This window comes from Microtus oregoni, unplaced genomic scaffold, assembly GCF_018167655.1.
Source record: "Microtus oregoni isolate MIOR12 unplaced genomic scaffold, Mior012 000062F_ref0000492, whole genome shotgun sequence".
Classification (NCBI taxonomy): domain Eukaryota; kingdom Metazoa; phylum Chordata; class Mammalia; order Rodentia; family Cricetidae; genus Microtus; species Microtus oregoni.
Genome location: NW_024543872.1, coordinates 11119246 through 11191334, shown reverse-complemented (window position 1 = coordinate 11191334; position 72089 = coordinate 11119246). Strand labels below are relative to the sequence as shown.

The 72089-nt window shown below is 39.0% G+C and overlaps 1 protein-coding gene across 1 annotated transcript; it reads right to left on the bottom strand.

The window, feature by feature from the left end:
• Positions 1-13915: 13915 nt before the first annotated feature.
• On the bottom strand, positions 13916-67805 carry LOC121439746 (E3 ISG15--protein ligase Herc6-like). The gene is made up of 23 exons (XM_041640363.1): positions 67502-67805; positions 65499-65658; positions 64260-64336; positions 59410-59637; positions 58060-58154; positions 56036-56163; positions 51961-52097; positions 51427-51500; positions 47889-48007; positions 47008-47067; positions 43973-44066; positions 39338-39530; positions 35947-36110; positions 28112-28213; positions 27134-27241; positions 23538-23672; positions 22207-22350; positions 19769-19935; positions 18181-18244; positions 17285-17355; positions 15678-15861; positions 15441-15543; positions 13916-14429 (listed from the first exon to the last, which is right to left on the bottom strand). The coding sequence occupies exons 1-23, from the start codon at positions 67692-67694 to the stop codon at positions 14215-14217; spliced, it is 3015 nt and encodes a 1004-aa protein (XP_041496297.1). The 5' UTR covers positions 67695-67805; the 3' UTR covers positions 13916-14214.
• Positions 67806-72089: the final 4284 nt, after the last annotated feature.

The window sequence follows — 72089 nt, the reverse complement described above, 5'->3', positions numbered from 1 at the left end:
GAAGAATCCTCGTGTGGTGGTTGTTCTTTCTCGCTGGTCGAGAAGTTCGCCGCACTCAGTATTCAAATATGTGAGTCTGTGGGGGCTGTTCTCACTCAAACTACCATGCGAGTGGTTCCTAATACATTTGTTTTTAAATAATGACTCAGCAAGATATAACCTATTCCTGGCACTGGAGATTTTACTTGGTGCCGTAAGATGTTTAATTGTGGCATTGTCTTCCTATTATTTGGTGACTCCATTTATATTTATAATATGTATATATTTTACAATGCTTCTCTAGTAATAGGTTTCCATATGGTCTTTAAATTGGCCATTAGTGTTAGTTGTCCCTCCCCATATTCCCTCTTTTACGCATCTTTCTCATCTCCCTCCCAATTTAATTCTGCTATTCCAGTTTCCCTTTTGTCTCTCTCCATAACAGTATATTCTACTTACTCTCCTTTAGAAGATCCTCTCCTTCCCCCAATCCCTTACATGGTACCTAACCACTGTGGATATTATAATTGTAGCACACATATTGAAAGCTTAAAAGCTAACATCCACGTATAAGAGAAAACATACAACATTTGTGTTTTAGGATCTGAGTTATCTCACTAAGTATAATTTTTTTTCTAGCTCCATACATTTACCTAAAATTTTCAGGATTTTGTTGTTTCTTTTCTTTTCTTTTTTACATGACTTAAATTTTAAAAAATCCATTGTGTAAACATACCACATTTGCATTAATTATTCAACAGTTGATGACTATCTAGGCTGTTTTCAATTTCTGGCTTTTATGAATAGAGCAGCAATGAACATGGTTGAGCAAGTGTCTCTGTAGTAAGATATAGAGTCCTTTGGGTATATGCCTAAGAGTGGCATAACTGGATCTTTAGCCTGTTTCCTGAGGAACCACCACACTGACTTCCATAGTGGCCTTACAAGTCCACACTATCGCCAACAATTAATACGTGTTCCCCTTATCCAAAATTCTCACAAGTATGTGCTATCATTTGTCTTACTGATTTGGTCATCCTGACAGATAGAGATAATATTTCAAAGTAGTTTTAACTTTCATTTCCTGATGGATAAAAATTTTGAATGTTTCCTTAGGTGTTTTTCAGCCATCTGTGTTTCATATTTTATACTCGGCTTACTTCTGTACCATTTTTTTAATTTGATTTTTTTGATGTTCAGAATTGTTAGTTATTTACATATTTTATATATTTTAGAAACTAACCATCTGTTAGATAAACAATCTCTCCTCAGTCTGTAGGCTGCCACTTTGCCTGACTGATGGTGTTCTTTGCCATACAAGAGCTTGGCAGTTTTGTGAGGTCCCATTTATTAATTGTTGTTCTTGGTGGCTGTGCTATTGGTATTTTGTTCAGACTCCTTTCCTGTTCCAATGAGTTCAAGACTGTTTACCACTTGTCCTCTATCAGATTTAGGGTATCTGGTCTTATGCTGAGGTCATTGATCCATTTGGAGTTGAATTATGTGTGTGTGATAAATATGTATCTAAATTCTTCTATATACAGATATCCTGTTTGATAGCCCATTTGATTCTATATTTACTCAAGTGTGTATTTTTGACTTTGTTGTCAAAGTTTATGTGTCGATAGGTGTGTGGATTTATGTCTGGGTCTTCAAATAGATTCCATTGATCAATGTGTCTATTTTTATGCCAATACCATAGTGTTTTTATTATTCCAGTTCTTTAACAAAACTGAGTAATATTTCCATCAGTTCTTTCATTATTAAGGATTGTTTTGGCTATCGTGGAGTTTTTGTATTTATATATGAAATTGAAAATTGTGTTTCCAATTTCTGTGAAGAATTATTTTGGGATTTTTATGGGGATTACACTGAATCAGTCGATTGCTTCTGGTAGGATGTTGGTGGAGGCAGATGTTTTTTCCTGGCTGCTCAGATTCCTGAAATAACCACATAGAAACTATATTAATTAAATCACTGCTTGGCCCATTAGTTCTAGTTTCTATTGGCTAACTCTTACACCTTAATTTAACCCATTTCTATTAATCTGTGTATTGCTACGAGGCTGTGGTTTACAGAGTAATGTTCCAGCATCTGTCTCCAGTGGGGCTACAAGGCTTCTCTCTTACTACACCTTCCTTTTCCCAGCATTCATGTTTAGTTTCCTCCACCTAGCTCTACTCTACCCCATCACAGGCCAAGGCAGATTTCGTTATTAACCAATGGTATTCACAGCATACAGAGGGGAATCCCACATCACTTCCCCTTTTCTGTTTAAATAAAAAGGAAGGTTTTAATTTTAACATAGTAAATTACATATAACAAAATAGGTATCAAGCAATAATCACAGTTACAATATTTATATCTACTTTATCTTTTATCATATCTAAGGAAAACTATAACTATAACTGTATATTCTTCAACTCCATCAAAGAATCCCGAAGAATATAATAGTACGTAAGTAAACAGGAAGTGCATTGTAAGCCACTGCAAAAACTCTAGAAATTACTGAGATATCTCGCTACCTGAACAGTCGCCCAAAGTTCTTCTGTATCATTGGAACATTCATCTTCAGCATATAGGCACATAGAATCTAACAGACTTTTCCACAAAGCAAGAAATTTCAAAGACAGTTACAACTATATTGGCAGTTTGTCAATAACTTTTTTTTCTGTGTCCTGCAGAATGCCTGGCAGACTCTTTCATGAACTAGGAACCCTGAAAGACAATCTCACCTTTAGGCAAGTTCAGCTATCATTTCTCTGTGGGTTCTGTATGCCCAGTTCATACAGCATACCATCAAGCAGTACAGGCAAGGGCAGTTTCTTGCGAAAATGGTTAACAAACTCCATAAGGAGCCTCTTTTGGTGCCCATCTTCCTCTTGAAGTAATTGGTGCTGCCAGGAGCATATGTGTCTCATGTCATAAAAAGTCCTAAGTTCTTAAAACATTTTAAATGCCATATTCCGTAGGTCTTTGAAAGGTTTGAAATTATCTAACTGAAATATATCTCTATATATCTAGAAAACCTAGCTAACATGACTATAAGCTTGATTACTATAGATGACTGTAGTAATATGGGTGGCGGGGCTGCGTCCCCAGCACCCTGGCTGCCTGGCTAGCTTATGCCCGAAATAACAACCACAAACTGTATTCATTTAATCACTGCTTGGCCCATTTCTATCTAGCTTCTTCTAGGCTAATTCTCACATATTAATTTAGCCCATTTCTAATCATCTGTGTTGCACCCCAAGGTGCGCTTACCAGGAAGATTCTAGCCTATGCCCATCCTGGGTCAGAGCTTCATCGCGTGCATCTTCCCAGGAGCGGGGAGCATGGCGTCTCTCTGAGGAGTCTGCTCCCGAGAGGAGAGCTGTGGAGTCTGAGCTCACTTCCTCTTCCTCCCAGCATTCTTTTCTGTTTACTCCTCCCACCTATCTTCTAACCAATGAGGGCCAAGCAGTTTCTTTTTATTTAACCAATGACCTTCCTCCATCATTTCCCCTTTTTCGGTTTAAACAAAAAAAAAGGCTTTAACTTTAACATGGCAAAATTACATATAACGAAACAGTTATCAAGTAAAAGTTACAATAATCTTTATCATAACTAAGGAAAACTATAACTGTAACTAACTATTCTTAACTCCATCAAAGACTCCAGAAAGATACAATACTACCTAAGCAAACAAGAAAAAAGCAACTTTTAAAACTCTAGAAATGACAGAGACATCTTGCTGCCTGGACAGTCACCCAAAGTTCCTCTGTACCGTTGGGGCATCCATCTTCAGCCTTCAGGCCCATGGTATCCAGCAGACATTTCCATAAAGCAGGAAAATTCAAAGTCAGTTCAGTCACTATCTGTTGTGTCCCGCAGAATGTCTCGCAGACTCCATGAATCAGGAACCCTGAAAGATCATCTCACCTTAGGCAAGTTCAGTAGTCCTCTCTCTGTGGGTTCTCTGTGTCCAGTTTATGCAATAGTCCAAGCAAGAGCAGTTTCTTGCCCAAATGGCTATCAAACTCCATAAGGATCCTCTTCGATGCCCATCTTCCTCTTGAAGTAGATTGGTGCTGCCAGGAGCAGAGTGTCTCATTGTCATGAAAAGTTGTAAGTTATTAAAACATTTAAAATGCCGTATTTTATAATCTTTGAAAAATATGAAGAATGCCTATCTAAAATATATCTACGCACATCTAGAAAATATTAACTAACATGACTACAAACTTGACTATTATTTATGATTATCCATCAACAACCTATATTTCCTAATTATACATTACATTTTAATAATGAACTACACAATCACAATACCTTAATCAATATCAGAAATACATATACATATAACAAAATTGAATGTAAATCTCTATCAATAAAGCAAAATCTATACTAATGCAAATTATTCATAACTATATCATATCCCCCTTTAAATGTAAAAGAACATTTATAAACATTTTTTTGGGAATATGGGCACAGTTATTTCTCTCCAAACTGCTTCCTGCTGAATCGGGGCGTCGTTAATTAGGTCTTTCATGGTATAACTTGTGTGCTAGTTTCATCTCAGGTGGCAGTTGAGTGAAGCAATTTTCTGAAGATGTTCACACCAACCCTTCAGGAGGGCGTGGTCCATCATACCAAATCGGAATAGAAGAAATGAACAGGGTCTCATCCTCTGTGAAAACAAAATAAGAAACTCCTTTCCCAAGCATAATGTCCTTAGATCCAAATTTCAAAGTCAAGGCATCAAAATATCTATGTTGGATTAGTTCAGGAGCATTTATAAATAAATATCTTTTAGCAGCTGTTGCTCTTTCCTCAGCATTCAAATAATTCAAAGAGAGCATAATAGCATACAGTATCAAAATTCTCTGTATATTTTCCATCTTTGTACAATTTTGTTTTAACCTCTATTTCGTTTCTTTTTACTTCTATTTTATATTCTCTGTATATCTTTGACCTGGAATAACTCTGTGGACCAGGTTCTCCTCGAACTCTCAGAGATCCGCCTGTCTCTGCAGGCATTGGGATTAAAGGTGTATACTACTACACCTTGAACTCTCAGAGATCTGTTTGTCTCTGCTTTCTAGGCACTGGGATTAAAGGCATGTGCACACTTTGAAATCACAGAGGTCAATCTCCCTCTGCCTTTCAAGTGTTGGGATTAAAGGTGTGTACTACCACACACAACAACTCTCTTCCTTTTTTTTTATTTTAAGAATTTTAACTTTTAGTCTGCATATATTTTTAACACGCTGTAAATCATTTAAAAATTTTCTTTGTCTTTGACGCTCTCTTTACTGTATCTCTCTCTGTTTTTCTGACCACATGAGTCTTTAATTTACCAAGCAATCTCAGTAGGACTAAAGCCGTGGCTTTGCCAGCTAGATCCAGTCCATTCCTTAGCTTTCCAGCCTCATGGCTGAGGTACTGGCTGTAGCCATGTTTACTGCCACAACTCTATGGTATTTCAAGGTCCCTGCCAGCAAGCGAGCTTCAGCAGCCTGTACTTGCAAACCGCACAAACTGCCTGCGTAAAAGAGTCAGAGTTTGCCCTGGCAGGACAGCCCAGAAAGCCGGCATTTTTTTTCCTGCTACGGCTGAAAACCGAAAAGCATGCATTCAGCTTTTCGTCAACACCATTTAAGTGTTTGGTGGCAGGACTTCGTAATGAGCTGCAGGGTTTTGCAGCTAAAGCTGAGTCAGGAAGCTTTTCTTAGATGAGAGCGCTTGCTTGCCTCTAGCAAGCAGAGTGCCACAAATGCTTTAAAGCCAGAGTTCACGCTGGCAGCACAGCCCCAAGAAGCTGCGCTTTAAAATGACACAGCGTTTTTTCTGCTGCTGTTGCCGAATCAGGAAATCTCTCTACAGCACGCCACCAACAAACAGCAAAAATCTGTGTTAAACTCTCTCTCCCTTATTTTTAAGCCTTCTCAGGTTTTTTAAGTGGGTTTAGTCCATCACGTCGGGCTCCATTTGTAGTAATATGGGCAGCGGGGCTGCGTCCCCAGCACCCCGGCTGCCTGGCTAGCTTATGCCCGAAATAACAACCACAAACTGTATTCATTTAATCACTGCTTGGCCCATTTCTATCTTGCTTCTTCTAGGCTAATTCTCACATATTAATTTAGCCCATTTCTAATCATCTGTGTTGCACCCCAAGGTGCGCTTACCAGGAAGATTCTAGCCTATGTCCATCCTGGGCCGGAGCTTCATCGCGTGCATCTTCCCAGGAGCGGGGAGCATGGCGTCTCTCTGAGGAGTCTGCTCCCGAGAGGAGAGCTGTGGAGTCTGAGCTCACTTCCTCTTCCTCCCAGCATTCTGTTCTGTTTACTCCTCCCACCTATCTTCTAACCAATGAGGGCCAAGCAGTTTCTTTTTATTTAACCAATGACCTTCCTCCATCAGATGACTATCTATTAACCTATATTTCTTAATTATACATTGCATTTTTAAATGAGATATACAAACACAATACCTTAATCAAGAGCCAAAATTGACATATAACAAAAATTGACCTTAAATTTATATCAATAAACCAAGATCCATACAATACAAAGTATTCATCTCTATATCATATCCCCCTTTAAATATAAACAAACACTTATAGACAATATTTGGGAATTTGGCATAGTTCTTTCTAAAGTCTTCTTGCTGTATTTTGGGCGAAGTAATTCTTGGGGTGTTCACAGAGACCTTTCAAGGAGTCTTGGTCCTTCAAACCACATTATTCTGGAAGAAATCCATAGGTTCTCATCTTCTTTGGGAACAAAAGAACCTCTTTTCCAAAGCAACATATCCTTAGACTCAGGTTTTAAAGTCAAGAGACCCTTAGGTTGGTTTATCTTATCAGTGTGTACAATAAAATGTCTCTCTGTACTCAGCTCCTTCACAGTGAAAAAAATTCAAAGAAAACACAATAATATACATATCCAGACTCTCTGTGTAGTTTCCGTCTTTACAAGGCTTATTTTTCTTACTCTATTATTTTTCTACAAGTTTAATATTTATTTTATTATCTTTACTCCTTTAATCTGTGACTGTCTGTACTCTTTTATATTACATTTACTGTCTCTTTATTTTCTTCTCTCTCCCAAGCCTACATACATTTTTAAACACATTGTATCTCATTTAGAGGTCTTTTATGTCTGAATCTGTCCTTATTGTGAATTTGTAATTTTTTCTGACAAGGATGGCTTCTTAAAATGCTAAGAGACATTACTATGACTAAGGCTGCTTTGCCTTTTGACTCTTCTTAATCCAACATGTTGAAGGAGGTCCATGAGTTGCCTCTGAGAGCGATTCTATCCACCCCAGATCCAGAGATGGGTTGCAGTAGGTCTGTGTTGCCATTAACAAGTTTTAGCACTATGTTCATGAAACCCATTTAAATGCTCCATAGACAGGTCTCCGGAAAGAGTCAGAGTTTGTGCTAGCATCACGGCCCAGGAAGCTGCAGTTTCAAAAATGCACCTTTTTCCTGCTATCACTGAATCAGGAAGACCTCTCTTAAAGGAGGTGTGGCATGCCACCAGCAAACAGCAAAAAACTGTATTAAACTCTGTTTTTTTTGTGTGTGTGTCTAGAATTCCTTTTCAAATTCTCTCAGGTTTTAAGCTGATTTAGTTGGCCATGTTGGCACACTAATTCATTGCAATATTGCCTTCAATTTTTTTCTTTAGTGTCTTTTTTTTTCTTTTCTTTTCTTTGAGGCAAAGCCTCACTATGTAGCTCTGGTTGTTCTGGAACTTACCATATAGAGAAGGATGGCCTTAAGTTCACAGATACCCACTTGCCTCTGCCTCCAGAGTACTTACATTAAATGCCTGAGTCAATACACACAACTCTTTCTTCAGTGTCTTAATGTTTTTATTATACATGTCTTTTATTTTCTTTGTAAGAGTTACTCCAAGATATTTTATTTTATTTTGATGCTATAATGAAATGTGTTGTTTCCCTGATTTCTTTGTGAATTTGTTATTTGTTTATAGATAGGTTACTGATTTTTGTGTGTTGATATCCTACTACTTTGTTGAAAGTGTTTATCAACCATACAAGTTTTTTGGTGGAGGTTTTAGGGCCTTTTATATATAAAATTGTATCATTTGTAAATAAAGATACTTTGACTTCTTCCTTCTCTATTTGTATCTCCTCAATGTCATTCATTTGTCTTAGTGTTTTTCAGGTCCCATGGATGTGGATCTATTCCATCTTGACCAAAGGTTGGAGAATTCAGGCCTATTCTTGCTCTTTCAAGTGTTGACTAGAGGTTTGACCCAGGGTGTGGCTGATTACAAGATGCTCCACCAAATATGTGGTCACTGCATATCCTGACTAAACATCAGAATACTTAACGCAGGATATAGTTACTTGATGTTTCAGGTATTGAAGAGATAATTGTTCTGTATGTTCTTTGTATCATGGTAAATCAATCTTTTCCTTCTTTCCCCCTTTTGGATTGTGGTATATAAGCATATAAAACAATAAACTTGGGCAAATTCAGTATCCATTGGGTTGCCCTCCTGACTCTATTCTGAACCTCTGTTTATTTCCTTTGTATCTCTGTTCTGTCTAATCCCTAGTCTCTCCAGAACATTTATCATGAAAGGATAAAAGATAGAATTTCATCTAAGGTCTTTTTTCCATCTAACGAAATAACCATGTTGGTTTTTATCTTTCAGTCCTTATATGTGATGGGTTAGTTTATTTATTTGAGTTGTTGAACCATCCCTGGATCTCTTACATGAAGCCTACTTGATTGTGGTAGATGATCTTTTTGATGTGTTCTTGGATTTAGTTTACAAGTGTTTTATTAAGAAACTTTCCATATGTATTCAAAAGGATGGTGGCTATTACTGGTTGTAAACTTGACTACATCTGGTATTTACTAAAACCTGAATGACTGGGCATGCCTGTGGGAGATTTTCTATTTCTCTAGAGAACCAATATAGGCCCATAATTACTAGGGGATCTAGGGGATAATGCTTTTGTACACTGTAAATATTTGTCACTCATATTGGCCAGTAGCCAGGCAAGAAATAAAGACAGGAAAACCAGACTCAGAGAATTCTGGGAAGAAGAAAGGCAAAGAGTCAGTTACCAACCTGATGCCAAGGAAGCAAGATGAGAATATTTTACTGATAAAAGGTACCAAGCCATGTGGCTAAACATAGACAAGAATTATGGGTTAACTTAAGCTGTAAGATTTAGTTAATAATAAGCCTGAGCTAATAGACCAAGCAGTTTATAATTAATATAAGCCTCTGTGTGTTTCTTTGGCACTGAATGACTGTGCGACCAGGTGGGACAGAAACTTCTGTCTACATATAATTTCTTTTTTTGTGTGTGAGTTACTGTGGTTCTGGTGTCAGGATAATTGTAGCCTTGTAAAAAGAATTATGAAAATTATGAAATGTTACTTTAGTCTCATTTTGTAGGAGAATTTGAGGTGTTTTGGTATTAATTCTTCTTTGAAGGTCTGGAAGAATTCTGCATTGAATCTATTATTCCCTGTACTTTTTTTTGATTTGGAGACTTTTAATAACTGTTTCTATTCTACTAGTGGTTATGGTTCTCTTGAAATTGCTTATCTGATCTTGGTTTAATTTCAGTATCTCACATATATGAAGCTATCTAACCCCATCTTTCAGATTTTCTATTTTGGTGAAGTACAGGTTTTAAAAGTATGTCCTTAAGGTTCTCTGGATTTCCTTGGTACCTGTTGTAACCCCCCCCCTTCATTTCAAATTTTATTAATTTGCATAATCTCTCTCTGTATTTTAATCAGTTTGACTAGGGTTCATCAAACTTAATAATTTTCTCAAAGAACCAATTCTTTGTTTCACAGATTTGTCCCCCAACACTACCACCTCCTTCCATTTCATTGATCTCAGGCCTGAGTTTGATTATTTCTTCCCATCTAGTCATTTTGGGGCATTATCTCTTTTTGTTTTTATAGAGCTTTTAGGTATTACTAATATGAAATCTAGGTCACTAATATGAAATCTCTCCATTTTTTGATGTAGGTTCTTATCTATGTACTTGACTCTTAGAGCTGCCGTCATTGTATCCCATTCATTTCAGTATGTTACGTTTTCATTTTCACTCAGCTCTGAAAAGTTTTTCTATTTCTCCCTTAATTTGTGTCTTGACCCATTTTTCATTCAGTTGTGAGTTGCTCTCTGTTCATGAATTTGTAAGCTTTCTGTTGTTTTTTTTTTGCTGTTGTTGTTGTTGATATTTGATAGCTGATTCATTATGGTCAAATAGCATGTGAGGTATTATCTCAGTTTTCTCAAATCTGTTGAGTATTATTTCATGTCCATGTATATGGTCAGTTGTAGGGAAAGTCTCCTGAGCTGCTGTGATGAGTGTATCTTCTTTTGTGTTTAGCTGGAATGCTCTGTAGCCATCTGATAGGTTCATTTGTTTTATGATGTTATTTCATGCCAGGGTTTCTCTGTTTAGTTTTTGTCTGTAGGATCTGTCTATTGGTGGGTGTGGGATGATTAAAGCACCCAATATCACTGTGTGAGGGTCAATATGTGATTTTAGTTGTAGTAGTGTTTCTTTTATTAACTTGGGTAAATGTTTAGGATTGCAATATGTATGCTCTAAGTGGATTCATTCTTTGGTGACTATGTAGTGTCCTTTCCTATCCTTTTGATTCGTTTTGGTTTGAAGTTGTTTTGTTTTATCTTTGGTCATATGTTAAGCTAGCTATACCTGCTTGCTTCTTGGGTCCATTTGTTTGGAATATCCTTTTCCATTCTTTTATACTGAGGATGTCTATATTTGATGTTAGGGTGTTTCTTGAGTGGGACAAAAAGATGGATCCTGTTTTCTAACTTTATTTTTATTTGGGAATTGAGGGCATCAATGTTAAGAGATAACAATGATAACTGTTTATTGATTCCTGTTATGTTGTTGGTGGTGGTCTTCCTCCCCACTTTTGATTCAAATGCTTAGCATCTGGACAGCAAAATGTTTTCCTCATATTCTTTAAATCTTTCACTGTGACCTGTCAGTTCCTCTATGAAACACTAAAAAGAAAAATAAAACTGGATGATGTACTCCCATTTCCTTTTTAAAGTGTGAACATCTATTCACTGAAAATACTTTCTTGAGGGTTCACATGCAGAATCTATAATAAATATTACACTGGGACTATATTAAGATAAGACTCTGACACTGCCATTGCCTCCATGCGTTCAAGCAGCTTGAAGTCTGGCTTGGGATATTGTAGCTCCCTTCATCTATAGGGCATTATTTTCAAAGGCATGGAGGCACCAGAATGTAGTAGTCTGGAACTGTATATAGGTTGTTTTATGTTTTCCTAAGCATGCACACATTTTTTTTTAAAGATTTATTTATTTATTATGTACACGGTGTTCAGCCTCCATGTATGCCCTCAGGCCAGAAGAGGGCACCAGATCTCATTACAGATGGTTGTCAGCCACCATGTGGTTGCTGGGAATCGAACTCAGGACCTCAGGAATAGCAGTCAGTGCTCTTAACCTCTGAGCCATCTCGCCAGCCCAACATGCACACATTTTTATAAACACATTTTATACAATTTTATAGAAGTTTAAATTTTTACTTCAAGGAAGTGCTTTATGACTTAGGTATATTAAAAGTTCCCATATCATTACTCATATTGTGGCAGTTACTTCAACACAAGCACTATGGTACCTCCCTGCCAATGTGAAAAACTGAAAGATGGCTTATATCTTGGTGAAACAGGTTAATATGGCACATGATTTCATCATATTACTTAGAATGTTAAAATGTATGAGATGTTTACTTCTGTTTAATATTTATTGGATTATGGGTAGGCAATACATTAAGTGAAACTGTGGAAGGTGAAAGAATGCTTCTATGCTTAACTCTTGAGTAGAAAAAGAAAGATAGAAAAGATGTAAGGTTTAAGACAGGCATGGAAGAAATAAATGTATAAATGTGCTATAGAATAGAGAGAATACAACACTTCAGGAAGTCTGACCAGATGTCTAAGAGTTCAGAAATAGGCCGGACCCTCAAGGAGGGTTCCATATAAGTCTGAGTGTCTTCCAACATACATGTGATTCATAAAAATAAGAAAATGAAAATAACTGCTTCTCAAAGGTAAGGACTCAGAGAAAGAAGCTGAGAAAAATCATTGGGTCGGACCCAGGAAAGCCGCAGGTGAGATGTGAGATGCACTGGAATGAACTTAGCCTTAAAGACTACAACTCCCCTCAGTAGGTGGTACCAAATAACCCTCTTTCCTACTGTGACCTGGTGTCCTTCTTGCAGAAAGCATCTGATATGGGATTTCCCTATGTATGCTGTGAATACAGAATAAAGAAACTGCCTTGGCCTGTTCATAGGGCAGAACTTAGGTAGGTGGGGAAAACTAAACTGAATACTGGGGAAAAGGAGGCGGAGTCAGAAAGAAGCCCTGTACCTGCTGGAGATAGACATCGGAACTTTGGCCAGTAAGCCACAGCCATGTGGCAAGACACAGATTACTAAAAATGGGTTAAATTAAGATGTAAGAGCCAGCCAATAAGAAGCTAGAACTAATGGGTCAAGCAGTAATTTAAATAATATAGTTTCTGTGTGATTATTTTGGTTCTGGGCAGCCAGGACAAACAAGCAACCTCGTTCAACAAACATCATTCAAGACCTTCACAGATTTGTTTTAAAGACTCAGTATACTGTGTAAAGGAACAGAAAACAGCAGAGAAATGACAAGCGATGACCAAATCACATGATGATGCTAAATGAAATGAACCAGCCTTGCAAAAGCAAGTAGCACATTCCCTCTACCATGGAAATAAAATAGACAACTAAGTATAAAGAGGCGGGGAGTAGGAGGAAATTTAATTTTTTTAAGATTTATTATTTTATGTGAATGAATGTTTTGTCTGCATGTATGTGTCCCACATGTATGGTTGGTGCCCAGAGACATCAGAAAAATGCATCTTTGTCCAATGCTGGAGCGATGCTGTAGTAAGGGAAGTACCTGGAGTGTTCCTTCTCCTAGTGATTTGTTTGTTTCTGTTGTTGCTGTCAATAACAATCATTTTATAATCTTCTATGTTTATTAATTCACTTGGTTGCTTTGGAGTGCAGTGAACAACTCACATGTGAAGTCTGTTAAGTCTGATATCCATCCAGCATCCTTACACTAAAGGAGCTTTCATGGGAAGGACCTGTCACAGTAGCATGTATGCCACTCTCAGGACAAACCACAGGAGTCTGTGAAATCATTTCAAAGCTGTGTAATGCACTTTCCATTTTAACATTAAGTAAAACCAGTATGCAAGATGTGCTGGCCATTTCCCATAGTAGTGACATTGCTTTATTTATTTTATAACATCATCAAAAGACATATTTCAACTTCTTCACATTTTTCTAATGACATTAGATGAGTTTCTGATTGGGCTTAGTATTTTACCAGAATAACAGTACCCACATTTAAAATGACTTCAGGAATGCTGTAATGAGTATAAGTATAAATATGTTCAAATAAGCATAAACATCAACACTTAGATTTTGAAAATAAATTATTTGGCAATTACTAAGTTCAAAAACTCAAAATATATTCCTTAATACAAAATATACATCTATATATCTCAAAACCATGCTGAAAGCAGTGTATACTTTTCCTTAATCTTCAGAGTTACATATCATTTCAAATCAATAGTTTACTATTGGTACAACAACATTTAAAATAAATATTTTTTATTTTTAATTTACATGTATGAATTTTTTGTCTGCACGTATGTCTCTGTGCCACATCTAGGCAGTGCCCTGGAGGCCAGAAGAAAGTATTAGATCTGCTAGGACTGGAGTTACTGATGGGATGTGACCAGTCATGTAGGTGCTGGGATTTGAACCCTGGTCCTCTGGAAGAGCTGCCAGCACTTTAACCACTGAGTTCTCTCTCTAGCCCCAATACTGAATATTTTAAATATTTAGCATATTATTAAATAATAATTGTTGTTCAGAAAATATTTCATTCTAAACAAGCATTCTAATAGCAAGGTTAAAAATATACCAAAAGTTTTACAGAATTTTATTTCACTAAAAGTATTAATTTATAACTTCTTTATCTCAAAAAACTGTCCAACTAATTATAATTAAAATCCTTTAACTTTGTACCAATTAGATTAAGGAAAGACAGGAGAGCCCAGAAATCAAAGACCTAATTCCTAAAGCTGGTGATGAGAATGCTCAGAGTGGATTATTTCAGCATCAGGTCCATGAGGTAAAACCCTTGTTATTGTTGATTATCACTTGAAGTGCTTCTTTCATCCTTTCCATTGTAGAATATTTAGGCAAGTCTAGAATATTGTGACATGTCAATGATCTTGGGTTATCCTCTTCACTGAAAGTTTGAGGACAACGAAATATTATTCGATCAAACTGCAGGCCTTTTATGTGAAACCTATCACATCCTGTAAGAAACACTAGAAAGGGACAGTTTTGTTAAGGTATTGCATCTAAAAAAAAACCTAAAGATAAATAAGAAGAAATTAAGGATTATATTTAATAAATATTGAGGACACTTTTTGTACTGCACAGGGGCAGGTATAGCCTGGAAAAGTCATAACATTTGGGTTTTGTTCTCTACAAATTCATGCCAATAATATATGTTATCTCATCCCTACAGGGATGAGAACATGAGGGAATGGGATGGTTGAGTTGTGGGAGGGACGGAGTGGGAGTACAATGAAAGAAATATGTTGATAGAGGGTTAGGGAGAAACCTGGTGCTAGGGAAATTCCCAGGAATTCACAAGGATGATCCCAGTTAAGACTCCTAGCAATAGTGGAAAGGGTGCCTAAACTGGCCTTCCCCTGTAATCAGATTGATGAATACTCTAACTGTAATCATAGAACCTTTATCCAGTAACTGATGGAAGCAGATGCAGAGATCCACAGGCAAGCACTGGACTGAGCTCTGGGAGTTCAGTCGAGGAGAGCGAGGAGGGAGTATCTGAACAAGAGGGGTCAAGACCATGATGAGAAAGGCACCCAGACAGCTGACCCGAGCCCCTGGGAACTCATGGACTCCGGACAGTCAGTTGGGGAGCCTACATAAGACTGAAATAGACCCTTTAATTGTGAATAATAATTGTGTGGCTTGGTCTTTTTGTGGGGCCCCTGGCAGTGGGACCATGATCAATGCCTGGTTCAGGAGCTGGCTTTTTGGAGTGGGATGCCTTGCTCAGCCTTGATGCAGTGGGGAGGGATTCAGTCCTGCCTCAACTTAATGTGCTAAGTATTGTTGACTCCCTATGGAGGCCTTCCCTTTTCTGAGGAGTAGATGGAGGGGGAGAGGTGAAGAGAGGAGGTGGGGGGAGAAGGAGGAAGTGAGGGAGGGGGAACTGTAGTTGGTATGTAAAATTAACTTAAAAATTTAAAATTAAAAAAGAATGATCTGTTACATTAAAAATGAATACCTATTACAATACTTACAGAGGAATTTTTTCTTTTCATCTGAAGTTAATTCGTGGAAAGCCTTCCAAAAGAGTCGAATAGTTGGATGTGCTTTGTGATATTCTTTTTCATAGTGTGAATTCTTGAGAACACAAGAAAAAAAAAGAGAGTTTTAGGGGGGATATGTATTGGTAATTGGAAAAGTCAGAGGAGGTTTTAGGGGGCATATATATCAGTAAATTTAAAAAAAACTCAGGTTCTCAGGTTATCACTTACATTTTCAAATTGTTCCCAGTCACAATCAGGATTTCCAATTATTGCTTTCATTAGTTCTTCAGGATGGAACTGTCTAATTATATCCTGGTTACACACTGTGTAAAATCCTCTATGAAATTCCTCGTAAATGGTTTTTACAGAAGTATTAAAAATGTAATCAACATACTTAGAAACGTACATTTGCCTTGAGGGAAGAAAAATTAAAAATGGCATACTTTATCAGTGACTACAACATTATCTATTTTGCTTTTTTACTCTATTGGGAAATAAAAGTGTATTTCTTCCGTGTAGTGCTATAAAAGTCTATACGACACCAGAAGATGAAAACCTGGCCAGCTAGAAGAAAGGTCCTTAGAGACTATAAGAGAAGGGTTCAGACTTTGGTATGTTCTGATTTATAATTCCAATCTGAACATAAGCCCTCCTTGACTTTCAATAGGGATATATCCCAATGAGCTCGTTAAACACAGAAAACACATTTAATACAGCTAACCTACTAAACATTATAGCTAAGCCACTTTCCCTCACTGGCGGCTCTCCAGCATCACGAGGAAGCATTTCACTTCATGTAACTAGCTTAGAGAATCGTCAAGAATCCGAACTCTGTGGAGGATGCTAACTATGGGATGTCACGTGCTTTCACATGACAAGAAAATAGGGGTGGACATAAGTCCAACCATCTGACCCTTGCTTTTTCCCCTTTCTACGTTCCTCTCTGCCACTGTCATCTTGCTGCCTCTTGTCTGCAGGGAACCGTGCAGTGTAAACATTCTCTTTAGCATGGCATGCTTCCTCTTTACCTGGGAACTCCTATCCAGTCATCAGATTGCCATACAAAAGTAACGTTCTCAGGGCAGGCACTTTTTTCCTCCCCCAGTCTCTCTTCTAGCAACAGCTAATTTGTGGAAACAAGTTCTGCAAGGTCTGTCTTAGGCAGAATGCGCTTTTCACGGTGTGATAGATATCCTGGTGGCAAGTGACACAGTGTGAATGTGGTTTGACTCTGTCTCACAAAGATTTATATGTTGACATTTGTTTCTGCCATTGTTGGGTATTATGAAGATAGAAACTTGATCTGACTGTAGTGTTTATGGTGGGGCCTTGGAGAAAGATTCAAGTAACACAAAATTGCCACATAGAGCCCTGTGATTGAACTCTGGTCACCTTCTAAGGTGAGTGAGAAAGACCAAAAGGGACACATGTTCATGCTCCTTAGGTCTTGTCAGGTGCTGCCTGCTCACACTCAAGATGCTGCCAGCGAGAAAGCCACAACAGATGTACTTCTTGGATTTCCAGAACTATGGGACAAAAAAAAAATCTGTTCTTTATAAAGTTACCCAGTCTAATATAAGTTACACATTTTGTCTTTTTTTCACAACTCCATCACTAGTATCTGGAATATAGTTTAGCATAGAATAGGGCCTAAAAGTCTCTTAGATGACAGAAACATTTATTCCTGACCATTTCTTTTCTTCTCCTACTTGTTTATTATTTTAAAAGACAAGGAAATAAAATGAACATCTGAAAAGTTCAAATATATTTTAAATGGTATTGATACAAACATGTTATGCCTATTCAAAGTGGATAGTTTAGGTCTTAGCTCTTACCTGTTGGTTTGGTCCACAGGTACAGAGATCCCATTTGGAATTAAGTCAACATCTTTTTGATCCCAGTGTATCTGTAACCAAAATGCAATTGACTGATAAATACAAACCCAAGCCCACTGTTATTGTCAGTGCGTTTTCCCTATAAGATTTAAAATGACTCGAAATAGATAACCATTTTTCAGTTCAGTCTTTTGTTTGTTGTGACAGAGTCTGTATATGTAGCCCAAGCTGGCCTCAAGCTTGCTATTGTCTCCTGTACCTCCTAGGATGCACCACCATGTTCAACTCCAGACTTTTAAACACACACACACGCGTGCACGCACACACGCACACACACACACACACACACACACACACACACACACACACACATTTAGTTTCTTGCGATTTTTGAGACAGGGTCTCTCTATGTAATCCTGGCTAACCTGCAGCTTGCTATATAGACCAGGCTGGCCTTGAACACAAAGAGATCCCTTGCCTCTGCCTCTCAGCTGCTGGAAATAAAAGCAGGAGCTACCGTGCCCTGCCATATAAAAAAAATTTAAACCCTTCTTAATACATGTTATATTTGTATATTTCAAGCACAAATTACCCTGTTTAGTTGAGGACATTGTTTGAATCAAATGAATGTTTGCTATATTCATATATAAAAAGTCTGTAGATATAAGCTATACAAAATGAAAACCAGGTAAGAGAAAAATTGTTCAGAAATAAATTATCTTTTAAAATGTGGATATTCCATGTTGAAGGTTCTATAATAAAATGGCGGTGTGGCATACATTCCTTGGCATGGGTTCAATCTCCAGCAATTCCTCGCCAAAACAAAACAAACAAACAAACAAAACCCAAAAAACAGATTAAAGCTAACCTATAATCTAGGTTTTTCTGTTACTCACGGAAAAATACATGCCAAGATTTTCAACATCACCAGCCTCACAATTGAGAACTTCTTGCAAATTCCTATTGAAAAAATAGTTTAAAATTACATATTTGATATTGTAAAATTTTAAAGTAATAATCATTCAATGGGGAAAAATTAAGTAATATCGACATGTACAAAATTCAGTGTAAATTTTCTCTCCTGCTCTTTCCCACTCATCTTCCTAGGATTATCTTGATTTAAAATTTGTTAGTCTACCTTGTTGATACTGTTGCGTATTGTGAAATGATTACACAGAGAAGCCCTTACCTCTAACGTGGGGAGAATTTATTTTGCAAAGTCTGGAGATGTCTTTGGTTGTCATAGTTAAAGGCTGTCATCTAGTGAGTAGTGTTCTCAGACACTATTAAACCCATGACATTGCCCAGAACAATGTCCCACAAAGAGAATTCAAACAACCAGATGCCTGAGGTTATAGTGCAGTAGATGTTCTTGTCCGAGAGGGAGGAGGTCCAAAGTTTATACCCCAATCAAACACATTAATAGTAGAAAAGCTAAAAATCTCAAAATTGCCAATCTTGAGAAACTCTGCTTTAATAAAAATCTACAACTAATAGTCCATGAAAAAGAATCTTTTCTCTCAATCTTTAGTCAACACTTTAAGGAAAACTTGTTGGCAGGAAAAGGATATTTCACGTAAATTCACTCACTTACTAGTGACCCTAAGCATGCTTTCATTTTTTGATAAACCATATATATATATATACATACATACATATACATGTGTACTTATGAGACTATATCTATTTATAACATATATATTTGCCCTTACGGCACTATATCTATTTAAAAACCACATGTATATGCACTTATGGTAGGTTAATTCATAAACCACATATACATACACAAAGCACTATATTTGTAAACCACATCTATCTACATAAACTTATAGCGCTATATCTCCTTATAAATAATATCTCTGTATACACATACTAATAGCACTGTATATATTTATAAACCACATTTATTAATATAGTGCACTTTTCACATTCCATTTGTAAACCATATCTCTGTATACACACAAATTTATAGCATTGTATCTATAAACCACTTCTATGCATATGGACTCATACACCACTGCACCTATGTATAAAACAAATCTATACATCTATCCATTTATAGCACTATCTTTATTTATAAACTACATGTATATATGCATATACATACCTAGTACTGTATCTACTTATCAACCATATACATATGCTTGTATACACTGCATGTATTTATCAATCATATATACATGTATCTGCACTTATAGCACAATATGTATTTATAGGATACAAACAATAGCAGATGCGCATTCTGAGAACTGTCCTGTGCACTTTCCACCTTGAAAAACAGCCCAGGTCCAAACTCTTTTTATTGTGTTAGTAGTGATCAGAGGAACATCTGACTTTTCTTCACTTTGAAGGCTGACAAGTCATGCTAATGCTCATCTAAAGGGCACACAGCATTACAAGTGAAGACATTCCTTGTGTGTGATACGATTTATGCTTCAGCAGCTGGCCTTAATACTGTTCTTGACAAGCAACACATGTACTTACGTTCCCAAGGAAAAACTGAGTTCTTTTAAATCTTCCAAAGTTGTCTTTTTTTTCAGAAGTTTTTTATACAAAGCCAGTGGGAAAGGAAGTTTGACAACTTTTAAGTTGGATAGGGAGAGTCCACACAAGATCCCAAAGAGGAAATATCTCTTCTTTTCAAACTTAGGCTAGAAAATAAAATAGAAAAAAATCCTAATGTATTATACATAATTAGTTTTACAAAGACACAATTAGACTAATGAATAACAAATTTTACCTCCCTTTTCTAATTAACATCACAAGTTAGACACAAACTGGGTTTAAAAAGAATAAACATTTCATACTCTAAGTTATAATGAAATTTAAATATCTTCCATAACGTTCTTTCTGTTGTTTATGTTTGTTTGCTTGAGACATACAGGATGTTCTCAAAACTCACTGTATAGTTGAGGGTGACCTTGCCTGTGCCTCCCCAATGTGGGATTATGGCCATGTGCCAGCACGCCCAGCTTCTTGCACAATTTTTAATATAAATTAAAAATACAGAACATTAAGTAAATAGACTTTTGTTACTGATAGCGTATCTGAAATGTAGAAACAAACGCTCAGGAGCAATTATAGTTTTCCTTTGTAACTTTAAGGTCCTGGCCTTCCAATTCACGGAGAAAAACAACCGTGAGGAAGGAAGGTGGCTCTGCATTGACGCTTCAAGGTAGCAGAACAAATGCCAGATGAGTGTGATGTGAACGCACACTCAGCAATGCAGCCCCGCGTGGAGGTTGACCATTGGAGTAGCTCTCACGGGCCCCTTTCTCACTCTGGCATCCTGTCTTACCGTGGCTTCTCTTAGCCTGCAGAAGATCCTGTCATGATACCCTGTGCCCAGAGTACTCGCGAGAGCCAATGAATGTCAGCACTGTGTATGCCCTTGGACTTCTAGAGCTCTGAGCTACATAGGCTGCTTGACAAAGAACTCTGGTGGCTCATTAAAGTGACAACAAGAATAGCAGGCTAATACAGCTGCCTTTACTTTTCCTCTCTGCATTGTGTAGTCCTGGGTAGAAAACCAAACCAAAACTAAGCTTTCCAGGACCAAACTGCAGCCCAAGGGAGGAAGTATCACTAGAATGACATTCGAGGATCCTTACTCCAGTGCCATTCTTGCGGTTAGTGGTCTGTGGAGGTCAGTAACTCAAAGAGTGATAATTCTCCCCACTTTCCTTGACGTAGTAACTCCTCAGAGAGAATTTTGAAATCAGTAAAAAGTAGAGTACAATCTAGAAAGGCCTCTCCTAACCTAGTCTGTTTGCTATCCCTTGATTTGTAACACGTACTTTGGTGAAACTTTCCTCTTTTATCAAGCCATATGCTTTTTTTTTTTAAATTGGGGGTATGTGTGTGTCTTTTTTCTATTGAGCAAAACAATATGAATATGCTTAAAAGTGAGGGCTTTGCTGAATGTGGTGCATGCCTAATTCAAGTACTCAGAAGATAGAGGCAGGAAGATTGTGAGTTCAAGGCTAGCTTGGCATACATAGTTAGACACTGTATAATAAAATGTATAAAAAGACAAAAATGAAAAAAATTGTAGTCAAATTAACTAACTTTCAAACCCAAAAGTTACCTCTAGTATTCTATCAACAGTTTCTACTAATTTGAAACATTCTATACTATAACTCTCAAAATGAAGGAAAAACAACCACTCCTTAGATATTACATAATCAGTTTTAGGATATCCGTGCAATAGAATATCACTACACAGTTGAAAAAATAAGAAATGAACTATGAGCACATGCCATGGCATGGATGCATCTCAAAGTAATTATATTCACTTGAAAAAGACAGATACTAAATTTGACCATATTTAATTTCATTTATATAAAAATATGGCTCACTCTACAGTGACCGGAAGCAGAGCAGTGGTTGCTTAGGAAGGGTGGATGAGGAAGGAGTGTGAGAGAGTCTTTGGCAATGATGTACACGTTTGTTATTTCACTGGTGTGTAAGTATATCATGAAATTGAGTATTTTCTGTGTCCATTATATTTCAATGACACCTCATTAATACTAAAATCTAATATGTATAGGAATCACCGAGGGGATTTTATATGAGTCATGAGTTCTGATTCTGTAGATCTTGAGTAGGGCCAGAGTGGTGATGTCTTATTTGTTTGTTTTGTTTTGTTTTTTTCCTGAGCTCACCAGTAACAGTTCAAGCTGCCCTCAAGCTTTGCCCCTCTACATGTGCCTTGAACACGGGTTAAGTATGCAATACTACACCTAGAAAAGTCTGGTTTTCTACATGCTGCCGGATCATGCCATGGCACAGCTACTGCTTCGTGAGTAAGGTGGTACTACTCAACATGGGGAAGCCGGGTCGTACAGTCCTAATTTTACACTGTTATCTATGGTCTGTATATTGCAGCATTTACTATGTTTTATGAGAAAGACATCACTTACATTGACCGGAAACCACATGCTGGAGCTCGTTTCGGGATACACAAACATTCCATATTTGGGGTCTGTCATCTCTTCAAATATATAGTGGAAGAACTCTGAACTCACCCCTGCACTCTTAGCACTCATTTCTTTAATAAATTCAACCTATAGGAAGAAAATTTATTTCAAGGTTCTTAGTCAAAATATAGCTTTTTGCCCTTAATTGAAAAATCTCAGGCCTGTCCTGACCATTCCTCGAATTCTCTAGAACTGCCAGACCCTCACACTGCTTTACCTTCTCATACTCTATTTTCCTTCAGTGTTTGCTGCCAAGTTGTGAAAGCCAAGAGCCCACTGATTCTCAGGTTGATTAGACCATGAGTACATGGATCCTTTAGACTGACATACTCAACACTGGAAGAAGGAATAATATCTTGGTATAAATTTTGATATGCTTCAAACCCCTGAGCCATGACAATTTCCAGTTATTTAACCTTATTGTCTGTCTTCATATTAGCTTTCAGACTGTGCAGACTTGTCTCTAATGATCAACCTTTTGGTTTCTCCAGCCTCTACCTCTGGTAAGCAGCCCTCTCAGTGAGTGTGAGCTAATTTACCTTTGCAGTAAATTTGTTGTCATAGCACCCACTCCTGCATCTGGATTTCATGACCCAGTACGGACTTCATTTTACTCTGCCTGCTCTGACAATTCCTTTTTGGCTAATTCCATTTCTTTCATTCATTTATATATCGAATACATGGTGCTGGAGATTGAATTGGGCCCTCAGGCAGGCTAGGCAAGCACTCTGCCACTCCCCTGGCCCTGTCGTTTGAATATGAGCATGCTTAAGCTTCCAGTGTTCGTTCATCTTCTACTCTAGCTGAGAAAGCTTTTCTGCTGGTCTTTGATCAAGCTCTTTGGCCTGGTCAGGACTCATAGTGAGGGCAAGGATTAGGAAGGACAGTCTTGTCATGCTTGGTCTATTTTGTATCTGTATTGAAGCTAACATATTTCTTCTTAAGGACAGTCATTTTCCATAGAGAAAAGAATGTTCTATCGATATCCCCAGAAAGTATAAGAAATCTAGATATAAAGGGAGTCTGATTTCTAAAATCAAACTGTTTTGTTTTGTTTTCGACTTGAATTACACACTGAGAAATCATCCTCTCTGGTCTGAGCATTATCCTCCAGAATTTGTTTTCGTTGGAAGCTTACCACATTCCATTCCCTTAATAGAAAGGGGTAGCTTCTAGAAACCTTAAGACCTTAATCACCATAGTTGTGAATGCAACTTCTTAATTATGAATGTCCCCTCCCACAATAAAAAGTCCAGCAAGACCTTTTTCTTTACCGTTAGTGGTTTCCTAAGGTCAGAGTTTTCAGCTTGTCCTAACTGACGCAAGGCATCTTCAACCAGGTGACTTCGTCTGACTCTCAGTGTTAAGAGTTCTGGTCTCATGCTTCCTTGAGGTGCCATGGTGTCACACTTTTAGAAAAAAACAATTTTCAGTTGGTTCTCCTTTGGACCTTTAAGGCTATCATGGATAAAAGCGAATGGTGAAACAAGCCTACAGTCTCTGTGAGTAGAAACTGGAGGATCAAACATTCAAGATCTGGGGCCAGTGAGCTAGCTAAGAAGGCAAAGGAGCTTGCTGCCAGTCCTCCTAACCATAGCTTCCTCTCGGGAACCTATATGCTAGAAGGAGAGAATGGACCCAAGCAAGTTGTCCTCTGAACTCCATATGTGGATGGCAACATACACACAAACAGAACATAATTGTAAACATGTTTTAGAAAGAAATTAAAGACTGCCTTGATTAGATACCAGGTTCAAATTCAAGGCCAACCTGGTCTACCTGATTCCCCACTTTTTTACAAAAAAAATAACCCTAGCTTTTTTGTTTGTTTGTTTTTGGGTTTTTTTTTTTTTTTGGTTTGCTCTTTTTGTTTTTCTCTTGCTGAAGGTCTCACCAGGCAGCCAAACTTCCTTGAATTCATAATACACCCCTCCATAAACCTCCTGAGGGCACAAAACACCGGGCTTGATTTACATCTAATATTTCGAATAAAATATCTTTTATGTCTTACTGCCAACACTCTATACATTTATAATTTAAGGAGGGTGCTATTAAATCTTTACAGTGTAAGATAATGCAATTACAGGATCAAACAAGCTGTGACATCTCGTGTTTATGTGCAAAAATTAGTGACTGGGCATGAACAATCAAGTTATTAAAACTGTCTAAGATCCCTTACTGTAGCATCAAACATGCTAAGTGAACAATCTGCCATCAGTCTTTAGAAGTCCAGTGTTATCACCTGAACCTCAGAAATGACTCTAAGGGTTGTGGATGAGACAAAGGGAACTGTCAGTAATAGGAGGAAGACAAAGGGATGACGTTCTCTGAGAGGATACACTCTACAAATCATAACCGTCCATGTTGGAAGTCTCTAAAACTACGGCCAGGAGTCACACTGTTTTGGAGCACTGTTCTGACCATTCTAAACAGGAGTGCCTTGAGCCTCCTAAATCATCCATACTTCTTCCCTACCGTAGGCCTTGGTCTTGCTTCTGTTAAATTCCTTGGTATTGGAAGTTTAACAATGGCCTTGGCTAACCTTGATTTAACCTTCAACACACCTCAGAGCCTTCAGGTCTACCACATGGACAATAAAGCAATATTTAGAAATCATGATACAAGACAGTTCCCTTGGGGTCTGCCTTATAGTAGTGATAGCTTGATTAATGGATAACAAGTTTCTAGATTAGATGTGACTGCCCTTATAAGTTTTCTGTCATCTTAGGTAAGGATGTATGTGACTCTGGACTGGGGAACTCCTACTGCAGATCTCTGCAGCCACCACATACTGAGACATTTATACAGTTCTACTAGATTGGTCTGTTATTCCCCTTCCCCCAATTCTTTATTGACTTCTGTGTTCAGAACTCTGTAGTTCTGAGATGCTTCAGCTACACTGACTTGACTTCTAGACCACATTGTCCACGGCTCTGAAGGATGCACAGACCACTGACTGCAGCAGGCAGAAATACCTGTAATTTCTCTTGCCTAGGGAAGACGTGAATGGAGACTCTCCATCTGACCTTATGGTCCAAATTATCTCCACTTGTGAATTTTCCCACGCTTTCTTCTGTGAAAGTCCCTGAGCCTGTAGGGAAGGGGTAGGCTATGGACCCTATCACTGAAGATGTTGAGTCATAGAACATGGAGAAATCAAGAAGTAGATTTGGAAGCTGCATTCCTACTGACTCAGAGGCAGTACACACAAGGCAAACACAAGGGAAGTGTTTTCAGAACCCAATAGGGCAGTTGCACATATGAACCCATAGTGATTGGGACAGCATGCACAACAATTGAGCAGACTCAACCCAGACAAATCCCAGCGTGGATTCATGGGACGAGGTGAATACAAACCCTCCACTCCTTGCTAAAGAGATACTGGTTTGTGATAACTGTTCAGAGGGTTGTGACTGCTGGTGGGCTCAACACCCAAGAGGATTTGAGCAACACAAATTGGACTAGGGTTTAAAAAGGGGACGGGCATGGGTGGAGAGAAAGACCGTGAAGTTTGGTGGGTAGAGAGGTGAGAATGGATCTGGAGGGGTTTGATGAGATGTTAATATGATGAAAATACAGTACATATGAAATTATCAAAGAATTAATAAAATAGTATTAAATATTGATGCTTATAAGTCAAGCTCCAATGAATTAAAAAAATCTGAAGACTGACACTAAGATCAGAGCAATAGTTAAAATCAGATAAAATGAGGAGAGGAAAAGAATAGCTTATTCGGGAAATGATGTCACCTACAGACAGTGAGGACTGGAATGCAAAATGAGAAACTCAAATTAAACCAAATCATGATTGACTGCTCAGACTGGTACAGGTCACTCACAAGGTCATTAGCATTTTCTGCTTTGGTGAAAGACTGAAAGAAGGGCTTTATACATTGCTGGTGGGAACAAAGATTGGCAAAATAAATACAAGGTTTACTCTAGCAACATTTAACAATTAAAAAGAACAAGTTAAACATTGCACTGCTTTGTTATGTGAGTAATCAAATAGCCTGGATTAACCAAAAAACTTTTTTTCAGAATTCTAAATAATGACTTAGATATGGTAGGATCAGAAATACTGCTCTATTGAAACCTTAACAAAAGTAAGAGATGAAATAAAATTATTAGGTAACTTTTCTATCTGTGCAAAAGTGTTAACGGTTGGTAAGAAATTCTAAAATGGAAGAAGCATGAGGTGACCCCCTAAATAATAAAATCAGTGCACACAAAAAATGAGGTAACTGGAATTAGAAGATTGAAGGATTAAAATGCTGGAAAGAAATTTGAGCTGGTATTTTTATTAAAATACTTCAGAAAACTAGTAGTGACTGCAAAATTAACTAAAGTAGTAGACCAACACATGTGGTAAAATGTTCATACCTTTGGGCCTTGGTCATGAGTACCACTATTCTTATTTTACATATGTTTGAATTTTTGTGATCAAAAATGGTAACCCATATTGGCTTGAATATCATTTGACTATGTTTCCAAAGAATCCTGTGAAACTTTGTCTCCAGTGTGGTGATAATTAACTTCTACATTGGACTTCTGGAAGACATTCAGGTTATGGGACACTACCCAAGGAAGGGATTCCTATTAGCCTCACAGAGGTTATTCCTTATCAGAACAGGTTGTTATAAAGTATACAAGGCCAAACAACACAATTGGACCCTTCAATAGAAGGTAAAATCCTTTAGTGCTTCTCCTATTTTAATGCTGGTGGTGAGAGATAGGGTAGTGAAGAAGTGAGGATAGACACATAGGGATTCCTACATCACATTGATGAACTTCTAAAACTGCTAGTTAAGAAAAACACTTTATAAAGTATACAGCCTCAGTTATGTTGTCATGGAAACAAAAACATACATACCCTCAGTTTTGCACATAAGTCCCATTGCATTAACCTAAGTTTGGATGGCAAATTGAAGCTAAATAGAAAATCACTTAAAACAACAAGACCAGAGGATTCTGAAGGTAACTAAGAAAAAAAATGGAAAGAAAAATAAGCAAACAACAAATTGGACAATGAAAATAAAAATAACATTCAATCCCTTCCTGAATTTTATCACTTTATATACTGCCAGGATCTTTTGAGTCTATTTTTAAGAATCTAATTAGCAAGAAGCACCCCTTCCTTTTGTTCCTCTCTCAGCCTACCTGTTTTTCCTTGTTTGTTTTTAAGACAAATGTCATAAATCCCAGTTTGACCTCAACCTCACTACATACCAAAGAACGACCTTGCACTTCTTGTTTTTTCAAAATTTAAACTATTTTTCAAAATTTAAATTACTTTATTCTTTTAAGTGTTTGGGTGTTTTGTTGTTGCATGTATGTCTGTACCCCAGATATGTGCAGTGTCTGCAGTGTCCAAAAATGCTAGAAGAGGGACTCTACCCTCTTGAAAAGGAGTTGCAGACAGTTGTGAACCACCATATGGGTGCTAGGAGCAGAACTCAGGTCCTGTGGAAGAGAACATCCAGTTCCCTTAACCTGTGAGCTATCTCGCCTCCCCCGGCCTCACATTTCTGATCCTTGTTTCTCCACTGAAGTGTAGAGATCACAGGCATGCACTGCCATACCTGATTTATGCAGAACTGGGAATCAAGAATTCAGGCCTCAATGCATGCTAAGCAGACACTCCCAACTAAGCTACAGCCTCGGTTGTAAATGTCCCTAGGAGGCACATTTATAGGACAATAATTTGTTTTGTGGGCAAAATATTTAAATTTTCAATGGCCATGTGATTTAGCCAATTTAGTATTATAATAAAGACATTTTTAGTGCACAGTTGCTAACATGTCCTGCCTTATGTCATGAACATTCTCACAAGGGAATATGTCATACTTACCTGATTGCTATACCTGTGGAACAGTTTGATTTCCTCCACAAAGTATAAGATGGCAGAAAGCTCATTTATGATGAAAGTACTTGCTGGCAGTCGACAGTTAACCTTAAAGAGAACAAGGCCTGAAATTTCACTTTCTACTAATAAATGATGTAATGGGTGACACCTACGTTTACATGCGTAACTGAATATGCATTTGACAATGATGGAATAAGGATGTTTTAGACAAGTTGAGTTTGATGGGATAAGCTTCATTCAGCGTATTTCATCGAAAAGTCAAGAGTTTTTCACATGGTATCTGTCAGTAATTAAAAAAAAAATTCTGGCTTATCCATGGTGTCTTTTCTAATGCCAATCCCTCTGTATATTTGCAGGACAGTTGAATTCTTTCCTTTACTTATACTATAAATGCTTGTTGTCTGTAAATTTGTATGTGTGTGTCTTTCTTACGTTTTCAATTTTACACACACACACACACACACACACACACACACACACATATATATATATATATATATATATATATATATATATATATATATATAGTGCTGGATGAAATCCTTTATGTATTTGAAAAGAAATCTATATAAGATACATAATCAAAACAGCAGGTAATAAGTAGTTGAGAAGTACATGAAAAATATAACTTTCCTACTTTCTCATAGGTGGACAAAATTGTGCTGGTCTTTGGAAAATAAGCTAGTGGGGCTTCACAGGATGGAGCTTTCGTATGGTTCAACAATTCTACTCTTATCTATATGTCCAAAAGAAATGAAAACATTTATTTACACAAGAACTTGTATACAACTGTAAATGATCAAGACGTTGGAATAACCAAAATATTTATCAGTTGCTGAAAAGATAAAAATATGGCAGGTTTAGAAAATGAAAGGAAGAGCTCTATAAAACATAGAGAAAGTACAGAAACCAGAATAGTGAAAAGGGACTATGGGGATTGTATTGGTTGGGTTTGCTTGTCAACTTTACACAAGCTAGAGTCATCAAGAAGAAGGCACCTCAGTTGAGAAAATGCCTCTATGAGATCCAGCTGTAAGGCATTTTCTCAATTAGTGATCAATGGGGGAGAATCCAGCCCACTGTAGGGGGTGCCATCCCTGGGCTGGTGGTCCTGAACTCTATAAGGAAACACAATGAGCAAGCCAGAGGAAGCAAGCCAGTAAGCAGTCCCCTCCATGTCCTCTGCATCAACTCCTGCCTCCAGGTTCTTGCTCTGCTTGAGTTCTGTTTTGACCTCCTCCAATGGACTATGATCTGGAAGTGTGAGCCAAATAAACCCTTTCCTCTCCAACTTGCCTTTTGGTCATGGTGTTTGATTACAGCAATAGAAACCCTGACTAAGAGAGGGAGAGAGGGAGAGAGAAGGAATGCTTGAAAGGCAATAGTAGGATGCAGGTGATATGAACAGGGAAGTGGGAAAATCAGGGAGACTACAACTGGGGAACAGTGGAGGAGTCAGTGCAGAAAGGAAGTCACAGAGCAGGTGAAACTGACATTAAGGATATTTGAAAAAGCTATAAGAATCATTTTACTTTATACTAACCTGAAATTGCATGATTATATTTATGTATATATATATATATATATATATATATATATATATATATATACACACACACATATACACGACACAGACACACATATAATGAATTTATGCTACTTGAGATGACATTGCTCCCCATAAAGACCACAGACTATCTAACAAGAACTCCAGTACCACATTAAAGAAATCTTTTTTAGAGTTATAGGTCAGGGCAGTTGAAGAGACTCCCAAAACATTATAGGCTATTGCTGCTGCCTTTGATTAATTTCCAGAGGCTGAAAACACAACACACTTCAGAAAAAGGGCTAAGAACATTAGATATGGATCTGACCTGAAAGCCTCCTCCTGGGAGTCTAGGTTTTAGTCTCAGAACATATTTTAAAAGATGCCAAGGGAGGGAGGCAACCAAGAGTTTTACCCAGCTGTGATGCTTATGATTCATGGCAGTGCCAAATATGGCAAAATATCTCTATAGGTACAGAAACCTTGGTAGTAACCAGCAGCTATCAAATTGAACTTAAGGCCCATTCAACAGGAGGGAAATCATGCCCAGTACTGGAAACCTAAACAACTATCCAGGGAGAGCAAGGTCAGGATCTTAAAGGAGAACCTACAACTACCACTTTACTAGACCAGTATTATTCCCCAAAGCATTCTAAACACCTATCCTTGTATCCACTATAATTGTAGCTCTTAGCCCTCATCAAGGATGCTTCTCTTTGTAGCAGATGTGGACCATTACAGCAAACTACAACTTATCAAAGTTCAGAGAACAATTGATCAATTGTACAACTACAACTTTACTAGATCAGTATTATTCCCCAAAGCATTCTAAACACCTATCCTTGTATCCACTATAATTGTAGCTCTTACCCCTCATCAAGGGTGCTTCCCTTTGTAGCAGATGTGGACCATTACAGCTACAGCAAACTACAACTTATCAAAGTTCAGAGAACAACTGATCTTGGGTTGTTCAGACCCAATGGATACATCTACGATGCCGATACTGACTTTCATAGAACACTGTGAAAGAGGGGATGGAGAGACTATAACAGATAGAGGACCAGGAAGCCTTGTTGTATGATTGTGTTTTCTAGAAATGATGGGAAAGTTACACCCATGATGCCTCAATAATAAGGTCACCTAAATGATGTCTGAGCAATGACAGTACCGATAGATAGGCTGTTGTGGAAAATGGAAATGTCACAGTGCTCCTCCCTACACAAAGGACCACAGTCAGCCCAATAACTGCTGAGAGGTAGTTAGTCATCTTCAAGGATGATACCCCTCAATGGGTATCTAACACTAAGTGGCCAGCCCTGGAATCATGTACATAGAAGCAGCACTAAATGAACTCAACAGGGTGACTTCATACATATATGCATTTCTACACATGTGTAACAAAAATAGAGTCCATGAATTTGAGAGAGAGAGAGAGAAAAAATAGGGAGATATAGGAGGTGTTGCTCTAGTGATATTTTATTTGTATTTTAACAAATAAAGCTTGCCTGAAGATCATAATGCAGAGCTAGACACTAGAGGCCAGGCAGTGGTATCACATACCTTTAATTTCAGTATTAGGGAGTCACACACCTTAATCTCAGCACTAGAGAGGTAGAGACAGGATTGATATGGCTGGGCAGAGAGAGGAATAAAAAACAGGAGGAGACAGAAGCTCAATGTAGTCTGAGGAGCAGTGCAGTCTGAGAACAGGATTGCCCCTTTGGTGTGAGCATTGGTAGAGGTAAGAACTCTCTAGTGGCTGGACACTTTGTTTCTCTGATCTTCAGCATTAACCCCTATATCTGACTCTGGGTTTTTATTATTAATACCAATTTTAGAATTTGTGCTACAGGTTGCAGGGAAGTAAGGGAAGGGGGAAATGATACAACTGTATCTTAATTTAAAATATTTTTAAGAGCCTGCTTCAGGGCGGAGGGGTCTGGGGAGTCAGCAGGGAGTGTTCCTGCCACTGGGGCTTCTTTGTATTGTCTCATCATGCCTCCCAAGCCTGCCTTTTTATCTGAAAGATCCTTGGAGCCCTGCAAGAGGCCCTGCTTCCCCTACTGAGCAGATCCAGAGAGCACAGCCTGCTTCAGGGAAGAGGGGATCTGAGAGCCTGCTCCAGTGCTAAAGGGACCTAAGAGAGGGCAGACCGAGCAAAACTCCCAAGTACACAGTCAGCCACAGCAAAGATTGTACCAAGACACCAAGAGTCTGCTGGCCTCATTTGAAGGAAGAGATGGGCAGGCGCCAATGCAAGAATTCCTCCAACATCTTGAAAAGCAATATGTTAACACCAGAATCCAGCGAATACACAACAAGAAGACTTGAGCATCCTAACTCAGAAGAAGTAGAAGAAAACGATTTTAAACGTAACCTAATGAAAATGATGGAGACCCTTAAAAAAGAAGTCAAAAACTCCCTTAAAGAAATGGAAGAGAAGACAAACAAAAAGTTAGAAGAAATTAATAAATCCCTCAAAGATACTCAAGAAAACCAAGAAAAAGCAATCAAACAGGTAAAGAAAATAGTTCAGGACTTGAAGACCAAAATAGAGGTAATAAAGAAAACACAAACCAAGGGATGGTTGGAGATGGAAAATCTGGGTAAATGAACAGGAACTCCACAGACAAGTATAACCAACAGAATACAAGAGATAGAAGAAAAAATTTGGGCTCTGAAGATACAATGGAGGAAATAGACTCATTGATCAAAGAAACAGCAAATCCAACAATTTCTTAATAAAAAAAAATCCAGGAAATCTGGGACACCATGAAAGGACCAAACTTAAGAATAATAGGGATAGAAGAAGGAGAAAAAATTCCAGCTCAAAGGCCCAGAAAATATATTCAACAAAATTATGGAAGAAAACTTTCCCAACCTAAAGTAGGATATTCCTACGAAGGTAGAGGAAGCTTATAGAACACTAAATAGACTAGATAAAAAAAATCCCCTCACCATATAATAATCAAAACACAAAACATACAGAATAAAGAAAGAATATTAAGAGCTGCAAAGGAAAAAGGTCAAGTAACATATAAAGGTAAACCTATCAGAATTACACTTGACTTCTCAATGGAAACCATGAGAGCCAGAAGGTCTTGGATAGATGTGCTGCAGACACTAAGAGATTGTGGATGCAGGCCCAGACTACTATACCAAGCAAAGCTATCTTTCATTATCTATGGAGAAAACAAGATATTCTAGGACAAAAACAGATTTAAACAATATGTAACTACAAACCCAGCCTTACAGAAAGTACTAAAAGGAAAACTTCAACCTAAGGAAGCCAACAACACCCACAATAGCACAGAGAGCTGACAACCCTCCACCAACACAACTCAAAGAAGGGAAACACACAAACACTACCACCAAAAGAAAATAACCAGAGTTAACAACCACTTGTCATTAATATCGCTTAATATCAATGGACTCAATTCACCTATAAAAAGGCAGGTTAAGGGAATGGATATGAAAACAGGATCCAACATTCTGTTGTTTATAAGAAACACGCCTCAACCTCAAAGACAGACACTATCTCAGAGTAAAGGGTTGGGAAAAGGTTTTCCAAGCAAATGGACCTTAGAAACAAGTGGGTGTGGCTACCATAATATCTAACATAGTTGATTTCAAACTAAAATCAATCAAAAGAAATGGAGAAGGACATTTTATACGCATAACAGGAACAATTCATCAAGAGGAAGTCTCAATCCTGAATATCTATGCCCCTAATATAAAAGCACCCACATATGCAAAAGAAACATTTCTAAAATTCAAATCACACATCAAACCCCACACACTAATAGTAGGAGATTTCAGCTTCCTGAAGCATTACTATCCCTGACATTAAACTCTATTACAGAGCCACAGTAATGAAACAGCTTGGTATTGGCATAAAAACAGAGGCGTTGACCAATGGAATCGAATTGAAGACCCAGATATTAATCCACAAACCTATGAACACCTGATTTTTGACAAAGAAGCTAAAATTATACAATGGAAGAAAGAAAGCATCTTAACAAATGGTGCTGGCATAACTGGGTGTCAACCTGTAGAAGAATGAAAATAGATCCATATCTATCCCCATGCACAAAACTCAAGTCCAAATGGATTAAAGACTTCGATGTAAATCCGACCATACTGAACCTGATATAAGAGACAGTGAAAAGTAGCCTGCAATACATGCGCACAGGAGACCATTTCCTATGTATAACCCCAGTAGCACAGACAATAAGAACAATGAATAAATGGGACCTCCTGAAACCGAGAAGCTTCTGTAAAGCAAAGGACACAGTCATTAAGCCAAAAAAAGCAACCTACTGAATGGGAGAAGATCTTCACTAACTCCACATCAGACAAAGGTCTGACCTCCAAAATATATAAAGTACTGAAGAAACTAGACATTAATATTCTAAATAACCCAATTAAAAATGGAGTACTAAACAAAACAGAGAATTCTCAACTGAAGAATTTCAAATGGCCAAAAGATACTTAAGGACATGTTCAACTTCCTTAGCAATCAGGGAAATGCAAATCAAAACAACTTTGAGATACCATCTTACACCTGTCAGAATGGCTAAAATCAAAAACACCAATGATAACATATGGTGGAGAGGATGTGGAGTAAGGGGTACACTCACCCATTGCTGGTGGGAATGCAAACTTGTGCAGCCACTTTGGAAATCAGTGTGGTTGTTTCTTAGAAATTCGGGATCAACCTACCTCAGGACCCAGTACTCTTCGGAATATACCCAAGAGATGCCCAATCATACTACAAAAGCATTTGTTCAACTATGTTCATAGCAGCATTATTTGTAATAGCCAGAACCCGGAAACAACCTAGATACCCCTCAATGAAAGAATGAATAAAGAAAGTGTGGCACATTTACACGTTAGAGTACTACTCAGCGGGGAAAAAATAATGACATCTTGAATTTTGCATGCAAATGGATGGAAATAGAAAATACTATCCTGAGTGAGATAACCCAGACCCAAAAATATGAATATGATATGTACTCACTTATTAGTGGATTCTAGCCATAAACAAAGGACATTGAGCCTACAGTTCACGATCCTAGAGAAGCTAAGTAATAAAGTGAACCCAAAGAAAAACAGATATAGATCCTCTTGGAAATTGGAAGCAGTCAAGATCGCCAGGCAAAAGTTGGGAGCATGGAGGTAGGGGTGGGGTGAAGGGAAGGAGAGAGGGGAAGAGAGAAGGGAGAAGGGGAGGGTTGAGGAGAGCTTGGGGGAGTGGGATGGTTGAGATGTAGGAAGGACAGATATGGGAGCAGTGAGGAAGTTATCTTAATTAAGGCAGGCATTGTGGGGTTAGCAAGAGGCTTGACTCTAGAGGGGTTCCCAGATGTCCACAGGGATATCCCCAGCTAGGACCCTGGGCAGCGGAGGAGAGGGTCCGTGAACTGGCATTGTCCCGTAATCAGACTGATGACTATCTTGAATATCACCACAGAACCTTTGTCCAGTGACAGATGGAGAGAGAGCCAAAGACCCACAGTGGAGCACTAGACTGAGCTCCCAAGGTCCAGGTGAAGTGCAGAAAGAGGGAGAATATGAGCAAGGAAGTCAGGACCACAAGGGGTTGGTCCACCCACTGAGACAGTGTGCCTGGTCTAACGGAAGCTCACCAAAGCCAGCTGGACTGGGACTGAACTAGCATGGTATCAAACTGGACCCTCTGAATGTGGCTGACAATTGGAGCAGACTGAGAAGCCAATGATAATGACACTGGGATTTGTCTCTACTGCATGTACTGGCTTTTTGGGATACTATTCTATTGGATGCATACCTCTTTAAGCCTGGATGGATAGGGAAGGGCCTTGGACTTCCCACAGGACAGGGTACCCTGCCCTCTCTTAGGACTGGAGGGGGAGGGGGCAGGTTGAGTGGGGGAGTGGGAGAGAAGTGGGAGGAGGGGAGGAAATGGAAATTTTGAATGGTATTATTTATAAAGTAATAAAAATTATTAGAAAAAAATATTTTTGAAGCATGGGCTGGAGAGATTGCTCAGCAGTTAAGCTGAGCTGCTCTTCCAGAGGTCCTGGGTTCGATTCCCAGCAACTACATTGTGGCTCACAACCATCTGTAATGAGATCTGGTGCCCTCTTCTGACCTGCAGGCATATATGCAGGCAGAACACTCTATACATAATAAATCTTTAAAACATATATAGTTTAAAGGTTTTTAACTGTCTGAGACCTACAGAATTATTATTTAATAAATTGGTGTAGGCATTCCTCTAGAGGATCCTTACCTTATGCACACGTTTCATTACTTCTAAAAGAACTTTCAGACTATGTTGATCCTGCATCATTAAATCTGGATGCCACAGCTGAGAGATGGCAATGATGATAGTGTTCTTTAGCATCTGGACCAGTGCACTCAGAGAAGAAACGTCCAAAGATTTCCAGCATTTTTCTGAGGGTATGAAAATCAAATATGGTAAATACTTTCCTCCTCTCAGCCCTAAAATCCCGAAGTTTCTTCTGGGTTATTTATAACATATCTACCATCATAACCATAAGAAAACTCCTCTATGGATATTATCATAGACACCACACTACTCAACAGATGTAGGGGAAAGCTTTATTCTGAAAAAAAAATCATTAAAATTAAAGAATTCAAACTCAGGATTTGAAGAACCTTGTTAATGGTTCATACTTATGATTAGATTTTTGACCATGTTTTTCTTTGTGTTTATTGATTTTATTTGATTTGCTATTTCTGAGATAGGGTATTGTTATGTAGCCCAGGCTGGACTTGAACTTCTGCCAGGTTTCTCACCTCATCATATGAGTATTGATTTCTTTACATTCAACCTAGGAATTTTGTCAAACAGCTGCAAAAATCTAAAGCTATTCAGATGAATATGCAAGCAATATTATTCATATTATGCCTGATTTCAGATTTCATAAACAACTGTAGCATACAGATACACTTACTTTAAACAGCAGATAACTCACTTTTCACATTACTGAGATTAAACTGGATTTTGGTACTTTTAAATAGGAGTTCTCAGACAATAACTTTAGTAAATATTAAAATCCAAGTTCTCAGAAGGCGTTGGCAGGAAGATGGCCATCCTGGGTTACAAGAGATTCCATCTCAAAAAACAGCAACCAAAAAGGTTAAAATAAATTACCAAGATAATGCAATTAAATGATATTACCAAGATGCATACCATGCAGATCATGGACTCAAGTACACAAGAGATTTAGTATACTGCATATTCCAAAAATAAAACTTATCACTTAACAAGGGTGAAGGGGAAATTGAAAACTTGTCAGAAAGAAACAAAATCTAACATCCATAAACTATATGGGTTAAAGATTTAAACATGAAAATTATAATAGTAAAAGAAATTTTGACATTTTAGAAACATAGATGAACTCAAGAACTTGTTAAATAAGCCAGGAACCTGGAATGTTTTCCTGAGTGTACACTAAAAAATTTGATCTCATAAAGGTAGAAGGAACAGTGACCATGGAAAGGAGGATAACTGACTGGTACAAGTGGGCTGTTGGAAGGACTTCCAACATCCCAACATTGTAAGGCAGTTAATAGTAATAATTAATTGTTTAAAAACAGCCAGTAGAGAGAAATTCAAATATTCCCAACATAAAGAAACAATAAATGTTTGAGATAATACATATGTCAGTTACTTTGATCTCATTTGTATACACTGTAAAAATATCATACTGGGGCTGAAGATGGCTCCAGCAGTTAAGAGCACCAGCTACTCTTATGGATGACTGAGCTTGATTCTCAGCACCCATATGGCGACTCACAACCACCTGTTCCTCCAGTTCTAGGGGATCCAACATTGTCTTCTGGCTTCCTTGGCCACAGACATGAATGTGGAGCACAGAGACACATGTAGACGAAGCACTCAAGCACATTAAAAACATCAAAGATAAAAAATGTCATACTGTACTCCACAAATATGTATAATTACTATTAGGGAAGGGAGTGCAGAAAAATGCATAGATCAATAAAAGCAATAAAAATATCTTTAAAAATAAATAAAATGGTAGTACAAAGGATTGGAATACAGCTTAGTAATAGGCTGTCTGCCTAGTATACACAAAGTGCCAGGTTTAGTCCCCAGCTCCATACATATATACATACATACATATATTCAAAAATTATGGTGGGAACCTGGAAACGATTTTTTAAATTTAAGAGTGAGGCAGGCCTTTTGAAATGTAACTCCTAGATCTAGAAAGGAAAGCACTTTTTGAGAGAAAATTTTCTTATAACCCAGGTTTCACTGTTTAGCCAAGGCTGTCCTGAACTCCTTCCTGGTCCTCTTCCTCTACCTCCCAAATACTGGAATTACAAAAGTTCACTCCCACACCCAGAAAAATCTCTCGAAAAAAAATGCAAATGCTGGAGCTAGAGAGATGGTTAAGAGGCAACTGAACCCAGGTTCAGTTCCCAGCACCCCCACGATGATTCACAACTGTTTGTAACTCCAGTTCCAGGGCATCCGATATTCTCTTCATGCCTCCACCAGCTCTGGTACATGTATGATGCACATAAATTCACTTAAAGTGTACGTACACAAATTTTCTTTATATATATTACATATATATAATTTATATTTATATTTATTTATATATTTAATTAAAAATACACTGCTCACTCAATCAATACATATGCACATACCATTTAATTTTAATTCTGTAACTGTGCTTTGCATTTGCCTTTTCCTTGCCTGTCTAAGTTTATGTCCATCCAAGAAATACACGTCCTCACTACTATAGCAGCAGAAGAATGGAAGCACCGGGTAGCAATGGCAACGTGAGAGTGATGGAAACTTTAAAAGTTGGTTTAACATAGCCCTTAAGCAACACCTGTCTCTCTCTTGAGAGAGGGTTGTTATAAAAGAGCGTGTGCACACACATGTGCACATGCACCTGCACAGAGGACAGAGCAGGATGTCCAGTGTCTTGATTAATCATTCTATGCCTTATTCCTTTGAGAGAGGTTCTTCCACTGAATCTGAAGCTAGTCTAGTAGCCCACAAGCCTCAGATCTTCCCCTTTCTCTGTTCCTCACAGCTCTGGGGTTACAGGTACCTACAACCATGCCAGCTTTTCCTGTGGGGGCTGAGGACTGGAACATGTGCACTTACCCACTTAGCCATCTTCCCAAGGACCAAAACTGGGAGTTTTGATGTTCACGCATAGAACTTAGAGTCTGTAACCTTTTTCTAAGATGCTTCCGGGATCGTCTATAGTTCACGTGTATAAACTTTTGTATTTTTTAAGCATCAGACCTTCAACATTCACTTAAAATTATGAAAATTCCATGATTTTGAATAAAATAAGTGATAAATTTAACCTTGCTTCTTATTACTCTACATTAAATGTTTGAAGTTTTCAAAAAGTGAGCAAAAATCGTAAAGTCTGATTTACCATGATTAGACACTGTATGGTTAACGAACTCTGATGCTAAAGTCCTATCCACATCGAAGAACAACACTTGCTCTGTGGTGAGAGTGGTGGTTTGTGGTTAATCTTCACAAAACTTCACATACCATGTACTAGAAAAGGTATTATGAAATGTATCCAATGTTTGCTACAATTTCTACTTCAAATGTGATTCTACTGAATATGTTTGTAGAATGATATAAAACTTACTCAAGAATTCAAATGATTCTGTATTCATTTTACAAATAGCCTTTGCAAATTCAACTGTCAGGGTCTCCCAAAAGTTCCTAGGGTCCTGCATCGTGGGACATTCCGGGAGCAAAAGAAAAACCAATAGAGCATCTTGATGTGGAGAATTGTATGGAAGATCTTTGATAATCTTATCCTGAAGACATGTGATTATCTGTGAACAAAAGAGGGGCAAGGAACAAGGCTGGGGTTATACAAGACACATTATTGTGAACGAATACAAGTTATGACTGCAGGTTTTACTCAACTGTCTTCCAGTTAGGAAATTTATTTAAGTCCTTCTGAAGCTTATCGATAAAACACCATCAACTCTTACACATTCCATGTACCCTTGAGGTAGAACTCATTTGAGCCCGCTGTCCATTTCATTTTAGAGTACTTGAAGGAAATAAAGTGAAATCACATGAGTTGGTTTGAAACTAATGCAAAGGCCCCCAGAAACAATTCTGTAAGCTAATCGCTGTGGCACACAGGTGGAGTTCATTACTCAGAAGGCTGAGGTGGGGGATCATGTGAGCTCACAAATTAAAACCAAGTTGTGAGGGCTTGCCTACTGTGTCTGAAACCCTGGTGTTGACTCATATAAACCAGATGTGGTTGTGCAACACTCAGAGATAGGAAAAAGGAACAAATGTTCAAGGCCATCCAAAGAGATGGAGGCCCATCTGTGATACGGCAACCTTGTCTCAGAAAGAGAAAAGAAGAAATGGGAAGAAAATGCTGTTGCCCTCTCTCACACACAGACACATACAAAACCCACTTTTGCCTTTATTTTTTTTCACAGTCTACGTAGCTCTGAATTGATACTTATTTTACTCAGGCATAGACTTTTAAGATACACCATATATAAAAAGTAACAGTATGAATAATTGGAGGTTTGGTGCTGGTGGTTTGTATTTTATTTTGGAAAACAAATTTTATTTGGAAAAGTAAGGAGTCTTTCTGTGTACTTCAGGGTGACCTCGAACTCTTGAGCCCTTGAGCATCTTTGCCTCAGCCTCTCAAGCGCTAGGATTACAGGCATGGGCCACCTTGACTGTCTATATGGTTGTCTTTGTATTTGAGTGAACATTTATTGAGTATGTATCACATGCTAAGGGATCACATGTGAATTATTCTAATAATTGTGTGAAGTAGTTTTTGCTTTGTTTCTAACCTTTTTCCCTCTACAGATGAAGAGGAGGAGTCTCAATTGAAATACAATAGAGAGAGAAAGCTACTCAGTTTAAGATAGCTCAAATACCCATTTATCTGGCTCCACATTGTAGGCCCATATTTCTGTATGGTGTGGCAACCAGGCAATAAAGTCATAGGTCCCATCCAAGGGGGTCACGTAGCTCTGCAGACAAGCTGTCTCTGCCTAACAATGGTCAGGATGTTTGGAGGATATCTTATAGAGATGCTAATTCAGGCCTATGTGACAGCTAGCTTCCAGGTAGATTGTGGACGTGACAAAAGGCCATTCACCTGGTTGTCTAGGATACGAGACTAATGTATTTTCCCGCTCAATTTATGTGTTGGTATATAAACTGTTTGGATAATAAACACGGGGAGATCTTCAGGAGATCATCAGGAGAATGGACCCTGAGGTGCCCTTCCATGATGATATTATAAATTATGTCTGATTATTCCTTGTGTCTCTGTACCAGTCCAGTTAGGGAAGATAATTATCTGTGTTGGACCCGCACGGCTTCCATCACCAAATCAGCCTTGAAGAGAAACATTTTGTCCTATCTTCTTTCATTTTCCTTCTAGTGTCCTGTCAGACATTGGCATTTCTCAGTGTCCCCTGGAGCTGAGTGGAACTTTGTGACCGAGTCCTAGCTTCTGAATGTTAAGGCAAAATGCCACCCTTTCAGTTACAGCCTCTATGGCCTCTCATGTGACTAAACTCAGGAGAGCCAATGAAGGATTGTATAGTCTTAGGGTCTTAAGACATTGGAATGAAGCCAGAGTAAAGAAAAAAAAATCTATGAGAAAGTTCTCCTCCATCCCTCATTGGACTTTAGTGAGAGGATTAAATCTTCATTGGATTAGGTCCTTGAGGTTCAGAAGTTGTCTGTCAGAGCAGCTAGCATTAAAATTCTCCACCTAGTGGATCTTTGCTTTGTTAACTAAAGTGTATGCCTGTACATGACTAAGTAAGAGCTAAATAAAATGATATATGCAGCATTGGAGTGTGAAATTCTCCATGTTATTTTATTACATTTAACCCTCTTACAGTTTGTTCTTTTCAGGTCTAACAGAATTCTTTAATTTTAAATAATTGAGTTTATTTTATCTTATTTGAAGACAGAATCTCATGTACTGCAGACTAGCCTTGAACTTGTCACAGGGCTGACAATGAGCTTAAATTCTTTGAATTTCCTGACTCTACTTCCAGACTGCTATAATTACAGATGTCTTTCACCATGTCCTGTTTTTAAAGGGTTCTGGGGAGCAAATAAATAATAATTTCTGTGGTTTGCTAGTAGGTGTTTAATAGAAAAATTCATCACAATGTCAATAACTCCAAGAAAAATAAATAGTAAAGTTAGACTTCTTTCTGTATATGACATCATGGAGTCTTGGATTTACTAATGTGCATGATAATTCACAACAATGTGCAGCATTATTTCCCAAGGGATTTCATTAAGAACCCCCTTCCATGAGCTTCCCATGATGCAAACACTTCTCAGAAATACATGGAGAAGAGCACCTGGAGTTATCTCCCTACCAACTAAATAAATTCTTGGCCCAAATGTACTGAATATCTACTATTTTTTATTTTGAAAATGAGAATATAGTATTTATTACATAACAACCAAAAGTTCCCCCATTCTCTTCCAAATGTAGAATGTACTTGGATCCCTTTAAATGGCATGGGGATTAGCCATATGTATATATGTGTGTATGGTAATGAGAATTAAATTATGACTCATATAAGTAAGTGCACTATTACTGAAGATTACACTAGCACTAAAGATTACTTTAAACTGAGGTCAACTAAGATATAACTATGGCAAAAAACAGTCATTTTGGATCTCCTCCTACATCTGATTCAAGCAGGAACTCTTAGGAGCAAAGCTGTGATAAATCCCTTTGAGATAGCTTTATTACTAAGAAGGAAATCAAGCACTCAGACCACATACACCTGGATGAGGAACTGTATAAGGAATATTACAGGTGAACATTTTTTTTCTATCTGTCTCTGTAGAAACCCATCTTTTCTGCCCATAGATATCCTCTCTCTCATTTTCTTTACCCTAGTAAGTTAGTACATAAGCCCTGTCCCTAGCTTTCAATGTAAATGAATACAGCCTGTCTTCCTTTCAACAGATTGTCTGTGTCTCCCAAAAGTTCATATGTTGAAATATTACCTTTCAATACAGTAAAGAATTAAGACAAAAATTTTTGTTGATGATTAGTTCATAAAAATAGAGTCTTCATAAATGGGATTAGTGGCCCAATAAGTAAAACCCCTATCCCTTTCTTTCTACTACATGAAAATACAATAAGGACATAGTCTTCTATCAATTTCCCCCTTATCAGATATTGGTTATGGTGGCATCTTAATCTTAGAGCTTCCAAATATCCAAGCTCCAAACCTCTAAGAAGTCAGTTTCCTTTGTTTGTAAGACACCCACACTATACTATGTTGTGGCAATCCCAAAGTGCCAAAACATCCTGATAGCTGTCTATTATTAATTTGCAGCTTCCTGTAATCACAACCTAAACTTTTAGTTTCCTTTCTACACAGTCCAGAACCACAGACTTTAAAAACAAACTTAAAATCATAGTTAAAGAAAACATTACCCAAAGAAAGGATAGGATGAACAGGTAGCAGAGGTGGTGTAGGAGGTCCTTCTGTATTTGTGTTGCTTTCATTGGTTGAATAAAGAAACTGCCTTGGCCTTTTGATAGGGCAGCACTTAGATAGGCTGGGAAGACAGAACTGAATGCTGGGAAGAAGGGCAGTGTGGCAGATGCCATGAAGCTCCTGCCTGAGATTGACGCTGGTTAGAATCTTTCCCAGTAAGTCACAACCTCATGGTGATACACAGATTGGTGGAAATAGGTTAGATCAGGATGTGAGAGTTGGCCAAAAAGAGGCTATATATAATGGGCCAGGCAGTGTGATACAGCTTCTGTGTGATTATTTCGGGGCTAAGCTAGCGGGGTGGCTGGGACCAAAAGTGGGCCCCCTCTCCTACTACACAGAGGTTCACCAGAAATACGCCCAAGATTCATCTCAAAATAGACATTGATCTTTTAAAACCACTCTCCAGATGATCTCCTGCTTCCTAAACCACAGTTCTTTTTATGTGCATTGGTAGATAGATGCTTTGTGTCTCACTATTGCTTTCCTCATACTGAAAACAAAAAGACTACATCTGTTGTGCATTTAGTGGTTTAAAAAGAAATAAATGCCACCACCTATTACAATGTCTGGATTATAGTACTTTCATAAAGGAGACTAGCCCCCTGTTTAGTCTCATTCACAGGTCCTGGCCACCTACCTCTCACCAAAACTAAGCTGCTATTATATTATTCCTATTTTAAAAAAGGTATGATTATGCTGTATCTTAAGTAAGTCAAATAAATAGTGGCTGTTACCAAGTAAGAAATCCATGGCACTTCTGCTAACTTCTTGAAGACATCCCTTGCCATTTTTAAGTCCACATCAATGAAATTCTTCTCTCCAGGATCTCTATAATTACAACAAATGTTAAAAACACATAAACAGATGAAAAAAAGAACAGCATGATATTATTTTGTTTTTATCTTACCATGCACAAAATATTTATTTAAAGCTTTCCTCTTTTCAAAATGATAGACTAGAGTGACATGGAAATTGTTCAATGTGCTCTTGTTAAAAAAAGGAGAAAACAACAGCTTGTTGTCTCTATGTCAGTAGCATCAAGTATGGGCTGCAATTTTAGCAGGATTTTGTTTTATGTCATTTTACTATATTCTACTTTATGGTACTAGGATTGAGCCCAAGGCTCAATCTCAGACATAAGGCCTTACACCTAGTATAACATATACACAAAGTTACAACTTGATCCCTAGCAAGATGTTGTATACTAAATCCAAGAAACCATCAACCCAGACTGAATTGCCTCCTCTCCACGTATGGTTATATCTATTTGTTTGTTTCCTTACTTATTTGCATATTTATCTATTACTTTTTGAAACAAAGTCTCACTCTGATCAGGCTGGTCTTAAACTTGTGATCTTCTCACCTCAGCTTCTAAGTGCTAGGATTACAGATGTGCACTGTTATGTCTAGCTGCCATTTCGACTTAAGCTTTATATTTCCATGGTTACATTAGAGGTGGAGTGATGCAATAATAGTGGTTTTATTGTACCTTGTCAGCACAGAGGTTTGATAGTTCATTTTAGAAACTTTTTGAAAGATGCATTAACTCATTAATGGAAAAACATTAACACACAGCTTGTGCATTGGGAGTCTCTGAATCTCCTACCTCAAAGCCCTGCCCTTGCTATTTCCACCAGCACAGGATTCTTACTCAAGTCTTCTCAACCGCACCCCTTTCTGCACTGAAATAATGCCCAAATCCTGTCTAGTTAGCAGCTTGATTTGGTCACGTTTCATGACCAGTATTGAGCAAGTCTAGCGGCTTAAAAAAATAATAAAAGTTTGTGCTTGCTGAGTTAAATATCACTATTGATATTAGAATTAGAATACTTATACAAGCTCTAGCTGTAAATTTCTCTCCAAAATTCTTTCTCCTTTGCAATCTTTGCCTAGAAGTTTAAAATTCCCAGAAATACAGGAGCCAGTTACAGGACAGCTTGTGCTGTTGCACCGAGAAACCCTGTCTGAAAAAAAAAAAAAAAAAACTAAAAAATTACAAAAAGCAATGTGAAAGTCCTTATCCAAACTAACTAAAGAAAAAAAAATAATTAATAAAATTCCCAGAAAGTGGTCATGGATATGTTTCTTCTTTTAAAAAAAATGGTATTGTAGAAGAGGACACTTCTGCCTTGCTCTTGGCCCTGAGAACTCTTTGGGTAGGTCTAAAACATCAAGTAGTACAAGGAAGATTATCAAAAGAAACACATGTAAGTTTTATTAAAATTCCATGTACATAGGGACAAGATAAGTCTGAAGAAATGACAAAAGCATGGTGCTCTATACTTTTAAACCAAAAGATATGTTTTTGAAGGAATGATAAGACAAATGGGTAGGTAGACTCAGGCAGTAACTCTTAAGGATATGAGTAGGAGGAGTGTGCATGTTTGAGTGTGTGTGCGTGTGTGTGCATGCGAGTGTGCACGCACACACGTATCGCCATGAGGGTTACTCCAGTGAGTATCCATATGTGTTCCTCACAACTCCCCTTACCATTCGACTTTCTTACTTTGATAGAGGGTGACACCTTTCCCTTGGCCCTTAAATTTTGGTTGCTTGCTGCATGTAGAAAGAAATAGGCCAGATAATCTGTTCAGTAGTTATCATGCTGTTGTGGGGTATTTGTACACAGGTATATTTCTGTGATTGCTATAATAAAAAGCTGACCAGCTAATAGCTAGGTAGGAGATACAGGCAGGTCTTCCAAAAGAAAGAGGAAGTAGGAAGAAGAATTTAAGTGCATGAGAGAGATGCCAAAGGACACAGAGGGGAAACAGGAGGTGCAAGATGGAAGAGGGGTAAAAAGCCATGGGGTAAAACATAGATTAATATAATGGGTTAATTTAAGTTCTAAGAGCTAATGGGACAAGACTAAGCTCTAGGTCAAACTTTCATAATTAATAAACCTCCACGCTGTCTTCTGTGAGCTGGAAGCCCAAAGAAAAATCTGTTACATCATGCCTTAGGTAATTTCAGCAGGAAATAATCAATATATGAATTTGGCATATTTTGAGTTTGTATGATCTTAACTCCTGAACTATTCGCATGGAAGGTTCGCCTTCATGCAATGGGGGAGTCTGAGGTTAGCATAAAGAAAGGGGACATCATGTGCCAAAGTCTTTCCCTTCCAAACTAAAAGGGACAAATGGGAAAGAGATGGCAGAGTGAGTATAGGATGGCAGCTATTCATTACAACTACCCTTAAATAATTATTCATGCTATTAGGTAATGTCAGCACTTGGGAGGTGGGGGCAGGAGGATCAGATATCAGGATTCTCCTCACCTACACACAAGATCAAGATTAGCTGGACTACATGAGTACTACATGGACTACTAAGTCTGTCCTAAAATTCCAAAACAAATTGACTAAGTAACCAACTCTCAGAATCAGACCTACTATTAAACCAAATGAGAGAGAAATTAAATTTTTGCGATATGTGAAAAACAAAATGAACAAGGTCTCATTTCTTTATTGATCCGAATCAGCAGGAACTGTAAAATGAACTTCTAGTTTGTAAACAGTAAAGAAATATCAGGCAGAGCTGATTATCTGTAGTTATAATAGCCTGAATAAAACACCATCCCCTGAAACAATACAACAGAGGAAAACCATGGAGGAGTTAGTTTATAAAATGAAAGAACCCTTTGTCAACCAGAGAATTCTCTGTTGGACTCTGTGTGCTGACAAAATTCACACTCAACCTGGCACTAAAATTTTCATTTTAAATACCCCCAGTATTTTAAATTAAGGTGATTCCCATTGAAGTTTTACCTTTTCTTCAAAAAGCTTGCAGTCAAACAAGCAGAAGATGAAAATATAGTACTGATTTCTCTGTAAATATAATAAAAAAAGGCAAAGTCACAACTGGACAGAGTGTCCAATCTTCTGATATTGTGAGGTAACATTTTCATATACCTGGTTCTCAACCTGTGGATCATGACCATCGGAATTATTCAGATATTTCCATTATGATTCATAACAATAGCAACATTACAATTATGCTGTTGCAAAGAAAATAATTTTATGGTTATGAGTCACTACATTATGAGGAACTGTATTAAAGGGTTGCAGCATTAGGAAAGCGGAGAAATACCGCCATATACACATGTGCTGTGTGGTACTTATAGCCAGCCTAGGATTCGTGTGGCCTGGGCACTGCAGGCTAGATACTCTTAAAGCCTGCTTTATGTTATGTCTGAATAAAAAATAGAGCTCCACATTCATTATTAATATGCAGTTATGAATATATTACTTGTGGTGATTTCTACCTAGTCTCACTAAAATGCTCCATAGTTAATTTTCTAGGCATTTAAATAAAATCCACCATGCTGAAGGCCTAAATTCTGAAATGCTAGTGATTCAGCTATGAAAACCTGAAAACAATGCAGCTTATTGTTAAGATTCATTCCTACATCTGCCTTCCTTAGAAAGATATGTGGTGTATACATTCTCTCTGTAGTTCTGGTATACTAAATAAAAGACTAATTGCTATGCACATCAATGGCTGATCCAACCAAGAAGTAGAAAAAGAGAATCACACCCAAAATAAAAATCCTACCATGACAAAGTCAAACCTTCTTTCTTACAGCTAAGACAACATGATCAACATTTGAGAAACATGGGAGTGGCTATAGGTCATCAAGCTGGGTCACCTTTCGGCTTCTTTACGCTCTTTATTTTTTCTTGCTGCTATCCACTTCTGTATCAGTGACTGGTTGATTCGATTAATTTCTGGCAGAATTTTCATGGAAACACTTGTAGACCTAGGATCCTTCAAGGAAGAAAATAAAGGCAAAAATGACCAGGAAAACACCACATGTATTGAGTAACAATCAATAAAGCACCTGGCACACACGAATCCTGCCTTCTTGGGCAGATGTTTGGTCACTTGCGCTTTGACGTCAGGATGGTCCAAACATTTGGCTTCCTAACTTGGGCCATTTCACTTGCTCTGCATTTTAAAAAGTGTAATAACACAAGAAACATTGAAAACAGAGACTGAAATGGGTGCTTATGGATCAAAATTCATCTTACCATTATTCACATGGCCACAAGATGAAAATAACACATGCCAATCAGTAGGTGAATGCAATTTCAATAAGATAAATATATAATATGCAATAAAATTATTTAGCATTGAAAAAAATGATATACTAATATAAGATGGATATATCCTAAAATATGCTAAGTTCAATAAATCAAATCAAAACAGAAGACATTATGTGATTCCACATGTGAAAAGGATGTCCATATACCAACTTTGCAGAAAAAGCAGTGAGGAATTATTATTTAATAGATATCAGGTGTCTGTTTGGGGTGATTAAAAGGGTTGAGAGGTAGTGACAATAGTTGATTAGGCAATGTGTTTTAAATGGTAACCAGTACCACATATACACATCTTATATGTAATTTCAGATAGGGCCTCACTATATAGCCCAGACTAGCCTGAAACTTAAAGTCCTCCTACTCAGCCTCCCGAATACTGGGTACTTGGTGTGAATATTAAAGAATAAAAATTAAAGTGGTTGGACACAGGGGCACATGCCTATCATCTCTGCACTTGGAAGGCTGTTGTAAGAGGATCCTAGTGCCAGCTCAGACTAGATACATCGTGGGAGCTTGTACGAAAAGATGAAGAGCGGGGAGCGGCATTAGTGTTCTGCTGTAAAGTATACCTCCGGTTCTACTGAACTGGTCAGGAATGGCAACATTCTATATCATTTTGCTTTCCAAGAATCAAATAAAATCCTCTTGAACAATATGTGTAACCACTATGCTTCAAGTCCTCCTCCCCGTACTGGTGATGGGGTCTGAGCCAAGACCTTGTTCACATAAGCGGAGGTGCCACTGAGCCACACCTCCACACCCAACCTGTGCTCCTTGATCTAAATCCTGGTGACTTTGTAGTTAATCAAAAGCAGGATTTATTTTCTCTTACAGCCAAGGATCTCAGGACAATGTGGCACCCCCTACTGGCACTTATGTGTCATTTATTTTCTTCAAAGTCGTTAGCTTCTCTGTAGACCTGACAAGGGACTGTGCCCTCTGCCCCTCCTTTCTTGGAAACTTCATCGGTCCCTGTTGCTTGTGTGTGTGCCACTGCTCCTCTCGCCATGCTTCCTGTCCTCACTCTCGACATCTTCAAAGTTGAGGAGTGTGCCATCTATCTTTTACTCCAGTATCTCAGCTCCCAATCTCGCCTCCACTCCTTCCTCTCCTCATTTTAGCTAGTCAAGACCTGGATAAGCTTTCTAAAGCGAAGTGATTGACACCTGGGGATAGAGAATTCTTTGTTGTGAGGTCTCCTACACTAGTAGGATATTTAATATTTACTGTTCCTAGCCCTTATCCACTGGATACCAGCAGCAGTCATCGTCAGGGTACCAACCTAAAATGTCTGCAGAGTCCTCCAAATGATTGTTAGGATGCTTAATCGCACTTACTTGAAAGGCCCCACTTTACTTCCAGGGCATCAGTTGGACTATCATTAAGAATTGCTCCATTTTAAGCAACCATTTGCAGCAGTCTTTCTGCCCATCACAAAACATTTTCTTGATTCATTTCTTTAAGACGAAGCCCCGAGTCCAGGATTTTCCAAGCCCTCTGTGATCATCATCGTGCATTTCAGCTCGCTTAGCTCCCAGACTTCACTACACTAACCCCCCTCCCCCAGCTCCTTTATGTCTCCCTTATCGTACTGTGAAATTACAGATGTTCAAGTCTGGATTACTCCAAAGTCAATTTCCAAAAGGCGAATGCCACTAAAGGCAGCTTCACAGCGTGCTGACCAACCACAATCACTGGTCCATCTTCCTTCGCCTTTTCTCACATAACCTGCTTCTCTCGTGCTCACATCCACCTTGGTCATCAAGCAAAAATGACCACCAGCTCACCCCATTCCCAGTCACAGTGGACTGGATTTCTGCTCTGGCATCTCAGTTCCGTGCTTATCATAGTTGTCGTCAACTTGACATAAAGCTTAGGGATTCTCAACTGAATTGACTCTATCAGATTGCCTGTAGGTTTTTTTTTTAATCTCTAGACCATTTCCTTGATTAATAATTGATATGAGTAAGGTAAGCCTTAAACAGGTAAGCCCCAAACAGGTAAGCCTAGGATGTATAAAAATGGTAGTAGAACAAGCCAGTAAGCAGTGTTCCTCCATGGTCTCTACTTCAGTTCCTGTCTTCAAGTTCCTGCCATCATTTCTTCCCCTGGCTTCCCTTCTTGGACTGTAAGCTGTAAGCCAATTCAACCCTTTCATTTCCTATTTGCTTTTGGTCACAGGGTTTATCCCAGTGACAGAAAAACAAACTGATTCTGCTCTGGACTTGGTTTTCTTCCTACTGGGACATTCTTCTGCCACTCCTTCAGAGAATCGTGAGGAACCCTCCCGTGATCTTCTAATTTATCTTTCTGTCAAAACATCTCAGTTGTCACCAGACTTCCTCTCCTCCTCTTTCTCTGACCACACCCCAGGCAAATTTCTTGCTCTCTGTTAAAACAATACAATCTTCCTTTCTTTCCCTTCCCTTCCCTCCCTCCTCTTCCCTTCCCTCCCTCCTCTTCCCTTCCCTCCCTCCTCTTCCCTTCCCTCCCTCCTCTTCCCTTCCCTTCTGTGACCCTCTGACTTGACTGTTGTGCACCATAGTTTCCCTGGATAAGCCACTTCCTAGACCCCGTGCCAGGAACTTTGCTTTCATGTCTCCTTTCCTCCTCCTCTGCATTCTAAACACCCACAGCCTGATTTTGTGCTTCATTCTCCCCTCTGTTCCAGGCATCTCCCCTGCCCCATCATTCCTCTCTTCTTTTGTCCTAAATCTTACCCCCACTGCCTCCATCCATTGCCTACCATCCCTACTTTGGGGTCAAATCCAGGTCTTTTGCGTGCTAGACGCGTATTCTCCCATGGAGCTACATCCCCAGACCTCTGTTCATTATTTGAGTCAAAGTCTTGTTAAGTTGCCCACTCTTCTAACGTTCAAAACCATTCGATGTGAGAAATCTGAAAACATAAAAAATATACCGTCTCAAACCCTAGCCTGAAATTAAGGGAAAGGTGTGCATAGCTCACGGGAGAGTGTTTGCCTAACATATACAAAGCTCTGGGTTTGGCTTCCCAGCACCAGAAAAAGAAATAACTCCTGAAATCTAGAGGAAAAAATAAGTTTAAAAAGAAATAACACCTACTGATACCCGATGAGTTATAGCAAAGTTGGCATATGCTCCAGCAAAAATGTCTTTGACTTGAATATTCACGAGGTCTAAAAAGGTAAAAAAAAAAATGTTCAGAGTTTTACCTGGAAAAAAATTAATGTATACATAACTAAGTCAAATTATTCATTTGTCGGAAATTTATACTCTCCTAATTTTTTATTACAAATAGCATAAAAATTTAATTTTGACCAAATCAAATGTTACTTACTCACTCAATAAACATTTTTGTTTCTAGGCATTTTCACAATGAGTTGGGGTTAACATGCTTGGGCATTTGCTTAAACATATCAAAGGATGTTGTTAAGATTATTAAGTAGCCAACTTGACGTCTTCTTTTGTATTGGTTAAGTCTTTAGAAATGATCACCCATTACTCCGGGGGGGCGGAGTGGAAGTTTAAAATTAAAGAACTAAGAACCATAAGCATAGTTAAGTGGGATCTTGTGGAAGAAGGCTGAACGGCATGACTTCTCTAGTTAACCAGCCGTGCTAGTGGGAGCACTCGTACCTTTTGCAGAGAGCAGGCAGGTGACACCAGGGTTCTCTGCTTGGGCCTCCTGGTGGGTTGGGTTGCTTGGGAGACTTGGTCCACGGCCTACAGATACCACCTGACAAGTGGTGTAGACATATGCAAGGGTGTGATAGCTGCGACATAAAGTACAAATACAATGATAAGATATTCCAGAGAACCGAACACTCCTGAGTTCAAGGAAAAACAAAACGATAGATTTACCTTCACCACGCAGCCAGCGCTAGTGTTGCAACAAACTAGGTGACGTCACTACAGGTGCCATTAACTTACTAGTAGTATTAGCGATGTTCCTATCACATGGCTTTTTGTTTTTATTCGAAATCGAGTCTCATGTAGACCAGGCTTTGCTACTATCTCTCCATGGCACACAGGATAATCTTCACTTTCTGATCCTTCTGCCTTTATCTCCCTAGTGCTGGGCTTAGAGGCATAGCTCACCACCTCCACACCTGGTACCACTGCCACGTCTAGTACATGTGGTTGTGGGGAATCTACTCCAGGGCTCAGTGAGTGCTAATAAAGGGGGTAAATTCTTCCACTCTCACAACTGAATTCAGGTTTCAAAGGTCTGAGAGCTGCAAGGGACCATTTATCCACAGCATCCTTGCATTCAGAGATGAGGGAAAGAGCACAGACAAGGCCTTACTCAGTGCAACAATATCTCAAAGACGAATCCAGCAGCCCCCTTCTGAGTCAGGTCTGGACTTGCCCAAGCTTGTGCAAGTATGTCCAAAAATGGTAAACCTAAACCTCAGCCAATTAAAAGTATACTAGAGTAACTGCTGCTTGCTTAACCAATTATGTATGAGATGACTACTGTCCCTGAAACTCCCCTAACTGCATAAGAGGACCTGTGTGCCTTTCTTCATGGTTGCCATTCTGTACAAGAGGCCTATTCCACATACACTGGCTGTTTCTGCAGAATAAACACACTCTCTGCTCTTGCATACTATTTGAGTCTGGGGTCTTTCTTCACCATTTTCTTGGACCCTTACTCTACCGGCAAAGACTCTACCAGCTTAGCTACATACCATGTATTTAAGAACTTATTCTTAATTTTTAAAATTTAGCATGTAAACTGGGTGGTGATGGTGCACACCTTTAATCCCAGCACTTGGGAGGCAAAGGCAGGCAGATCCCTATGAGTTCAAGGCCAGCCTGGTCTACAAGAGCTAGTTCCAGGACAGACTTCAAAGCTACAGAGAAAGCCTGTCTCGAGACCCACGTTGGAGCACTGGACTGAGTTCCCAAGGTCCAAGTGAGAAGCAGAGGGACGGAAAACATGAACAAGAAAGTTGGGACCGCGAGGGGTGCATCCACCCACTGAGACGGTGGGACTGATCTGGTGGGAGCTCGCCAGGGCCAGCTGGACTGGAATTGATGGAGCATGTGATCAAGCTGGACTCTCTGAATGTGGCTGACAATGAGGACCGACTGAGAAGCCAAGGACAATGGCACTGGGTTTTGATTCTACTGCATGGACTGGTTTTGTGAGAGACTAGTCTGTTTGGATGCTCGCCTTCCTGGACCTGGATGGATGCGGGAGGACCTTGGACTTCCCACAGGGCAGGAAACCCTGTCTGTTCTTGGGACTGGAGAGGGAGGGAGAGAGGGGAGGGGGAAGGAATAGAGGAGGTGGAAATAAATAAATAAAATTTAAAAAAAAGAAAGCCTGTCTCAACAAACAAACAAAAAACACAGCATGTAAAATATTAGGCTACATCATGATGCTCTCAGATGTTTTCTTTCATTGCTTCTCTTTGCCAGGTGTGCTCACATCTCTCTGTGTCCCTCCTCCCTTGCCCTCCCACCCCTGTAGCATCCTTTCTGACCTCACGTCCCAAGCGCTCCATTGCTCTCCTTTCACAATATGTCTTTTTTCCCTTTTTTTTTTTTGGTCCCCTTTATAGTTTCATGACATATCACGCTTTCACCCACATGTATGCATACAGACAAACAGTAAAAGCTAAGATTTGCCTGAGAGAGCACATGCGCTTGTCTGTGTCTAAGTCACCCCCCCTTAATATAGTAATTTCCAGATCTATTCACTTTCCTAAAAATTTCACACTCCGTTTTTCCTGATAGCTGAAGAAAATTCTATTGTATATTTGTATCACATTTCCATTACCAATCGTCTATCAAGGGATGTCTAGGCTCATACAATTTCCTTGCGTTTGTAAATAGTATGTAAGTATTCATGGGAAGATATGGATTCCTCTGGGTGTGTGCCCAAGAGTACCACAGCTGGGTCCAATGGTAGTTCTGCTTTTTAAGTGTTTGAGGAATCTCCATGCTGATTTCCATGGTGACTGCACCAGTTTAAACTCCCACCAGCACTAGATTATTCTTTTCCATCCTCACCAAGATTCCTTGTGCTTTTGTCCTTGGTAACAGCCACTCTGTCACGGGTGAGGTGGAATCTCAAAGGCTAAAGATGGTACACATGTTTACAGATCATTTGTGCTGCCTACGGAGAGAACCATGTGCTCATTCCATGGCCCGTTTCTTAGCAGTTTGAGTTTTTTTTTTCCCTATGTTCTAGATCCTAGCCCTTTGTCTGAAGCAGCTGGCAAGAATTTTTTTTCATTCTGTTGGCTGTCTTTTCACTCTGCCGGTAGACTCCTTGCTTCCAAATGCCATGCAATTCAACTTGTTAATTCTTGGAGCTGCTTCTGTTCTATTGGAGTCGTGCTCAGAGAGTTCTACCATGCCTGAGTCGTGAAGGATTTTCCTCTTGTCTCCCTCTAGCACTTCCAGGGGTTCAGGTTTCAAATGAAGGTCTGTAATCCACTTGAGTTAATGTTTTGCTGTCTCCTGTATCTGTGCATGGATGGTGTGCAAGCATGTAGGTATGCATGCCCACATGAGTGTGGGCAAGTGTACGTGTGTGTTTGTGGGAGCTGTAGGCTGATGTCAGGAATCTCCCTCCATCACATTTATTCCTTATCCATTAAGATGGGGATCTACTATGAGGCCCGGCAAAGATTGCTGAGATGACTAGTCTCTAGGGGGTACCTCGTCTTCGCCTGCCAGGGCTGGAATGACAGGTGGACTGCCATACCCGCCCCTGGCCTTTACGTGGGTTCTGGGGATATGATTTCTGTCCTCATGCTTGTGCAGAGAGCACTTCAGTCCCTGGGCTACTTTCCAGACTAACTTTGAATTAACTTTTGGGCAGGGTGAGAGGAATAAATCTAATTTCATTTTTAGTCAGGTGGATAGTCACTTTTACTGGAACCACTTTTTCAGTACGCTGTTGTTGTTTTTTTTCCAGTAAAGGGGTAGGAAGCTGTATCTGTGTAACTTTATCTCTAAGTCTCATATTCTATTCCATGTGTTCTAAATTCAAGCATTTTTTAATGTACTGGGATAGATACAGAAATACTCAAATTGCCCTCATAATTAGGCTATCTAAAACCGTGAATATCTTCAAATAGTCACCATGTTCTGCATGCATAAGATTAATTTGTTTTATCAATTTAAGCAGGCAAACACTACCACCTTTGCTATTTAACTCTCACCTATCATCTACTCATAGTAAGGTGGTATATATATACTAAATTTCTAATGCTTATTTGTTACAAAATTATTAGCATAAATGGAAATTTTAAATTAAAATATATTTAAAAGAAGCAATTTAAAAAACAATGCCGGTTGGCAGTGGCGCACACCTTTAATCCCAGCACTCAGGAGGCAGAGGCGAGTTTAAAGCCAACTTGGTCCAGGACAGGCTTCAAAAGCTACAGAGAAACCCTGTCTTGAAAAACATAAATAAATAGATAAATGTGTAGCCACATGTTTTGGGTTTCTCCCTTCCATCCTTCCTTCCTCCCTCTCTTCCTTTCTTTTTTCTTTCTTTTTTGATATTTTGAGACAGTGTTTCTGTGTGTAACAGCCTTAGCTGTCCTGGAGCTGACTCTGTAATCAAGCGGGCCTTGAAGCCACTGTCTCCCGAGTGCTGGGATTAAAGGTGTGTGCCAACGTTGTCCAGCTTGTTTTTGTTTTCTAAGCTTAATACTTTCTGTGAAAACACTTTTAAAAAGCTTAATACCTTCCACACTCTATCATCGAAACAGGGCCACCAAGTCCTTCCACGAGTTGTGGGCCTCGTCTCTCACTTTGGGGACTGTGCTGAAGCTGCCCAGAGCTATTGTCTCCAAATGTAAATACTTTCCCATCCTGTTTAAAAATAAGGAATCAGATTAATTTCATATTTTAAAATATAACTATCACAAGATGAAAGCAATATGTGAAATTGATTTGTATATTTTATAAGTTGATTTATAAACTTCTATAAATTTATTCCAAAATTATCTATATTCATTTAAAAATTTCCAGAAACTCATTCCAAAATTATCCATCTTATTATTCCAAAAGTTATTTAAATATTTATCTATGAAATTTCCTTTAAAATTATGCACAAAACGTTAAAAATATATTATACATTTAAAATTGCTAAGAGAGAGGCTAGAAAGATGGCTTAGCACTTAGGAGCATGTACTGCAGAGGACAGAGATTGATTCCTAGCCCCATGTCAGACAGCTCACCACCTTCTGGAACTCTAGCTCCAGAGAATCTGAATCCTCTTGCCCTTTCACTCATTTACACACACACACAGACACACACAAACACACACACAGACACACACACAGACACACACACAGAGATACACACAGACACACACACAGACACACACAGACACACACACAGACACACACACAGACACACAGAGACACACACTTCTAGATTTCTCTTGTCAACTAAGATTAATATAATTCAAACAATTGAAGTCATGGTTTTAAAACAAGTAATAAAAATAATAAAATAATTTGGTGGACTAGGAACATAGCTAAGTGGTAGAGCACTTATCTTAATTCCTATGGTCCTCATTTTATCTATTGAAATCATAGTTGTTAGTAGTAATAATACTATTTAAAAATCATTTGGCATATAAACTTTCTTTCTGGCATTGAAAATCAGCTCCAAAAAGTCAAGGATTCTACCACTGATACACTACCTGGTCCTGCAGAATGCAGTCTTTAAACAAGCATTTAAGTTATAGAAATCATTTTCAAGCCTGTTCTTTATGATGGTGAGACCTCTCTGTCCCATTAGAATACACTGGACAGCCGGGGTAAGAGGCAGATAAAAACACTAACCAAACTGGCTTGTCGTATCAAGCAAGGAATGTGATGAAGTGTGTTCTTGTCTGTTGAGTGGATTATTGAAAATGATACAATAAATTTTCCTGTGCACCTGCACTGACAGTGACAAATGGCCTAAAATGGCTTCTACATTTGCTTCTACTACAGTATCTTGAGAAAGTTCCTGATTTATGTTCAGTTTTCCTCTCTAGACATTTGCCCATTAAGTAGGTATGTTTTGATATTGAAATCCATCTTGTGTCATATTTGAACATTTGTGTTTTAAATTTATGTATTTAAAATCCTAATTTCCAGGAACTGGAGAGAATGACTCAGCAGTTAGGAACACTTGTGTCCCAGCAGAAGACATAAGGTCTGTTCCCAGCACCCACAAAGAGTCTAACAACTGTCTATAACGTCGGTGCCACAGACTCTGGCCCCCCTTCTGGCCTCCATGAACACTGTGTGTGCGTGTGATGCTCAGACATACAGGCAGACAAAACATCCATACCCACAAAATAAATCTTTAAAACAAAACCTAAATTCTATTATAGTGCTATTAGGAGGTGGACTGGGGCCTTTGGTAGATGATGCAGCCATGAGGGTAAATCCTTCATTGATGGAATTAATTATTCTCTTTATAAAAGAAGACTCAAGAGAGGATAACTCTGACCCCTTCCACCGCATGAGAACACATCAACTGACTCCTAGGAATCAGAAGGGTACCCATCATCATATGTAAGTAAGTCTGCTGGCGCCTTGATCTTGGCCTCCCTGGCTTCCAGAGCTCTGAGAAGTGTTTATCCCAATTGGCAGGGCTTTGTTACAGTAACCTGTACAGACTCAGATCGCTTGTTTTTCACATTAGACAGGACACATATCATTTTACCATTTCTCCAACATCTAAACAGGAGAAGCACGTTTGAATTACCTGGGTAAGCACTGCAGTGTGCTCATAACCACAGCTGATATAAACCACACCCAAACTCTTCAGGGCACCAATTGAATTAGGCTTGTAGATTTTCACTGCTGAAAGAAAGCAGACTTTCTAGAATATAAGAGAAAGACTCAGAGACCAGCATGGGTTACAAAGTGAGACTCTGGGGTGTGTGTGTGTCTGTGTGTGTGTGTGTGTGTGTGGTATGGTAGCTCAGAATTTTTTATAATTCTATAACTTTTGTAGTATCCACATCTCTGTCTTATAGCTCAACAGGATTTTAAAAGTGAAAAATTCAGAAGTATTAAAACATGATTTGAGGGGGAAAACCTGCACTTTAATACTTATTTCTGGAAACCCTTAACTTTCTAGAAAATATCAAGCAATTAACTTCAAACATACCAAGGTTCCCAATATGTTTTCGTAATTTATATTCATTTCTGATATATAGTAGGTGTCAGAACATATGTTAGTGACACAAAGAATACAAGAACTTATCTTAAGAGAGTTAGAAGGGATGCAAGTGATCTCCAAAGTACTGGCATATAGTAGGTGCTGATATAGATTGGCCAGATTCAAAGAGATAATGGAGGAGAATGGAGTTCTTTGAGAAGACTTCTTAATGAATTGGATTTTAAAGCGACGGGTGCTCAGAGACTTTTTTTTTCTTAACACAGGAACTAGTCATTTCCTGTAATACGACCAGTGATTCCCAAGCCCAGAATGGCTGAAGCCTGACTGTCACTCACAGACATTCTGACCTAATGAGCATGGAGCTCAACCTGGGCATCAAGAGCTTTAAAGGTAGACAAATGGTTTCCATCCCAAGCCCAGAGCTTTGCAAACATAAGTGACCTGGCAAAGGAACAATAAGGAAATCAGTTAATTAAAAATGCTAATCAGTTGACCATAAAGTAGCGAGATTAGCCTGGATGATCCAGGTGGGTCAATGGTATTCCTTTAACTGAGAGAAGGAATGCAAAAGAGCCAGGGTCACAATGGCATGACTTAGACGTAATCTGCCACCGTAGACTTTGAAGCCACAGGGAATATCCTATTCATGTTAGAGTTCTACTGAAGCTAGGAAAGACAACAGAGTGGATTCTCACCCAGAACCTTCAGGGAGCAAGACAATCCTGCTGCCTGAGACCAGGTAACAGACTACTGAGTACATAAAAAGTGCATTGTTTTGTATAGCTAAAAGTTCTGTGGTGTTATTCCAAAAGCAATAGGACACTGATACAGTTTCCCAGGCGATGCTAACGTGGCAGGGTTTGGAAACCACTGTGATGTGCCATTGAACATGCTAATCTTTCAGCTACAGAGGAAGAACTATTTCCTTACCTTTGGCTTTTTCCCCACTGAGCGCCAGCTGCCCAACACTGTTGCTTCCCCAGCCAAATGAAGTCCCCGTGAGAGACAGAGCAAAGCTGTGATTGCCACCTGCAGCCACCTGAGCCAGTGGGATTCCCTCCAGGGACATCACCCTTTGGGGCCTGTCTTGGGAACTGCAGTTCTTCCCCAGGCCCAGCTGACCATGACTGTTACTTCCCCATGAAAACACTTGGCCATCTACAAAAATAAAGAACATTTAAGAATTGCACACCAATTACCAAAATAGTAAAAAATTATCACCTTAGTTCCACACTTCTTTTCCCATTTTATTGAAGTATGATTGACAAAAGAAACATATATATTTGAAATGTTGAAGTAATATTCTAATATCCATATACACTCTAATAAATGCCACAATTGGTGATTAAATTGCCTCACACAGGGCTTTTGTTGGTGGGGTTTTTTTGCAAATTAGGCTTGCAGGGCTGGAGCTGTATAGATCTAGAGCATGCTCAGACTAAGCAAGTAAATAAGCAAACAGGAAAGTGGAAGAAAACAAAACCCTGCGTTCTTCGTCAAGGTCATGGATATAAAGCATTATTGTTATGGCAGGTACATTACAGAGCAACAGGTTTCCAGACCGTGTTTATCTACACGTGAACACTTCTCCTTCCTCGCAACCACCATTCTACGCTGTTTCTAGGAGTCCAGCTTTCTTTGATTTCACATGTAAGTGAGGTAGGTAGTAGTTGTCTTTTTATGTTTGGCTTAAGTTTCTGCTATAATATCATTCAAGTTCACCCATGATGTTGCAAAGGGACAAGGATAAAGAAGGAAACAAGACTAAGATTATCTGATGAGAGGCAAGGCGTGGATGTCATCAGGTTTGTATTATTCAGGAGCCCCTTCAAAACAATGTCCATTCTTTTCCTTTGCAAAGACAAATACTTGGAGTTGCCCTTGACTTGTGTTTCCTATAGCATTCAAACTAGAATCCTAACTGTCACCTCCCTGCTGCCAAGTCGATGAAGAATACAACCATTTCTCATCTCTCAATTATAACCATTTTAGCCAAGTCACCATGGGAAATTATAGTATCCTCAAACTACTATTTCACCCACCCACCCACTCCACCCCCCCCCCACACACACACACCCATCCCAACAATCTTTTCTACCAAGGGGTGGGGGTGGGGGGGGTCAAAGTGAGCCTGTAACAATTTAATTCCAGTTCCCAAATCACGTCACCCTGCAGCTGCCTTTCAGGGATCCTGGCACCCAACCCCACCCCCAGCCACTCTTCTCTTTGGGACTGGCCCTATAACAGGCTCCTTTCCACTAAGGACCTTCTGCTGGTCCATGTGATAAGGAGACACGGGTAACCTTTCTGCATGCTTTGGCATGACCCTTCCTAACTCTGGTCACCCCGTGTGGACTGGGATAGATCCATTCTCCAGTCCAAGCCGAGTACACACATGCCATACTAGAGTCCAATCTCACAGCATGCCTTGTCCACGTCAGAAACATAGCCAACCAAAGAAGTCCGCATGCCCTTGTCTTCTTGTAGAAACAACATGAAAGATGAAGACAGTATATACACCCCAAGATACACCCGTCCTGTAAAAGATTCTTCAATGAGAATTACTCAGATGGGCAATGAGGTACAGAACCTAAAAAGAACAACATAAACTTTATTGAAGAATCAAGGAGTTTTTAAAGAAGGACACAGTTTAGTGAACATGGAGAACAAATGCCTGTCTCGTATTCAAGAAAAGACAAACGTGAGAGAAATGATGAAGCCAATATGAATTTGAGATACAAATCTAATAAAAAGTTAGAAATATTGAGAGGCACTTAAGCGAAAATGGAGATGGGATTAAAAAGAAAACACCAAAACACTTTCAAAGCTCAATAACCCAGGTAGGAAACTCAGAGGAAAGGCTCACAAGTAGAACTATCAAGCAAAAGATGTAATATCAAAACCAAAAATAAAAAATTAGACAACAAAATAAAAGAATGTGAAAACTATTTTAAAAGATGGGAAGGGAACAGGCATTAATTGTGAGAAAGCATGAAAAGACCAAATCTTGGCACTAAGGCATGCATAGAGACAGATTCCAGGTGAGTGCCATAACCAGAACTTAGCGTGATCACAGAAGGATACAGTCCCAAACTAAAGAAAGTCCTACCCAGAAAGACACAAGAAACACACAGAATACCAAATAGACAAGACCACAGAAGAAATTCCTCAGAGCATGCAACAGTTAAAACATTAAAATGTACAGAAGGAAGGATATTGAAAGTTGCAAGAGAAAAAAATAAATAAAAGAAAACCCATCATAATAATATCTTATTTCTCAATGAAAAGTCTGAAAACAAGAAGAGCTTGGAGCAATGTATCCAAGTTCTAAAAGACCACAAAAACAAAACTATATATCTGTACCCACTGAATTTATTAGCCATATATGAGATATAAAGAAAAAAGTTTCTGTGATACAAACATGCTAACAGAATTCATACATACAAAAGCAGACCTGAAAAGAATATTGGAAGAAATGCTTCAGAATGAAGACTGGAATAAACATAGCTAAGAGACTGCAGAAAGAAAAAAATGAAGATATAATTACTAAAACACAAACTAAGAATAAGAACACAGACAACAACAACAAAAAAAAACAAGACTGCAATCAACACACACCTTTAAACAATAACTGTAAGTATTAATGGACTTGACTGTCAAATTAAAAGACAGAGGCTGAATTTAAAAAAACAAAATCCAGGGGCTGGAGAGATGGCTCAGAGGTTAAGAGCATTGCCTGCTCTTCCAAAGGTCCTGAATTCAATTCCCAGCAACGACATGGTGGCTCACAACCATCTGTAATGGGGTCTGGTGCCCTCTTCTGGCCTGCAGGCATACACACAGACAGAATATTGTATACATAACAAATAAATAAATATTTTTTAAAAAATCCATATTTCTGTTAATTACAAGAAAACAATTGTAGTTTTAAGGAAAGAAACTACTCTAAAGTAAAAACATAGAAAAAATATTCCCAACAAATGGAACCAGAAAGCAAGCACGCATTGCCGGATTCCTAATATTTGACAAAATAGACTTCAAACTAGAATGAATCAAAGAGATAGTTAAAACTCAAATAAATTAGAATTCTTCTATTCATTGTAATCAAGGGACCAGTTAACCAATAAAACAGAATCCTAAACATCTAGGCACCAAACTCTAGTGCTCACAACTTCATAGCAACTATAGGATCAGAATTAAAGACACAGATTAACACCAACTTAATAATAGCAGATGATGTTACCACCCCACTTTCTCTAAGTATAGCGAGGTTTAGAGGCTATCTAGAGAAGAAAACATATACAAAGAAATATCAGGGAACATTGAAGAAGAGAGACAGATATACTGTAAGTGTCAGATGACAGAAAATCTACTCAGAGAGTATATCTTCTAGATAAGACAGAGAAACTGCAATATGACTGTTGTATAAGGCTTGACCAATGATATCAACTGACAAGCCACAATCAAAGGGAGAAATCTCTTAGAGGCCTTGCCCTAGAAGAAGAACTACAGGCAATAATGACTGCTGAGAGAATGAAAACCAGTCTTCACCAGGCATGAGTCCCAAAAGTATTTGTCCAATGTCAAGTGCTCAGCTCTGGAATCATATACACACAAGCAACTCTAAATCAAATCAGCATGACATATATATATATATATATATATATATATATATATATGTATGTATGTAGGTGTGTACCAATAAGAATTAAAGATTAAGAAACCATGAGTTCGAGAGAGGGAGGAGAAGGGGGAAATAATGATTATATTTAATTAAATAAAATTATAAATGTAACATAATTATTATAATAATATATAGTTTACAGATATATATATGTGTGCATATCTCCAGGACTTAGAAATATCTCTGTGTAGGAGCTCTTGCTTAGCACGTCTTGCAGTTCAATTCTGGTTTTTCGAGATAGGGTTTCTCTGTAGCTTTGGACCCTGTCCTGGAACTTGCTCTGTAGACCAGGCTGGCCTCAAACTCACAGAGATCCACCTGTCTCTGCCTCCCGAGTGCTTGGATTAAAGGTGTGAGCCACCACGGCCCAGCTTTAGTTTCATTTCTTTTCTGTGAATTATTGCACATAAAAATACTAACAATAACTGGGTGTCTTTTATGTTAATCATTTTTCATTTACTTTGAAGCCACCATGACACTCCTCACAAGATAACGTAGATTTTCTCCTCACCATGCCCCATCAAGAAATCTGAGCTGAGGATGAGGATGGTGAGGTATGAGAGAGATCAGTGGGAAAATACACGGTCCTGAATCTGACATCCCAACTTTTCTTCTATCTAAAGGTTCAGTTTACTGATGAGGATAAGACATTGGGCATAAAGGCAGTGTTAAAGTTGGCCATTCATGTGAAAGGGAGATCCCAGATTGCGGTGAGACACACACTACTTTGAATAAGAACAGTGACATTTGAAAAAAAAATAAATACCACCATATCTGATGAAGCCTACAGTTAAAATGTTCTAAATGCAGCTAGATGCCCATGACTTTAATCCCAGTACTGGGGAGGCATAGGCAAGCGAACTTTGTGAGTTCAAAGCCAGCCTGGTTTACAGACTGAATTTCAGGATAGAGCTACACAGAGAATCCCTGTCTCAAAAAAAAAAAGAAAAAGAAAAGAAAGAAAGAAAGAAAGAAAGAAGTTCTAAATGCATTCAAATGAAACTTGGTGGATCTAGTGGATTAAAAACCCATGGTTATAATTTATATTTAAAATATTTTTCTAGTGACATTCAGAGGCTCCCAAAGTATTCTTTACCTTCCGATAATGCCAAGGTGTGGTAGTGTCCACAGGAAACTTGGATTATTTTTATGCCATCTGGAAATTTTATTTTCCTATAATGAAAAAAAGTCACAAAAGTCTGTTAAACCTTGTTTAGGAAGAATTAGCAAAGAAATTACAGACATTTAAAAGTATTCTAGATAATGCATCAGATCTTAGAGAATAATTTTATCCTCTTGTGCTCCGTTATCTCAAAGAGCCACGCTGCTTTTTTCCTTCCTTCTTTTTGTGATTTTTAACTACTGAGGGGAAGGGTTTCCTCCCAGCCTCTAAGAACTCCAGATCATCTCTGTCCCCTGGTGAAAACAGGGGAGCATTTGGGGTTCCCCCACCTATTTTGCACCTTTTAGATCTCTTCATTAGGCCAGACGGACTATTCTTTCCCACACTGAGCCTGCTAATGCCACTCCCGCCGTTATAATTTCCCTGGACAGTGAAAGAGACAGCAGCAATCTTATGCATCTAACCATATTCTTTGATCATGCATCACTGTGACAAGACATTGACTACCTAGGAGGACCTGCTGTCTACTCCTTCCTAATCGAATTTCTTCATTTCAAAGTACAGCACGCAGCCCAAGCCACATTCCATCAGTTGGTTTGTTTGGTTTGGTTTGGTGTAGTTTGGGTGTTTGGAGTCTTTAAGAAGAGGAGGGTAAGAAATGGTCTCACATAGATCTAGCTGGTTTCTGACTCCCTAAGCCACTGAGGAGGACCTTGAACTCCTGTCTCTATCTCTGTAAAGGTCTATGTATCCTAGAGCTTCACTGGAAGAGTATGACATGTTCCATTAGGCTTTTTCATCATAATTTCATTCATTGAATATTTGGGAAACACATAGGATGTGGCTTAATGTGAGAGGCTCTGTTCTACTCAGATGCAAGGGAATCAAGTGAGATTTCTTTCTGAAATCTTGGTTTCATGATAGTTTGTACTTAAATAGTTGTTTTTGATTTTTGTTTACTGTAGGAGTCCAAGTGCTTCCCCGTATGTATATTATAAGAAATGAAATTAGGACTCAAGAATCACATATCATTTCATTCTGATTTTCTCCTTCATGAGCTCTAATTAAACAATGGGCTCTGCAAATGATTTTCTGACCACTTCTCTTACCCTTGAGGCTAGGGATACCTTAGGCAAGGTCATCTTTGTGTCCTGGTGTTTGAGTACCTATCATGCAAAATTATTGGGGAAAGGAGTGAATTAAAATACTTACTTAGGCATTAAGTTTATTTCCTTACATACTTCAATCCCCAGCTGCCCTTGCGAACCTGCTCCCCATGCAAAGACCCTTCCTTTGTGGCAGACAGCTATGGAGTGCTCCTTCCCACAGCTCACGAAGTCAACATGTAGAGTAGCCAATGCCTGGATTGGTTCTTTGGAAACAAAAATGAAGAGAAAACTCCCATAACGTTATAAGCTTCTAGAGTTTAAGACAGTAATTGCTTTCAAAACGCAAGACTTTACTCTTTGACTCCTTCAATGTCTGTTAAACCAAAGTCTAGAGACCTTACTAAACACCCGGAGGAAACAACCCAATATGCTCATAGTACATATGGGGAAACACAGCGGTGTTATTCTGACTGCCTGGACACAACTTGGCTGGCAAGGCTTATCACCTTGAGTTCCTACATAAGCAAACTGAAACCCAGCTGTTAATGACGTCACAGCCCAGGGAAATGAAACTGAAACACGCCCAGCTAACCTCTACACAGAGAACAGAAGCTGTCCAGTAACCAGGCTCTGACCACTTTAACCAAGAGAATTATTTTGTCTTGCTCCCTTAAGCTCTGTATAAGTTTGTGGAAAATTCTGTCTGGAATCTGCTCACTCCCCTCAGGGTGGCCTGAGCCCTTAGACTCTAGTGCTGGTCTCTTCATGAGTAACAAATACTACAATTAATGCTTTAGGCTATTAATGTACATAGGTTACCTTTTTATTTCATTCTGCTTTTTCTGTTTGGTTCTTTTTTGCAATACTAGGGTGGGACCCTAGGGCCTCATTCATGTCTGGCAAGTGCTCTATCACTATTTCTTGATGGTCCCACACAGTAAGTCCCAGGCTCCTTTCTTTTGTTAAATAGAGTACACAAGTTCCTGAATCTAAGCACCTCTTTGGGTTTTATTTTCTTTCTGTGAATTCCCATGCAGACAAATTACTCTCTAGGTAAAAGATTGATAAAATTGAATGCTGTTTTTTGCCTGTTGGTTTTTTCCTGCTAAATTTGCAGCATTCAGAAACTGTATCTCAAAGAATACACAGTTATTCAAATTATTCTAAACACATAATCAAATATGGTTAAGGCCTAGGAATGTAATATAGCCCGATGGTAGAGTGGGTGCTTAGCATATAAAATGACAAATAAACAAACCAAAAAACCCTAGAACTTTAGTTAGATCCATGTTTATAGGAATATGAATCAGTATAATATATTAAAAAGCCCCAATAGAGAAATATATTTTGGTAAAAACACAATTTGTTTAAATACAATACTTTACAATGACATGATTCTATAAGGATCAAATACATACACAGAAAATAAGACAAGCAGGAACTATGCCCTATTATTAGAGCTCTTGGTGTGACTACAGGTGGCTCCTTTTGAAAACTAATTTTTATTTATTTTTATGTGTGTGTGCGATACTGTGTGCATATGTGTGTGCTGGTGCCCACGGAGGCATCAGATCCCCTGAGACTGGAATCACAAGGTGATTACTGGCACATAGGAGCTAGGAACCAAATCCTTAACCACTGTGCGATCTCTCCAGACCCTATAGGTGACTTTTTTCCCCCTAGGTTCCTACAACAGCCTTAATGCCCAAAAGTAATATTATACTTTTGTTTAAAATTAGGAGAAAAAAATGTTCCCGGGCATTGCTAAATTAGTTAGAAGTGTACAACCCACTCGGTCTGGAAGACAACCCCCTCACCCTCCCCTGAAAGTCTGAAAGGCAAGGGGGAGGGGCCTTTTTTCTATCTAGAGGAACTCAGCTCTGAGCGGCTCATCATTTCTCAAAGAAGAGGAACTGGAAACCGAAACAAACGCTAACTAACTCTAGAGTCCTGGGAAACGGAAACCACTGACTTGGGCAGCTCAAAGCAGGGTAACCGGCTTCCAAGTATCCTTAGGGGAACCGGCTTCAAAGTATCCCTGGTCCAGAGACCGAGACATCCACATCCCGTCCCGTCCGGGCACCCGCTCCTGGGCTGGGTACTCACCTGGCCGTTCGGTATTCTGCTCTCTCTTCTGGCCCAGCTGGCCAAAGCTGTTGTCCCCACAGGAGTACACTCGGTGGTTGCTGAACAGTAGCAGAGAGTGGCGCTCCCCACTGGCTGCCTGCAAGAGCTCACCCCCATCTCCCGCCTTCAGGCGCCGAGGCTCCGGACAGTCCGCAGTCCAGCAGAAGTACATCTCTGCACAGCCCTACCACCTGCGACTCTCGCGCATCAACTGGGTCAAATGGGCTCCCAACTGCGAGTGACTGGGCTTCCTAACTCCTCCCAGGAATGTTACTTTATCTCTGACGTCACGATTCTTTCACTCCTGTGAGTGTGTCCTCTTGTCTGGTGCCGCTAACCGCTTCCTCCACTTCCTGCAGGTCATCTTAAAACCTGGCTGCTTGAGTTTGAAGCGCTTGAGTAGCAGAGAAAACAGAGAAAAAGGAAGTATCTCCACCATAATCAAGCCACTTCTGAGTCCTGCGATCTGGACAAATTGCTAAGTTTGTGAGGTTTTTTTTTTTTTTTTTTTTTTTTTTGGTGTGTGTGTGTGTGTGTGTGTGTGTATGTGTGTGTGTGTGTGTGTGTGTGTGGTTTTTCGAGACAGGGTTTCTCTGTGGTTTTGGAGCCTGTCCTGGAACTAGCTCTTGTAGACCAGGCTGGTCTCGAACTCACAAAGATCCACCTGCCTCTGCCTCCCAGGTGCTGGGATTAAAGGCGTGCGCCACCACCGCCCGGCTGAGCTATTTATTAAGTGACAAATTCACAAGGTATAGATATTTCAGTGGCAGCTGATACTTGCTTTGTGGTCAGTTTTGGAAAACTTTCCATGAGGTGCAGATAAGAGGGTCTATCCTTTTGTGTTTCGGCGAAATGTCTTGTAAATAACTGTTATGTCCATTTGGTTTATAACCTCTGTTAGCTCTAGAATTTCTCTGTTTAGTTTTTGTCTGGATGACTTATCTATTGGTGAGAATGGATTATTGAAGTCTCCCACTACGTATGAGAATGAGTATCTGTTTTAAGTATTTCTTTTACAAATGTAGGTGCCCTTGTGTTTGGGGAATAAATGTTAAGAACTGCAGTATCCTCTTGGTGGATTTGTCTTTTGATATATAGTGACTTTCTTGTCTCTTCTGGTTAGTTTTGGGTTGAAGTCTATTTTGTTAGATATTAAAATGACCACACCAACTTGTTTCTTAGGTCCATTTTTTTTTAATACTTTTTCTAATACTTCCCCTGAGTTAATGTGTATCTTTGATGTCGGAGTGTGTTTCTTAGATGTAGCAAACATTGTGGAATATTGTTTTAACTAGGAAAAGATGTGTTACATTTGCTTATGCGGCAGAATATTACTTTAACTGTGTGAAAGTATGTTACATCTGTTTCTGCTGCCTTTGTTAATGATGTAAACATGTGTCACATTTGTTTGTACTGCATTTAATTGTGTAAAGGCATGTTGCATTTGTTTTGCCTTGCCTACCTAAGGCATCTGATTGGGTCTAATAAAAAGCTGAATAGTCAATATCTAGGCAGGAGAGGGATAGGCAGGGCTGGTGGGCAGAGGTAATATTTAGGAGGAGAAATCTAGGCTGGAAAGAGAAAAGGGGGGAGAGAATGAGGGAGAAAGAGACGGACATACCGAGACCAGAAGTCAGGCAGCCACCAGCCAAACCTGAGAAGCAATGAAAGTAAGATATATAGAAGGAAAGAAAAGTAAAAAGCCTCGAGGCGAAATGTAGATGAAGAGAAACAGGGTAAGTTATAAGAGCTAGTGGAATAAGCATAAGCTAAGGCCGAACATTCATAACTAATAAGAAGTCTCCATGTTATGATTAGGGAGCTGGTTGGTGGCCCAAAGGAAAGTCTGTTAAGCAAAAGAATAGGTCCTGGTATTGCATCCATTATGTTTATCTGTGACTTTTTATTGGGGGAATTGAGTCCATTGATACTGAGAAATATCAGTGACCAATGATTATTGGTTCTTGTTATTTTGTTGTTTTGGGTGGTGGTGATGGTGTTGGTGGTAATAAAGGTGTGTGTGTGTGTGTGTGTGTGTGTGTGTGTGTGTTTGTGTGTGTGTCTTTCCCTTATTTTGATTTGCAGGTCTGGGAATATTTATTTCCTGTGTTTTCATAATTGTAGTTAACCTTAGTTTGGAATTTTCAATCTAGCACCTTCTATAGGTCTGGGTTTATAGATAGATACTGTTTAAAGTTGATTTTATCATTGAATGTCTAATTTTATCCATCTGTGGTAATTGAAAGTTTTCCTGGATATAGTAGTCTGAACTAGAGCCTGTGATCTCTTTAAGTATTCTCAACATCTGTCCATGCTCTTCTGGATCTTAGAGTCTCCATTGAGAAATCAGGTGTAATTCTAATAGGTCTGCCTTTATATATTACTTGGTCTTTTCCCCTTGGAGTTTTTAATATTCTTTCTTTGTTCTGCATGCTTAGTGTTTTGATTATTATGTGGCAAGGCTACTTTTTTCTGGTCCAAATCTATTTAGTGTTCTGTGTGATTCTTGTACCTTTATAGCAATCCCCTTCTTTAGGTTAGAAATTTTTTCTTTTATGATCTTGTTGAAAACATTTTCTGGGCCTTTGTGCTGGGTTTCTTCTGCTTTCTTATTCCCATTGTTCTTAGGTGTGGCCCTTTCATGGTATCCCAGATTATCTGCATGTTTTGTGTCTGGGATTTTTTTAGATTTAACATTTTTGTTGACTGATACATCCATTTCTTCTATTATATCTTTAACGCCTGTGTCTTACATCTCTTGTATCTACTGGTGAAGCTTGCTTCTGTAGTTCCTGTTTGAGTTCCTAAATTTTTTCATTTCATTTCATTCCCAGAAGTTTGTGTTTTCTTTATTGACTCTATTTCCAAATTTGGCTCCTAAACAGTTTTATTTATTTCTTTATGCTGTTTGTGTTTTCCTGGATGCCTATATGGGGTTTACTAACTTCCTCTTTAAGGACTCTATCATCTTCAAATAGTTGATTTTAAGGTCTTTTTCTTGTGTTCCAGCTGTGTTGAAGTACTCAGAGCCTGCTGTGGCAGGATAGCTGGGCTCTGGTGCTGACATTTTGCCCTGGCTGTTGTTGATTGTGTTTTTATGCTGACATCTAGGCATCTGGATTTGGGGCGATTTATAGGTCTAGGTGCTGATTTCTGCATTTGTCTTTGTTAGGTTTGTGATTGTGGATAGGGTCAGAAAGGAAAGGGAGGCTGCATCTTGGTCCCTGCTACAGAGCGGGGATGCGACTGGGGGAACTGGATCTCAGGAGCAGTAGGAATGGGGTGGGTCCAGCTTCAGCCCACTTGTTGCCCTGGGAGGAGAGGCCCTTGGGTTAGCAGGGGGTGACTGCTTGGGCTGGGGCCTTGGAAAAAGCAATGAGTGGAGTGAGGAATGTTAGAAGTGGAAGGAAGATCTCTGGGATCTACAGAAGATGGGAGCAGGGAGTCAGGGAAGCGCCCACTGGTGTTCTGATGCAGAACTGGGGCTGAGGCTGGGGGAACAGAGCACCTGACATATTCTTAAGAGGTTAAATAATGCTAATCTTGGTTTTAATGAAATGATAAATTTAATGAAATTATCTCCTTTCATAATCATCTTATTTGCGGTGGTCGTTTGGTTACTCAGAGTTCCCTTCTTACATGAGCCGAGTTTCAGTGTCTAAATGGCTCAAGTTTTGCCACTGTCTCTATAAAAAAATTTTTCTCATTATTCAGTATAATTTGGATTTTAAGAATTGTTATATCCAAAAGAAATTCCAATTCCCCAAACTCCAAAAGGCAGTACACATGTCCAGAAATGAAAGTCTTGGTCCAGCTCCAGCCAGATTATAGAAGGATTGCTGGCAGTTAGAGAAAAGCCAGCATTACCCAGGAACTTATGAAATGGATTTGTCTGCCAAAAGAACTCATTCCCTTGACTCAGGCAGAAGGATCATGTGGTTCTTCATTGACACATACTGTGTTTGCCTATCAAAGCCCCTACTGACTCCAGGCTAGTCCCTGCCCACAAGTACCCACCCATTCTACATTTCAACGTCCTAGCCCTGCTGACCTACTCCTCTGCTCTACACTCCCAGGCCTGTTCCCGCTTACAGGCTCCCCCCCTCCCAGTTATTTATTCTTCCTCCATATAACAGGCTATTCTCTGCTGTCCCCACTCTTGCTCTTCCTCACCATTTCTGCTTCCCTATCCCTGGCCATGTCCACTCTGTATCTTTTCTCTCTGCTCTGGACTCTTCCAGATGCCTCTGGATGTTTTCTCTCTCTTATCCACAATAAAAACCTTCCCCTAATGGAGTGGTCATTTTGGTAGTTTCCTGCCCCAGCCCCCTTCCTTCTCCATGAATCTGGTCCCAGAGACCTGGGAGGAGCACAAAAGCCACCACCTTTGCAAGGGACCCATCTGTCATAACTGAGTCAAGCCACTGATTTGACCCTTCCGAGATGTGAACATTTGCTATTGCTGGCTTCTACCACCCACCGTATTTCACTTAGAATTCTAGAGTTCACCTCTCAAGCCACTTAGCTACTTGCTGTAACCACTCATCTCTCCTTGCCCACTGGGAAA

Coding starts and splice junctions, on each gene's coding strand:
- LOC121439746 (XM_041640363.1), bottom strand. CDS start 67,694: ATGTACTTCTGCTGGACTGCGGACTGTCCGGAGCCTCGGCGCCTGAAG. Junction 47,068..47,888: donor GAGCGTAAAGAAGCCGAAAG/GTGACCCAGCTT, acceptor TTATATTTACAG/AGAAATCAGTACTATATTTT. Junction 17,356..18,180: donor ATCTTGGCATGTATTTTTCC/GTGAGTAACAGA, acceptor TTTTGGTTACAG/ATACACTGGGATCAAAAAGA.